Below are 60948 nucleotides of genomic sequence, written 5' to 3' on the forward strand. Positions count from 1 at the left end.
TCACAAAAGATGACCTCATATCATGCGGCAAAAACAAAAAGTGCAGAAAACATCACAGTGTATGTTACTTCTCTTGAGGAGCCTTTTCCTGTCTCTCAGTTTTTTTAATGTTTAACTTTCTTTTTTTAATACTGTGTTTTGGTTGACACTTTTTTTTTTTTTAATGAGTTCCCCCACCTCTGCTGACTATACTGCTGCTAAGTCACTTCAGTCGTGTCTGACTCTGTGCAACCCATATAACCTACACTATTTTCCACTTCCCTGGTGGCTCAGCTGGTTAAGAATCCACCTGCAATGCAGGTGACGTGGGTTCAATCCCTGGGTTGAAAAGATCCCTTGGAGAAGGGAACAGCTATCCATGCCAGGATTCTGGCCTGGAGAATTTCATGGACTGTATAGTCCACAGGGTCGCAAAGAGTTGGACACCACTGTGCAACTTTCACTTTCACCTTCACCATAAATAGACATTTCTAATTTGTAAGTTAAAGACAGGGAGCAGCTATGCCAGCAACAGAAGGGGAATTCAAGATCCAAATGTATCTTGCCACCTGTAACAGGTCCTGACGGCTGCTATCAAAGCGGTCTGGTCTTTTAGGAACAATCAGAATTCAGCTAAAGGAAAAAATTCCAGTAGTAGAATGCTAGGCTCTTGAGGGCCCAAGAGGTATTACAGGAACAGCAGAAGGTAATACAGGGGTCAGTCGTATGAGGTCTTTAAATGACTTCGTATCCCTTGCCCATTGCCCACTAGAGAGAAATTGGGGTCAAATGGATCTGTGGACATTGGACTATGCAAACTGGGAGGGGGAGGCTGAAGGGGAAGTTGCGAAGAGCATTCAGGAGTGCCACTCCTCCAGAATTTTTTGCATGTTTGTAGAGGCCTTGGGGTTAATTCCCAGGGAACAGAGGCAACCTTGCAATGAGGAATGTTCTCTGTTCTCATAAAGGTTCTGAGGAGTGTCTCAGGGTTGGAGCATGTATAAAATATGCATTAATGATAAGAAGAGCCCTTTTTGAGAGCTTCCATCCCCAAGTAACTTTGGTTTACCCACAAATTAGAAAAGAAATTAAGAACAAGAAAGGAAAATGTTAAGTTGCTCAAACCTGCAAACTTAAAACCTCTGCTTCCTCAATACTACATTTCACCAGCAAAAGAGCAGTATGTGTTCATTTTAATCGGTGCCAAGTATGCAAACACAAGAACCTATGGAGGTGTTATGAAAGACACTGCACTTTGTTGTATAAGACAGGCAAACCAGAAAATGGATATTCTCAAACAGACAGCAAAGGAGAGCCTGAATTCAAACGATATCGATCAGTTACCAAGAGGTCTGGCTGACCTAGAAACCAGGTTTGAGGGGTTTTAGATACGGAAAGGAATGACTAGGTGGACAGGTGACCAGGGTAGCAGGTCATTTTCACATCCCTAAAGTGAGTTGGAAATCTGCCATTGGTCCCCATGCCCAACTCTTGCCACACTGATGAAAGGTGCCTTCATCCTGCTGGGGCCAGCTCTGCCCCCAACCAAAGTAAATATTGAACAAATATTTGAAGAGTATCATTTAAAGGAGGTGGCGAATTATTCACTTGCTTGAAGCACTCATCATTATTTGGAATGCCTCTTTAAACTCTACAGCTTTTTAAACCAAGAGCACAGAGGAGAGGTGGTATAGCACCAGGATTGTTGATGTTGGAAAGGGGGTAAAAATTATCTTTACTCCTTCACCCCTCACACAAGTGCCCAGTACCCTTTGGCTGCCCATGGTCAGGAAAGGCTGACGTGGCACAAGGAGGAAAAAATGCAAAATGAAGCTAGGCCTGTTCTTGAACCCAGTACTGTCTCAATTATGCTTGATGCCATGAGGCAGGACCAAGGGGAATATACTTTTTTTTTAGGACTTCTTAGGTGCCAAAGATTCTGCTCATTGCATTAGCTCTTTTGAATTCTCACAACAACTCTTGGAAGAAGTTATCACTACTTCCATACTCCATATGAGGCTCAAGGAAAGTTAAGGAATTTATCCAAAATTCACACAGGATTCAAACCTAGGTCTGACAAGCTCCTGCTCATACAAGACAGTCTTATTTACCTTTTAGACTCTATTTGTGTCATTCTGGCCTGGGCCCTTGGCCACCAGTTCTGGGTCAGTTGCCTTCACATCCCAAGAACTTACACCACCTGGGCTCAACCAAAGTCCTGCCTAGAGTGTCAGGACCTGCCCCATGCTAATGTTGGGCATCTGGGCCAGGAAGCCACATGGCCTGAGATTTTGGCTTTTCCCATCACTTCTGGACTTAGCTAAAAATGCAGGCTGATTTCCTGGAAATCTGATTTCCCTGACTGCCACCAAAGGAGGCCAGAGAAGCAACCCAGAAGTGGTGCCCAGGGAAAGTTACCTTCCCATTGGAGAGACCCAAGCTGACAATTTTCCTCTACCTCCTCTCTACCAAGGACTGCTCCAGGCACAGTCTCTCTGAACATCCTCCCTAAAGACTTCCCGTGTAGCTAAACAGACACACCTATGAACTCACGGGCCCTGAGTCTTTAGAGCTGTTTGTGAAAACATCCCGGGCATCACTTCCCATTCTTCCCTGACTCCCTTCACTTTTCCCTCACCATCATTGCTCTGAGATGGCACTTTCTAAGTAAAGCACCAGCTTCAAGCTGTATCCTAGGGAACCCAGGCTTTCTGGTTTTGTTTTCACTTAGCTATGTGTTTATTTCATTGTTCTTAATAATGTGATCAGTAGCTACAAGCCTACCATTCAAAACAAATGCTAGAACCTTGACATAACCTTCATCTAACCATGTGGCTTCCCATCCCATTCCCCATCTTTCCCTATACAACTATAACCATGATCCAGAATTCCTTCACTTTTTAAAATATATAGTTTTATTCATCTATATATTTATATATAAAGTATACTCATATTTGTTTTCTCAACTCTATAAAAAGTATGTCATATTGTATATATTTTGAGCATTTGCTTTATTCACTTAATGTTTTGTTTCATTGCTAGCATTTATCCCCATTGTTGAGAACTAGTGTAGTTCATGTGTTTTTTATTGCCATGAAATATTCAGTTGTGTAAATATATCATAGTTCATATATTCACTGTCCTATTGATGGGCATTTGAGTTGTTTACAGGTTTTCGCATTGTGATCAGTGCAACTATGAACATTCTTTCACACCTCTCCTGCTGTATATCTGCTTGAGTTTCCCTTGGGTCCATCCCACAGAGTGAATTAATTGTTGGGTCATATGTATATGAATATTCAACTTTGCAAGATAATGCCAAAGTGTTTTCCAAATTAGTTACACAAATTTGTTACGTTCTATAACACCAAGAGTGTTCTCTGAAATTCACTTTTTATAGTCCCCCTTGTTCCGATAACTGCCAAAAATAAGAATTGCTGGTTGACAAGGAAATATTTCATATCTCCTCTGAGTATTTGCATTTTTAAAGAGAATGCTTGGAGAGGCAGTGTTTTAATCCAAAGCAATGGATTTCTCTGACTAAATATTTCAGGGCCTCTATCTCTACATGCTATATCAGATTTACTCATTCAATGCTTCACTGGAATGCTTGAATTCTGCAGCTGTGTGAGGCCTGAAGACCAACTAGTGGGACCTGCCTTCGAACATCTTAATGTCTGCTGTGTGAGAAAAATAAGTAGGCTAATTATATTGGACTTGGATGCCATCTTGGTCTTCCTATCTCTTCATCACGTTTTCCCAGGTAAGTAAGGTATTTCTGATTGACATTTCAGTCTTAATTACCAGACCATTAGGGAAGTCCCTTGAAAATATATTTGTTTACTATTTTTTCTTTCACTTATCTTTCCTTTTAGAATGTAAACTCTCTGAGGACAAGAATATCTTATTCCACTTTATATGACTAAAATTTACCAAAGTACCTGGTCCATACAGGTAATCAATAAATACTGGAAGGAACAGGTCTGTCTTCATGCCTCTCTTTCTTCTCAAATGATTGGCAAGCATCGAAATTAAATATGCTAAGAAAATTCAGTCTTCCCTAAACTAAACTGTGAAGGAATCCAAGTTTGTTTTATTTCTGCTTTCCCATTTTCCTTTTCTTCAACACTGACCAGCTTCTCCCCATACTTCCCAGGCATTCAGAATCCCTTTTGCATCTTCTTGGCAGCCAGGAACTTTTTCCTTTAGTTAAGACTGTCCTCCTGGGATGGTGCCCCAGATTCCAAGATTATTCCTTATTGCCTACATTCCAATTAAAACTTCCACTTTTCTCACTGCCAGGAGGGAAAAGAATAAGATAATTTTTTGTTGAAGTATTATGCTGTAATAGACCTTTTAATGCAGTAATTCTCCAAGGTTGGGTGGTTAGGGTTGTCCTCGTTCTCTTAGGATTATACCTGGATAACAAAATCAAAGTCAATAAACTCCTAGGCTTCTCATCATTTGGTCATTCCAGGAAAAGAAAAAAAAGAAGAAGACAAACAAGAAACCAGAAGAGTTTATCTAAAAACAAACAGAAACCTTGCTTTTACAGCAAGGAAAATAACAATAATCGAATTGTTTCAGAAAGCAAAGACCAATTTATCTAGCTTGTGAGAAAATTACAAGTGATACTTGCTTTAAAGAAAAAAACTAGGGAGCATAAAATATACAAACTGATGAAGCATAAAGAATGATCACAAGGAGGTTCTCCAAAAGAATCCTTTGAATGGCCAACTCTTAAAGTGTGTTTAAAGTAAAATTCCATTTACAAAAATTATCTTTACAGTTAACTTTTTAGGAAACAAGCTACTGGATAAAACACTTTCTTTTGCCTCTTAGAGAAATTATAAACAAACTTACATTGCCATCATTCCATCAGCATCAGATTTTTCAAGGTCAGCTCCTACTCAGGTCTTTATTTTCCCTTTTGTATCACTTAAGAAGATTGGTTTTTGTTGTTGATAAGAGGACAGACTTCCTGGGCATGTCTTGGTCAACACTGACAGTGGTCATTCGGGTGATCTGTTCTCTCTTAATAAATGCCACAGCGTCACTCAGAAGATCATGGTGGTCCTGATACAAAATCGACAGGGCCAGAATCAGGAGGGAAATGCTTCCATGCATTTCTTTGTTTTTTTTTTTTTTTTTTATGTTAGGTACAGGAAGTTCAGATCCTGAGGCAAACCTGTCCAGCTTGCTAAAGAAAAAGCACTTCATCTGCTCACTTTACTGTCCCATATCTATCACACCCCGTTCTCTCCCTGGCAGGAAGGCAGTTCTCTGTACTTGCAAATAGAATAAACAAACTATCCATAGAGAACTAGTAGACATTTTGATTTTTATTTTCCACCTGATTTCAAGAGAGTAAAATATTAGGTTGGTCCAAAATTAACTGCAGTTTCAGACCGTGAATTTTAAATTGCTATAACTAGGCTCAAACATATCTTTATTAATCAAAAGAGGAGGCATTACAATCAACACATTTTTGCCAATGAGAAATAAGTTCATTTATTCCTGTAGCATAAAAATCCATGCTTCAGGACTTGATGAACTCTTGGAAAGCACTTCCTGCCTTCTGCTGGTGGTGGAAGCGTTTTCCCTGCAAAATGTTGTCGAGATGCTTAAAGAAGTGGTCAGGTGAATATGGCGGCTGCTGCTGCTGCTAAGTCACTTCAGTCATGTCTGACTCTGTCCGACCCCATAGACGGCAGCCCATAAGGCTCCCCCGTCCCTGGGATTCTCCAGGCAAGAACACTGGAGTGGGTTGCCATTTCCTTCTCCAATGCATGAAAGTGAAGAGTGAAAGTGAAGTCGCTCAGTAGTGTCCGACTCTTAGCAACCCCATGGACTACAGTCCACCAGGCTCCTCCGTCCATGGGATTTTCCAGGCAAGAGTACTGGAGTGGGGTGCCATTGCCTTCTCCAGGTGAATATGGCAGATGAGGCAAAACTCTGTAGCCCAATTCATTCAACTTTTGAAATGCTGGTTGTGTGACATGTGTTTGGGCATTGTTATGGAGAAGAATTGGACCCATTCTATTGACCAATTACAGTTTTTGGTGCATCTCATCAATTTGCTGAGCATACTTCTCAGATGTAATGGTTTCGCCAGGATTCAGAAAGCTGTGGTGGATCAGAAGGGCAGCAGACCACCAAACAGTGACCATGACCTTTTTCTAGTACAAGATTAACTTTGGGAAGTGTTTTGGAGCTTCTCAGTCCACTGAACTGGTCATCATCAGTTGTCATATACAATCCACTTTTCACTGCAGGTCACAATCCAATTGAGAAATGATTCATTGTTGTCACGTAGAATAAGAGAAGACACTTCAAAACAATGAATTTTTTTATTTTGGGGTCAGCTCATAAGGCACCCATTTGTTGAGCTTTTTCACCTTTGCAATTTGCTTCAAACGCCAAATGACTATAGAATGGTCAACATTGAGTTCTTTGGCAACTTCTTGTGGTGTTTTAAGAGGATCAGCTTTGATGATGCTCTCAATAGGTCATTGTCAACTTCCAATGGCCAGCCACTGTGTCAAGGCTCTCGTCTCTTTTGCAAAACTCCTTGAACCACCACTGCACTGTATGTCTTTTAGCAGTTCCTTGGCCAAAAGCGTTGGTGATGTTGCGAGTTGTCTCTGCTGCTTTACGACCCATTTTGAACTTGAATAAAAAATCGCTTGAATTTGATTTTTGTCTAACATCATTTCTATAGTCTAAAATAAATACAAAATAAACAGCAAGTTATGTCATCAGAAAAAAAAGCAAGAAATGTGCCTTAAAATGATATATAACATAACCACATTTAAGAATTATTCCAATACAAAATGGCAAAGTTCAACAATGCAAAACCGCAATTGCTTTTGCACTAACCTAAAAAAGCAAAATGGCTGTTTAGGGAGGCCTTACAAATAGCTGTAAAAAGAAGAGAAGTGAAAAGCAAAGGAGAAAAGGAAAGATATAAGCATCTGAATGCAGAGTTCCAAAGAATAGCAAGAAGAGATAAGAAAGCCTTCCTCAGCGATCAGTGCAAAAAAATAGAGGAAAACAACAGAATGGGAAAGACTAGAGATCTCTTCAAGAAAATTAGAGATACCAAGGGAACATTTCATGCAAAGATGGGCTCAATAAAGGACAGAAATGGTATGGACCTAATATAAGCAGAAGATATTAAGAAGAGGTAGCAAGAATACACAGAAGAACTGTACAAAAAGGATCTTCAAGACCAAGATAATCGATGATGTGATCACTGACCTAGAGCCAGATGTCCCGGAATGTGAAGTCAAGTGGGCCTTAGAAAGCATCACTATGAATAAAGCTAGTGGAGGTGATGGAATTCCAGTTGAGCTATTTCAAATCTTGAAAGATGATGCTGTGGAAGTGCTTCACTCAATATGCCAGCAAATTTGGAAGACTCAGCAGTGGCCACAGGACTGGAAAAGGTCAGTTTTCATTCTAATCCCACAGAAAGGCAATGCCAAAGAATGCTCAAACTACTGCACAATTGCACTCATCTCACACGCTAGTAAGGAGAAGGCGATGGCACCCCACTCCAGTACACTTGCCTGGAAAATCCCATGGACAGAGGAGCCTGGTAGGCTGCAGTCCATGGGGTTATGAAGAGTCGGACACGACTGAGCGACTTCACTTTCACTTTTCACTTTCATGCATTGGAGAAGGAAATGGCAACCCACTCCAGTGTTCTTGCCTGGAGAATCCCAGGGATGGGGGAGCCTGGTAGGCTGCCGTCTATGGGGTTACACAGAGTCGGACACAACCGAAGCGACTTAGCAGCAGCACACGCTAGTAAAGTAATGCTCAAAATTCTCCAAGCCAGGCTTCAGCAATACGTGAACCAAGAACTTCCAGATGTTCGAGCTGGTTTTAGAAAAGGCATAGGAACCAGAGATCAAATTGCCAACATCCGCTGGATCATCAAAAAAGCAAGAGATTTCCAGAAAAACATCTATTTCTGCTTTATTGACTATGCCAAAGCCTTTGACTGTGTGGATCACAATAAACTGTGGAAAATTCTTCAAGAGATGGGAATACCAGACCACCTGACCTGTCTCTTGAGAAAGCTATATGCAGGTCAGGAAGCAACAGTTAGAACTGGACATGAAACAACTGACTGGTTCCAAATAGGTAAAGGAGTACGTCAAGGCTGTATATTGTCACCCTGCTTATTTAACTTATATGCAGAGTATATCATGAGAAATGCTGGGCTGGAAGAAGCACAAGCTGGAATTAAGATTGCCGGGAGAAATATCAATAAGCTCAGATATGCAGATGACACCACCCTTATGGCAGAAAGGGAAGAGGAACTAAAAAGCTTCTTGATGAAAGTAAAAGAGGAGAGTGAAAAAGTTGGCTTAAAGCTCAACATTCGGAAAATGAAGATCATGGCATCTGGTCCCATCACTTCATGGGAAGTAGATGGGGAAACAATGGAAACAGTGTCAGAGTTTATTTTTTGGGGCTCCAGAATCACTACAGATGGTGATTGCAACCCTGAAATTAAAAGACGCTTACTCCTTGGAAGAAAAGTTATGACCAACCTAGATAGCATATTAAAAAGCAGAGACATTACTTTGCCAACAAAGGTCCATCTAGTCTAGGCTATGGTTTTTCCAGTGATCTTGTATGGATGCGAGAGTTGGACTGTGAAGAAAGCTGGGCGCCAAAGAATTGATGCTTTTGAACTGTGGTATTGGAGAAGAGTCTTGAGAGTCTCTTGGACTGCAAGGAGATCCAACCAGTCCATTCTGAAGGAGATCAGCCCTGGGATTTCTTTGGAAGGAATGATGCTAAAGCTGAAACTCCAGTACTTTGGCCACCTCATGCGAAGAGTTGACTCATTGGAAAAGACTCTGATGCTGGGAGGGATTGGGGGCAGGAGGAGAAGGGGACGACAGAGGATGAGATGGCTGGATGGCATCACTGACTTGATGGACATGAGTCTGGGTGAACTCTGGGAGTTGGTGATGGACAGGGAGGCCTGGCGTGCTGCGATTCATGGGGTCGCAAAGAGTCGGACACGACTGAGCGACTGAACTGAATACAATACTAAACTTTAAATCTCTATGTAAAACTTAGGGGGCAATCTGCTTTCCAGGGAGACAATAAAACAAGGAAGTTTTAAAAATAACTAATTATGATAAAAAATGGCTCAGAATTGGACTCTAAAATTTCCATATCCACCATGTTCCATAGCCTAGGCTACCTATTCCCCTCCATCCCTGGATATGATCCTGGAACCAGCTTATGACATCTTCACGTTTGTCTTCATTCCCAAGTCCTGATTTGTCAGAACTACTTCAATGTTAATCAACATACGTAAAGTTGGTACCTTACAAGTATTCCCATTAAACAGAAATAAGTCAAAGGAAATCAAATGGTAATGCTCCAGGAAAATCTGTGGATCTGACAAAGCTAGGGCAGGAGCCAGTGGTTTATGCATCTAGATGTTATGCTTTTGTTGTTGGCAGTATTGTGCTGCTGGTGCCAACCTGCTATCTATTCCTGCTTATTGTCACCACATCTGGGACCTGAGATCTCATGACCGACAGGTTTAGAAAAGATCAGCTTGAACCTACCCGCTAAGGATCTTTCATCTTCTATACTACTCCAATAGTGTTTTTCCTAAATGGAAATCTGACCATGTGTCTCTCCTTTGCCTGAAAACAACTCACTGCCAGAGAATAAAGTCCAAACTCCTAGCCAGGCATATAAATCCCTTCCTCCATACTGCTCCTCCTACTCAAAATACCAGACATAAATCTGAGGTATTTGGTGCCCCAAGAGAACTCCTTTCTCCTCTGCCACCACGCCCTACCTTCTGCTGCACCTCTGAAGAGAACCCTCTCATCCACCTTTGGAACTCGCTTCATACCTCTCAGGCTTCAGTGCTATATCACTTCCTCCATAAGGCCTTTCCTGATACGCTTTCTTTTCTCTGAGCTTCGCTCTCAGCAAAATGAGTATCCTAATTCCTATATCTTCCCTTAATTCCAGGGTCACATGGAAGAAATGACAACAAACAAGTTTCTGAAAAATGCAGAACACTACATAAACTCCAGGTTGTGTTATTATAAAAGTTAGAATACAATAAGCCTTTTTTCTTCAGGAACCTAATTATAGTACTTGTGATCATTATGAAATTAGCCTCCACAAGGTAGAATGTTTCCTGTTTATTGCTTAAATGTGAGCTAAACTAAAAATGGGCGTGAGAACTGTGCTTACGTCAGCCACAAATAGGTTAAAATTGGACTCATACAGAGAGGATTAGCATGACCTTTAAGGCTTCCCTGATAGCTCAGCTGGTAAGGAAATCATCTGCAATGCAGGAGACCCCGATTCAATTCCTGGGTTGAGAAGATCCCCTGGAGAAGGGATAGGCTACCCACTCCAGTATTCTTGGGCTTCCCTGTGGCTCAGCTGGTAAAGAATCGGCCTGCAATGAGGAAGACCTGGGTTTGATTCCTGGTTTGGGAAGATACCCTGGAGAAGGGAACAACTCCAGTATTCTGACCTGAAGAATTCCAAAGGGTCACAAAGAGTCAGACACGACTGAGCGACTTTCACTTTTGCCCCACATGATTTTCAGTATTTTAGGGTTAGGGTTATTGTATTTCATATTTTGCAATCTTTCTGTAAATCTAAAATTAAGTTAAAATTTAAAAAGACCTCAGTTTAATTATTTTGAGATTAATTTACTGGGTCCATTGAGTCAGTCTATTATACAATTTAGACAAATTTAGAGTGATTTCTGTATTTTTCTAAAATGACTGTAGAATTCATGAGTGAGGAGAAAAGAGCTGCGTCTAAACCCAAAACTCAGACTTCAAACTCATGGGTGATTCAACACTATCAGATAAAAACTTTTTTTAAAAAAAGGACAAATATTGGTTGAGAATGAGTTATAAGTCTCATCTTACCAATAAAATGATCAGGACTCTGTACTGCCATTGACTCTAACTGCCAATGTTACAGTTAGCCAATGATAAGATTTCCCTAAACACAGCTTCCTCCTGACCTCTTGTACATCCTTAAATCCCAATGTCATATACTACCATAGGTAAATCTCAACAATAGTACCTCAGACGGGGAAGTTTTGCTTTACAAGTGTTATTTTCCTTAATGAACCTGGTAGAGAGTAGAGTGTGTTGTGCCCAGAACTTCTGGGTCTTTCCTCAGACTCCAAGAACAAATCAGAATATGACCAATGTTATAGTCAATGTTAAACAGTTATCTGAACATTCTTCTCAGATTTTGAACAGTTGTACCTTCAGTGAGATGCTGTTTAAACACTCTTGTTTCTTGAGCATTCAAAAAATTCACAACTCTCTGGTTGCCTAATCAGATTGGACTTGCTCTGCCAGCCACTCCCAGCTCCTCCTTAGGGAAGCAGGAGCTCCTGTGAACTCAGGTGACTGGCAGAAGCAGTGCTGGACTATGCATCACCGAGGGTAACAGCAGTAGCTCACTCCCCCTTGGTTTTGCCCAGTCAGAGTATATAAATGAGTTCTGATAAGTGACCAGATACTATTCTTCTGTGATCTCTCTTTTAAAAGTTAGTGGCACATGGCCAAGCAAGAGAGAACTTAATACTCAAGGCACATTCTCTTAGCAGCAATGGCTTCCTGAAGAGAAACAACCATGCCTTCCATTAGTGGGCATGAACCAGAAGCAGAAGAGAAAGCAAAAAAAAAAAAAAAGGCAGAAGAGAGGAAATAGAAAGTTAAACTTCTCAGAGGCTGAGACAGGGCCATGTCAATTCCAGTTGCTGAAACCTTCCAAAAATTGGGGAGGGGAATACAGAAAAGCCAAACTGGCTTACTACATTACAGTATATTTTTTATTTACATGAACAAATAAAGCTGCAAAGTGAGCATCATTCTGACTTGTCAGTGTGTATCTGATTTGGAAATAACATGAGAGTCTAATCTGAATCTTTATGAATATGAAGCCCAAGCCAGATAGCACTACTAGCCACAACCCAACTCCAGGGCAAGCCCCCAAACCTCAACAGAGTGGAAGTAAAAGTTTAGAAAACAAACTAAAGAGAATACAACGAGAAGAGTAGCAAGGAAGCCAGTACGGAGATCACTACCATGGGAATCCCATAACTGGGTGCCAGAAAATTTTTTAAAAGGGGGTGGGGAGCAGGAGGACCTGAGGTATTCCTTACAGTGGTCTCAGGAGTACTGGGTACTAATGTATGGTCACCTTCCACTGATTCTGCTCTAAGGAGCATCTCTGAAGCCTTCTTGTTTGGTAAGAGGAATCTGCACTCATTCACTAGGTATCCACTGATACAAGGCACTGTGCAGGGATTGAAGAATGGAAGTCACAATCAAAAGAATAAGATTGTCTCTGTGGTCCGGGAAATTGAAATATGCTCTCTGCATTCTCTGGGAAACAAACAAGGAGGTAAATAGGTCTCAAATGAGAAAGCGTTAGCTTCTTAGAAAGAAGGTCAGTAACACTTGAGTAACTTCAATGGCGAGGAACCTGCTGACTCATAGATAAGTGCTTGGAAAATCAGTATACATAGGTAAATACTTGGAAGCTGGTATATTGAGATTCCATTGTGCTAGATTCCTTTCTTCCGTATTAGGGGTACATGATGTAAGTCCCCTTACCATACACTCCAAAGGCCAGCATTTCATCTCCAAGAACTTCCAAGATACTAGGGAAGCCAAAAAGATCATTTCTTCGGGGCTCCGATAACTGGATGCCAGAAGGTAGGTGTTACCTAGGCGACTCTCAAATGGGTAGTAGCAATTAGCCTTCTGTAGAGACTCCAAGCGGAGAAGGCAATGGTACCCCACTCCAGTACTCTCGCCTGGAAAATCCCATGGACGGAGGAGCCTGGTAGGCTGCAGTCCATGGGGTCGCTGAGGGTCGGACCCGACTGAGCGACTTCCCTTTCACTTTTCACTTTCATGCATTGGAGAAGGCAATGGCAACCCACTCCAGTGTTCTTGCCTGGAGAATCCCAGGGACGGGGGAGCCTGGTGGACTGCCGTCTATGGAGTCGCACAGAGTCGGACACGACTGAAGCGACTTAGCCGCAGCAGCAGCAGAGACTCCAAGAGCGCCCCACGTAGAAAACTTGACTGACAGGGTAGGAGAGGTGGGTAGGTGGGTTAGAAGAGCCTATCGGACCAAGTCTTTTTCTGTTAGGTATAACGTTTTTTGTAAATCGTTCAACCCTGACTCCAATGGTAAGTTTGAAAATAAACAATTTCCGTAAGAATGATCAATCACGTTCCTGAGAGAGACCCTGTTACAGCGTGGTCGCTCAAAGTCCGTTGTTCTGCAGTAACTTTCCATCATTTTAATAAAAGGTCTCTTAACACCAGCCTTGAATCGCGCCTTCATTTGTGTCAATGTTATAAACCTAGCTAAAACATTGGGAATAGTGACGGGAAGCCAGTGTAATAAAGCTGCTGGGCCAAAGCCGTAGGTTTCCGCTGGATGGTTTTCGCAGCGCGAGGCAGCTGTCCCAGCTACGCTGGCGTGGGACTGAGCGCGCGCATGCGCGGCAGGAATCCGAGCGCGGAGGCTGGACTTGAGGGAAGGGGGCGCGGCGCACGCAGCATGGCGTCGAACATCTACTTGGTTCGCCAGCGGATCAGCCGGCTGGGCCAGGTACTGCTCGGGGAGGCACCGCCCCTTCCCTGCCCGTGTCCGCCCTCGCCTCCCGCGCCCGCCCCTCTCCGTCTCCGCCCCAGTGCCTCGGCAAGCGGCTCAACCGCCGCCGCCCCGCCCCGCGGCCTCCCAGGCCCGCCTCCCGGAGCCGCCCCTCCGGCCCTTCCTCGCGGCCGTGTAGCTCTGTCTGGTCGGTCCCCCTCCTCCTCCGCCTAACACTCTTTCCCTCCTTCCCTCAGAGGATGTCCTCCTTCCAGCTCAACCTCAACCCGCTCAAGGAGCCTCTCGGCTTCATCAAAGTCCTCGAGTGGGTGAGTGCAGCCTGCGCCGGCGAGGCTGGGAATCGCGTCGCCGCGCCCGCTCCGGTTCCTGCTCCCCTTCCGGCGCCCTCTGCCAGGAGACTGGGAGCTCTGGGAACTGAGGCGCAGCCCGCCCCGCACGGGCCGCGAAGCCGCGTTTGCCCCCGGGGACGGGCCTGGACGGGACTGGACGCGCGGGGAGGGGAAGAGAGGCCGAGGCCTGGGCCTGCGCGGGGCGGGGACGCTGCGGTCGGCGTTGAATCACGAGTCCCTCGGCTGCCTCCGTCCCAGGCGGAGCCCCCCACCCCCACCCCTACACACACACACACACACACCCCGAAGCTCTCGTCTGGGTGTCCTCCGGAGAGTGGGGGTTCAAATTTCTCTTTGGCTTCACAGCTTTCCGCAAGGGAAGAGAAAACTTCCTGTTGCGGTCTAACCGAAGCCCAGCGGGCTGGAGTCGCGCTCAGGCCAGCAGGCGCTGCCTCTGCGCCTCTAGTAGAAGGGGCCAGTCAGTGCATTTCTGTCCTGTGCAGACTCAGAAGTTGGTGTGCCTTCTCCAAGTGACTTGACGAGCTCTTGGGTCTTAATATGCTTTTAAGATTGGCTCCAAGTTAAAAAGGATAAAAATAAACTGGGACAGGGAAGCGGGCGGAGGTGGGGGGAAAAGGTCCAAACAAAATGCGTTGTTAGTCTGATCCACTGAAACATACGTTAGGAATCGCAAGCTGGGAACACAAGTTAGGAATCCAGTTTGTTTTAGGTATTTCGCAGCAGCATCCTGCAGTCAGCTTTCAGTCCTTTCCTGGGGACATTCTCAATCATTAACATCAACCCAGATTTATTACTTCAACCTTGGTAATGATCACTTCGGAGAGCTTAGTGAATCCACCAGGCACTGCCTTCAGAGTTAGTGGCCTAGTACATATTCCAGTGCTGGTTTTCAGGCCCGTATCAATAGGCAGCTGGCATCTGTCCAGTGGTGCAGGCAAGTTGCTTTTGTAGCCAGCAGTATTTACATCCGTAGCTCTTCAACCCCGTATGTTAGTGATAAAATGGTGAAGAGTAAGAACTTAGATTTCCTGTTGTAAATAACCTGCGGAGGTAACAGATTTTCTAATGAATGCTCAATCTGATTTCCTTCCTACACGCAAAGTTTCCTGTGTTTCCCCCAAAGTTTTACTTGGTGTCTTCTGAAAACTGCTGATTTCACACATACGTTTATGTTAAAGACACCTAAATGTACGTATTTAGGGTTCTATAAACATCTGTCCAGATTTAAATATCAAGAGGATTATATTTGAGTATATAAAAATTTTATATTGCAAGAGGAAAAACACATTTAACTGGGCTAATCAAATACCAAGTTTAAGGGAAAAAATCTTATACCTAGTAGTTTAGTCTTCTAGAGGATTATAATTAAACTTATAATTTAAAATTTCACTTAAATGAAGTCAGTTGTTTATATTTGTGCTTACATTATTCATCAATCTTTTTTAAAACAACTTCTTTTCTTAATATTTTAAAATATTAGTGGTAAGTTTATTAGTGATCCTAGGTGACATTTTTGAAAGATACCCTTTTTAAGCTTAGGAAAATACTACTTTCAGTTTGCACAACTCATTATTATACAGAGACTCTTTCATGAAAAGAATATCCATTGTTGATGAGGTAGAGAATTATTTATTCAACAAATATTTGAGTAGGTATTATATACTGGTGCTGTGCTAAGCACTAACAGACAAATGGTGAGTAAAACGTTTTTTTCCTCACGACCTAATAAAAGACATGAAAACAAATATAAATATGCTGTATGACCAATACTATAATAAAGGTATAGGTTAAGTGTAGTAGGTGAAAGGAAGAAGAAATCAAATTGCTTGGAGGTGTAGAGAGGATTTCATAGATTAAAGATTTGTTCACTTGGGGAATGGGTGGGGAATGGCTTTCTAGGTAAAGAGGAGCTTATGTTCAGTGGTGTGAAAAGCTGAAGCAGCAGAGCCCTATTTGAGAACTTAAGTAGTTGAGGTTGACTCTGCAGTCTTTATCGGGAGGGAGATGGCAGTTTGAGATGATTCTGAAAGATTTCAAATAGTTTGAATAGTTTGGAGTTTATTCTACGAGCCAGTGGTTCTTGACCCTTTGGGTTAACCTTGGACAATCTAGGCCATTAAGAGAATGCATACATGCAGGTACAGAATTTTGTTTTGTTTATTGTACAGCTTCCACTTAAGACCAGAATTCCTATTGTGTGTAGTGGATTCACTCATTCAAGAGTAAATAAACAAGTGGATAATATAATTAGATTTGCCTTTTAGAAGTTTTTGTCAGTGTAGGGGATGAATTGAAAAGGAAAGGCCATAATTGAAGAAAGGGAAATCTATTGTTTGAATTATCAGTTCAATTCGGTCGCTCAGTTGTGTCTGACTCTTTGCAACCCCATGAACCGCAGCACTCGAGGCCTCCCTGTCCATCACCAACTCCTGGAGCCCACCCAAACCCATGTCCATTGAGTCAATGATGCCATCCAACCATCTCATCCTCTGTCTTCCCCTTCTCCTCCTGCCCTCAATCTTTCCCAGCATCAGGGTCGTTTGAAGGCCTGAAACTAATCTCAGTGGAATTAGAAAGCAAGAGGTTTAGAAACTAAAATATATTTGTGTGTTTGCGTGTGTTTAGTCGTTAAGGTTTGTTCATTTCTGATCCCATGAACTGTAGCCCACCAGACTCCTCTGTCAGTGGGGTTTTTCAGGCAAGAATACTGGAGTGGGTTGCCATTTTCTTCTCCAGGTGATCTTCCCCATCCAGGGACTGAACCCGCATCTCCTACATTGTAGGCGAATTCTTTTTTTTTTTTTTTTAACTCTTTCTGAATTTTATTTATTTGTTTTTAATTAATTAATTTAATTAGAGGCCAGTTACTTTACAATATTGTGGTGGTTTTTGCCATACTTCGACATGAATCAGCCACGGATGCACGTGTCCCCACGTCCTGAACCTCCCTCCTACCTCCCTCCCCACCCATTCCTCTGGATTGTCCCAGAGCACAGGCTTTGAGTGCCCTGCTTCATGCATCGAACTTGCACTGGTCATCTATTTTATATATGGTAATACACATGTTTCAGTGCTGTTCTCTGAAATCATACCACCCTCGCCTTCTCCCACATAGTCCAAAAGTGTTCTTTACAGCTGTGTCTCTTTTGCTGTCTTTCTTGCATATAGGGTCATTGTTACCATCTTTCTAAATTCCATATATGTGAGTTAATATACTGTATTGGTGTTTCTCTTTCTGGCTTACCTCACTCTGTATAATAGGCTCCAGTTTCATCCACCTCATTAGAACTGACTCAAATGCATTCTTTTTTATAACTGAGTAATATTCCATTGTGTGTATGTACCACAACTTCCTTATCCATTAGTCTGCCAATGGACATCTAGGTTGCTTCCATGTCCTAGCTGTTGTGAACACTGGGCAGGCGAATTCTTTACTGCTGAGTTACCAGGGCTTCCCAAGAATATATGTGTAGGATGAAGAAAAGGCAGGGCTCTAAGATGACTGCCAAGCTTCTGACTTGGAGTAGTAGTGGCACATCTATCTAAGATCACTAAGGAAAAGCCGCAGATTTTAGGTAGAAGGTCAATAAGGTTTTGGATATATTAAGTTTGTGGTCTCTTTAGAGCATGTAAGTGGCGGTACCCTATAGATATATAGGTCTAGAATTTAAAAGAAATATAGGTTGGAGATTCAGCAAATATTTGATTGCAAAGGAAAAGGGAATAGTTAGGAGAATGGAGAGAAATAACCTCACTGTTAGAGACATTTCAAGAAAAGAGTACTCAGCAATATTAGGTGCAATGTGAAAGAAAGTGAAAGTGAAGTCACTCATTCGTGTCCGACTCTTTGGGACCCCATGGACTGTAGCCCACCAGGCTCCTCCGTCCATGGAGTTTTCCAGGCAAGAATACTGGAGTGAGTTGCCATTCCCTTCTCCAGGGGCTCTTCTGGACCCAGGGATTGAGCCTAGGTCTCCAGGATTGCAGGCAGATTCTGTACCATCTGAGCCAGCAGGAAAGCCTGGGTGGAAACCTATTTTAAAGATGGGAAAGATTGAATGTGTGTGTACACTGTAGAGAAGAGACTTGAATAGAAGGTTTAAAACAGAAGCTGAGAGGGATAAGACAAAGTTCTAGAAGAGAAAGGCCCGTAGCAGGAATTTTTAAGTGTGTTTTGAATGAATTGTTGAAGTTTCATAAGGTGTTGAAAGATGTATGGGTTGCTTCTAAAAATAGTCAATAAGTTTACAAACAAATATAAAATCTAGATAAAGGCTGTTTATTATAAATATTACTATCAGAATAATTCTCCAAATCAGTTTATCTTTAGTAAGATTCTAAAAGATGTTCGACTAAGATGCAGTCGGATAATATGTAACTTTCAAGGGGTTACAAATCTGAAGGCCTCAGAGACATGAAGGCAAGTGCCCAGTAAATATTTATTGACAGGATAAAAATCCAGTTGCCAAAGCAAAAGCATTTCTACTTGCTTCTAAACTGCAGCTATTACATATATATAAAACTGTTGTTATCTCCATGTTACGCAGGTTTTGAGAAATTAAGTAACTTGCCCAGTATCCCATGGTTGTGATTACTATATCCTGGACTCAAAAGTCTGTTCTTAGGCTTTTCAGTAACTTCCTTTTGTGTTTCTGATTGGTCTTTTAATAAAGTTAATGAAAAGATTACCAAAAATTTCCAGTTTAAGAAACAGAAATGTAAGATTCCTAATGTAATTTTTTTCTTGTTACATTTATGTTTCTACTAGATCTTAGAAGTTAAAAACAAGTAGGGTTTTCTTGATTCATTTATCAAGTTTGAATGTTTTTTTCTGATTTTATACTTAAAATTAATGAACAAATTCAAAAGAACATTTAAAAGCATTATTGTTTAGTCCCTCGGTCATGTCTGACTCTTTTGCAACCCCATCGCTTTGGGGTAAATTATTCTCCAGGGAAGTTAATGTGAAAAACAATGATTGAGAAAACCTATAACCATTTGAGCATTACATATATCAGTTTGTTTAAACAGCATATTTTCAGAAATATGTGCTAGTTTATATAGAATAATCATCCCAAGTAGACCACTAAGATTTTTGCAAACAGGGACCATGTTTTATTGTAATTTTGTGATTTATAATATAGCACAGAGGAACACCACAGAAAATACAGATTGTATTACAGAGTACAGGGAATGAGGCATACTTAGACTGATGTTTGTTTCATCCATTTGCTTAATACTTAAATTTTTAGGCTATCAGTCTATGACACTGACTGCTTTTTAAGAAACTTATCTTTCTCTTAACCTTGCCATTTGTGTTCACTTTTTTTCTCTATTGTAGAAAGGGAAAAAAAGGATTTCAAATGGTATTTTGTGCCTAACAAATCGCCTCTCTGTACACGTAAAACTTGCAGTATACTGACTGACTTACCCCATGCCTTTGCTCTCTGTTTCTTCTACCTGGAATCCTCTCGGTATTTACTCTGAACACTCTCATGGGATATACAAGATGTTTTTTCCATAGACTATATATATATTTATGTTGTGTGTGTATATATATGTACATATATATAGTCAGTGCTTTTAGAATGCACAAACATATACACATATGCACTTACCTCACACAAATAACAATCTCTGATAAAACATTAAAGGGAAATTTAAGGTAACAGAGCAATGCTTTATTATAATAAAGTGTACTCAAACACAGGTCTCAGAACCCCTTTAAACACCTAAATATTGAGCACCCCAAAGAATTTTTGTGTATGTAGGTTATATCAGTCAGTATCTACCGTATTAGAAATTTAAGCTGAGATTTAAAAAATTTTTTTTTATTTTAAAATAATCACTTGAAAGTTAGAGTACATCAGTGACAACAAATGCTGCTGGTTTTTCTTAAAGTGAAAGGCTCATCCTATTCATTAAAAAAAAAGATCTGACAGATATCTGAGTCTGAATAACTATATTATGTCTATTACTCATTCTTTCAAGTAAAAATAGTATTCAATGAAAAAAGTGACTTTTTAAAAAAAATATAGCTATGTTAAACTTGTATTTTTTTTAAATTTTATTTTATTTTTAAACTTTACAAATTGTATTAGTTTTGCCAAATATCAAAATGAATCCGCCACAGGTATACATGTGTTCCCCATTCTGAACCCTCCTCCCTCCTCCCTCCCCATACCATCCCTCTGGGTCATCCCAGTTCACTAGCCCCAAGCATCCAGTATCGTGCATCGAACCTGGACTGGCAACTCATTTTATACATGATATTATACATGTTTCGATGCCATTCTCCCAAATCTTCCCACCCTCTCCCTCTGCAACAGAGTCCATAAGACGGTTCTATACATCAGTGTCTCTTTTGCAGGTTATTGTTAGCATCTTTCTAAATTCCATATATATGCGTTAGTATACTCTATTGGTGTTTTTCTTTCTGGCTTACTTCACTCAGTATAATAGCCTCCAGTTTCATCCACCTCATTAGAACTGATTCAAATGTATTCTTTTTAATGGCTGAGTAATACTCCATTGTGTATATGTACCACAGCTTTCTTATCCAGTCCTCTGCTGATGGACATCTAGGTTGCTTCCATGTCCTGGCTATTATAAACAGTGCTGCGATGAACACTGGGGTACACGCGTCTCTTTCCCTTCTGGTTTCCTCAGTGTGTATGCCCAGCAGTGGGATTGCTGGATCATAAGGCAGTTCTATTTCCAGTTTTTAAAGGAATCTCCACACTGTTCTCCATAGTGGCTGTACTAGTTTGCATTCCCACCAGCAGTGTAAGAGGGTTCCCTTTTCTCCACACCCTCTCCAGCATTTATTGCTTGTAGACTTTTGGATCACAGCCATTCTGACTGGTGTAAAATGGTACCTCATAGTGGTTTTGATTTGCATTTGTCTGATAATGAGTGATGTTGAGCATTTTTTCATGTGTTTGTTAGCCATCTGTATGTCTTCTTTTGAGAAATGTCTATTTAGTTCTTTGGCCCATTTTTTGATTGGGTCATTTATTTTTCTGGAGTTGAGCTGTAGGAGTTGCTTGTATATTTTTGAGATGAGTTGTTTGTCAGTTGCTTCATTTGCTATTATTTTCTCCCATTCTGAAGGCTGCCTTTTCACCTTGCTAATAGTTTCCTTTGATGTGCAGAAGCTTTTAAGTTTAATTAGGTCCCATTTGTTTATTTTTGCTTTTATTTCCAATATTCTGGGAGGTGGGTCATAGAGGATCCTGCTGTGATGTATGTCGGAGAGTGCTGTGCCTATTTGTTCTCCTCTAGGAGTTTTATAGTTTCTGGTCTTACGTTTAGATCTTTAATCCATTTTGAGTTTATTTTTGTGTATGGTGTTAGAAAGTGTTCTAGTTTCATTCTTTTACAAGTGGTTGACCAGATTTCCCAGCACCACTTGTTAAAGAGATTGTCTTTAATCCGTTGTATATTCTTGGCTCCTTTGTCAAAGATAAGGTGTCCATATGTGCGTGGATTTATCTCTGGGCTTTCTATTTTGTTCCATTGATCTATGTTTCTGTCTTTGTGCCAGTACCATACTGTCTTGATAACTATGGCTTTGTAGTAGAGCCTGAAGTCAGAAAAAGTGACTATTTCAGGGAAGAACTCAGTTGCTTTAATGTTCTGCCTGGAAACAACCATTGTTTTTCGGTATGCAGTAAAAGTGATTTTTGTTTGTTCATTTGTTATTGAAGTACTATAGTTAATTTACATTGTTGTTTTAGTTTCTGGTGTACAGCAAAGTGATTCGGTTGTACATACATATATTCTTTTTCATTTCCATTATAGTTTATTACAGTATATTATAGTTCCCCGTGCTAAACAGTAGGACCTTGTTGTTTATGTTTTCTGTAGTAGTGTAGCTGATCCCGAACTCCTAATTTATTTCTCCCTGCCTCTTCTTTGTTAACTATAAGTTTGTTTTTTATGTCTGTGAGTCTCTTTCTGTTTTTAGTGTTTATTTGTATCATACTTTTGGATTCCACATATAAGTGATATCTTACGATATTTGTCTTTCTCTTTCTTACTTCATTTAGTCTGATAATCTCTAGGTCTATCCAAGTTGCTGCAAATAGCATTATTTCATTCTTTTTTATGGCTGAGTAGCATTCCATTCTATTTATAGACTACATCTTCTTTATCCATTCATCAGTCAATGAACATTTAAGTTGCTTCCATATCTTGGCTATGTAAATGGTGCTGCTACGAGCATTGGAGCATTTTCAGATTCGAGTTTTATCCAGGTATATGCTCAGGAGTGGGATTTACCAGATCAATGGCAACTCTGTTTTTAGTTTTTTAAAGAACTTCCATGCTGTTTTCTGTGACTGCACCAGTTTACATTCCCACCAATAATATAAGAGGATTGCCTTTTCTCCACCTTCTCTCCAGCATTTATTATTTGTAGACATTTTGATGACTGCCATTCTGACTACTGTGAGGTGATACTACATTATTTGCAGTTCCCTGATAATTAGGGAAGCTGAACATCTTGTCAGGTACCTATTGGCCATCTGTATGTCTTCTTTGGAGAAATGTCTATTTAGGTCTTCTGCCCATTTTTTGATTAGGTTATTTTTTGTTATGGAGTTGTGTGAGCAGTTCGTATATTTTGGAAATTAAACCCTTGTCAGTTGCATTGTTTGCAAATATTTACTCGCAGTCCTTAGCTTGTCTTTTCAGTAGTAAAAGTATTTGCACATCTTGTTTCGTCCCACAGAATTTTAAGAAGACTCAAGAGTCAGGATTTAATAAAAGTAATTTTCTGTTTCATCAAAGACACTTTCAAGTAAAACTAGCTTTTTTCATTAACTGCAAGTGCATGGCAATGAACTAACAGTTTGATGCTTTTGCTGATTCTTACTGAAGCCTAGCAGTTTTACCCATCAGTGCTTTTGTGTCGATCAGCACAAATGTCAACATAGTGTAAAAAGCAAATGATGTTGTAATAATATTGTGAAAATATTTTTGACCTCACAGACCCCTTGAAAGAGTCTTTGGTACTCCTTGGGATCCACAATGGAGAAGGCAATGGCACCCCACTCCAGTACTCTTGCCTGGAAAATCCCATGGATGGAGGAGCCTGGTAGGCTGCAGTCCATGGGGTCGCTAAGAGTCGGAGGACTGAGCGACTTCACTTTCACTTTTCACTTTCATGCATTGGAGAAGGAAATGGCAACCCACTCCAGTGTTCTTGCCTGGAGAATCCCAGGGACAGGGGAGCCTGGTGGGCTGCCATCTGTGGGATCGCACAGAGTCGGACACGACTGAAGTGACTTAGCAGTAGCAGCAGGCTATTTAGAACTTTCTGTGATTGTACTTTTCAAACAGATGGAAATAACAGAAAAGTGAAATTGAAGCACTTTGAAACTGACTTTACTGCTCAGTGCACAGTGGAAATAAACTGAAATATCAACATCAGTAACAAAATGTTTTTTAAAAATGAATATCTTTAATAAATGCTTCAGACCTTGACTTAGAAAAATCAGTAACTTGGTTCTAGGCATCTAATCTGACTGACTAAAAGCAGACATGCTATGATAGTTCATCTAAAGTACTGAATGGTCATTTGATTTAGTAAAACAGCATGCATTGATTTTGGACATAGACCTTCATTTACAGTATAGTTTTAGGTCTGTTTCTGAAGATTTCAATTATATAATTTTCCTGAACAGCTCAATCATGAAATAGCAGAGAGGACCGTGCAACTAAAAACATGTAAAACATATCCATAAATTAGATGAGTACCAATGTTCACCAGAAGGATCTTCTGTGAGCTGTGCAGTGTCTGGGAGTAGGAGCTGGAACTGGGACTCTGGCTGACTATCAGTATAAGATTTTATACACAAAGCCCCAGATGCATGTTTTACTATGTCGTTATCTTAAGGCATATTATATACTCTCGTTAAATTTCATTCAAATTTAAAAAAACCCTTATTTCAGGTATTTGTCTAATATTTTCTTCCCCCAACCTTTTCTGATTAAGTAGAATCTTTTTTTAACCTGGTCACGTGGCTGATGAATCCAGTTCACAAAGAGTATTAATGCTCTTGGACATGAGTTTTTGTATTGTCACTGAGTAGTTTCCGTGAAGACATTTTTAAGCCACCAGTCCATTTTGTGAAGATTAGTTTGGTTAAAAGTAAATAGTTAAAATAGTTAAAGTCACTTAGCCATGAACACTCACATTATGACACATGAACTCTGAAGTAGAAGAATGGGTGATGGTATCACTGTCTGTTCTGTGTTATGGGACTCCCTTACCTTCAGGATACCCCACATACTGTCCGAACATCTGACTCTCTGACATACAGGCCCAACATGGGTTCCAGCAGTATATTAAATTTAATGAAGCTTTACTTCCTTAAGTCTAAGAGTAGATATAAATAGACGCATTTTCTTCTTGTACACCAGTTAAATTGAGTACTCCAGTCTACTTTAGAGAGTAATATTCTAGAGGGCCAGTCTGAAGTATGTATGAGTTACAAATATATAAATCAACGAGGCATCTGTCGTGTCTCTAATGTGGGTCCAATGGGCAGAGAGGTAAGTGGAACTTCAGACTGTCATCATGAATATGGGACCTTTTGACCTGAACAGAAGCTTGCTCTCATCCTGTGCCTGGATTCTTAGTCATTACTCTACAAGTGGAATTTCATGTCAGCGGTTTCAGTCATTCTTAATGGGATAGAATGGGGGCGGGGGGTGGGATTAGTTTCATAAGTGGCAAGGAAGTGTAAATCAGCATATCACTACTACTCATTTTAGACTAGAAGTACAAACTGAAGTGCATATTGGAACCCCTCATAAAGTAAATGAGTATTACAAGCTATTTGAAAGAAGAAAGAATAATATAATTCATTGATTACTGGTAGCTAACATGCATTCTGAGGGGTGGAGAGATGATAGAAAGTGACAGCAATCTGGAAAGCATATACCATTTCTTAAGTGTCATCTGTCACTCATTTCCATGGGACTGTCACTTTATGGGAATGTAGGTCTGATGTTGCATAACTTTGTTTCCCCATTCCCATGTGGGAAATCCAAAGTTTTATATGCAGCACGCTGATAATAAAATACTGACAACAGATTCACATTTTTCATGAATACTGGGAAGACCATAAATCTGTTTTCAGGTCAGCTTTCACCCGTGGGCTACACGTTCTAATTGTAATCAGAGTTCTAGTACAATGCAGGGAAAGGTAAGATGGTTGGATAGCTTACCCTCAGATTGTTTGTATTTCATTTAGTAAAAAGTGTGTACCTCGTCCCTTTTTTCCCATAAGATAAAGACCAAAATGGCAGACATGACATTTATTTATCCTCATAACGAAATGACAAACTTGAAATGATGAGTATGTAAGACTTGAAATATTGTTTTATTTGTACATTATTGAGTATTGATTTTTTTTCCCTTTAGTTAAGCAGTTATTTAGCGAGCATTTGGTGTATGTCAGGCCTTCTGCTAGGTAAGCACTGAAAACCCAAGAATAAGGACACATGCAAAGATACGACAGTCTGCCAAGGGAGAGGTAAAGGCAATAATCTTAAAAGCAACAAGCTGTGGTACAGTGTGCCATTTATTTACTAATTTTTGTCTTCAGTGGGAAACTAGTTTTTATTATTTGGGGTTTTTTTTTTTCTTTTTTCTTTTTTTTTAATAAGCAAGATACACAAGAAAAATGCCTATAACAGAAGTAATGAACTCAAGTCTGTGGCAGCCCAGTAGTCAGAATATTTCCACCACAAGGAATCGGACAGGGCCTTAACGGATGAGCTTGTTAGAGATGCAGGGTAGGGACGGAGGGGAAATCGTGGCAGGAAAAAACACATACATTCAAGACATAAATACTTGGTGTGTTTCAGGAACAGGAAGTATACAGTGCAATATGACAGAATTGTATAGGCCCTTGCACTGAGTACAGTGTATAAATCTAGAAAGATAATGTTGAGGCTATGCCTCTCAGCCCTGCCTCTTATGCCAGATTAAGAACTTCGGGCTTTATATGTTTTCTTAAATTTGTATCTGGAAAGCCATTCAGGAAATCTCTTAACCATGGGAATGACACAACCAGATTTTTGTTTCATATCTGTATGATGTCACTCTAAACAGTTCTGTACCATAGAAACACAGTGCAGACTACAAATGCCAGCCATAGAGTAACTTTAAGCATTCTACTAGCCACACTAAAAAAGTAAGAAACAGGGGAGGTTAATTTTAATAATACATTTTGTTTAACCCAATATATCCAAAATATTATTGTTTCAACAAGTAATCAGTATAAAGTTTTTGATGAGATATTTTACATTCTTTTTTTCATACTAACTCTTCATAAACCATGGTATATTTTACACACACAACCATTTCAGGTCAGGCTAACCATTTTTAAAGTGCTCAGTAGCCACATGTGGCTCATGGCACCTTAATGGACACTGCAGCTCTAGAGCCCACAGTAAAAGATGGATGGCATTGAGAATGAGTTTAAAAGTGAAGAGTCTGTTGGGTTAGTCCAAGGAAAAATGGTGAGGGCCTGAACAAAGATAGTGGCAGGAGTGATGTACACAAGAAGTGTTACTTGCCATTCGTGTCCAACTCTTTGTGACCCCATGAACTGTAGCCCACTAGGCTCCTCTGTCCATGAAATTCTCCAGGCAAGAATATTGGAATGGGTAGCCATTCCCTTCTCCAGGTAAACAGAGCTTTTAAAAGAATTATGTTAGGTTTCTACAGTTGATCCTTGTTGATGTAGGTAGCTATAGTTGTACGTCTTCATTGCCGTGTAACTTCTCATTGTAAGTTCAGTTCAGTTCGGTCGCTCAGTCATGTCCGACCCTTTGCGACCCCATGAATCGCAGCATGCCAGGCCTCCCTGTCCATCACCAACTCCCAGAGTTCACCCAAACTCACGTGCATCGAGTCGGTGATGCCATCCAGCCATCTCATCCTCTGTCGTCCCCTTCTCCTCCTGCCCCCAATCCCTCCCAGCATCAGAGTCTTTTCCAATGAGTCAACTCTGAGCCAAAGTACTGGAGTTTCAGCCTTAGCATCATTCCTTCCAAAGGAATCCCAGGGCTGATCTCCTTTAGAATGGACTGGTTGGATCTCCTTGCAGTCAAAGGAAGTCTCAAGACTCTTCTCCAACACCACAGTTCAAAAGCATTAATTCTTCGGTGCTCAGCTTTCTTCACAGTCCAACTCTCACATCCATATATGACCACAGGAAAAACCATAGCCTTGACTAGATGGACCTTTGTTGGCAAAGTAAATGTCTCTGCTTTTCAATATGCTATCTAGGTTGGTCATAACTTTCCTTCCAAGGAGCAAGTGTCTTTTAATTTCATAGCTGCAGTCACCATCTGCAGTGATTTTGGAGCCCTAGAAAAATAAAGTCTGACACTGTTTCCCCATCTATTTCCCATGAAGTGATGGGACCAGATACCATGGTCTTCGTTTTCTGAATGTTGAGCTTTAAGCCAACTTTTTCACTTTCCTCTTTCACTTTTATCAAGAGGCTTTTTAGTTCCTCTTCACTTTCTGCCACAAGTACTGTATATTTTGTCTGCTTTCTTGTTGCTTCCCCTCTCCCCATATTCTGATATTATAAACAATATTACTGTGAACGTTCTTATGCTTGTCATGTAGTATGGATGAGCAAGAGTCTGTCCTAGATCTGTATGCTAGTAATACTAATCATTTGTATCATTTTTACAAATACTTTCTTTTAGTTTGTAGTATCCCCCAAAGCAGATGATTCAAGGGAGTGAGAAATGAAGACAAAAATTGTAGTCTCTTTATTACCTAATCTCAGAAAGGACATCTCATTCCTTCTACCATATTCTGTTCACTAGAAGCAAGTCACTGTTATATCCACATTTAAGTGGGGTAGGTGGGGATTAATCTCTACCTCCTGAGGGGAGGAGTATCAAGGAGTTTGTGGATGTATCTTTAAAACCACCATTCTTCTTTCCTTAGTGCCCTATAAAGCCAGCTCTGTTAGATACAGTTTGTCTCTACACACAAGTCTGCTTCTGGCCTCTTTAAGTTGTGTGTGTCTTGTTTCTTTTTTCTAATTCAAAATATGGATATATCCCCAGGACTCATTTCCTGGCCTTGTGTTCTTACTGTATATTCATATATATTTATGCTGAAATAGTATTCTTCTTTCTTAACTTTTTAACTCTTAACTAAAGATACCAAACTGTGTGTGGACATTATACCAGACTCTTCATATATACAAATAAATTCCTTTTCATATATCTTTCTTCATGGAAAAAAAATTCCATGGATAGTTATGATCCTGATTATGGGTGGCCTGATTCAAGGCCCTGGATTAATCCATGGGAGGCATTATGTCAGTGTTCAACAGTATAGGATAGGTTTTGATACCAGACTTACACTGAATTCCATCTATTTGCTAGATGTGTGTAACCTTGAGCAAAACAATGCCTGCTCTCTTTGAGTTTACATTGTAGAGAAAAATGGACAAACAAATAATGAAGTGCTGTCAGGCACTGTTCATTACAATGGAGGAAAAATAGATCAGTACAAATAGAACTGATTGCATGGAGTGGGACGGGCAGTGTTTTTTAACATAATGTGGTTAGGAAAAGGCTTTTCTGATAAGGTCACATTGGAACAGGGAGCTGTGAAGTAGGAAGCTAAGCATGTGTTCCAAGCAGAGGGAATAGTCAATACAAAGGTTCTGAAGGAGTTTATTCCATGTCTTTAAAGAATAACAGGGAGAACATTTGTGTAAAGAGGTTTGGCAGGGGAAAAAGCAGCTACATGAGATCGAAAGTATTAAAGGAGGAAAGGATCTTGTAGATCATTATATAAACATTGTATTTGGAGAGAACTCAAGCCAATGGAGAGTTTTGAGCAGATGATAAAGTTTTCTGCCTTTTATTTTTAAAAGATGGCCTGGCTGATGTGGAAAATAGATTGAAGAAGAGGCAGAGACTGAAGTAGAGGATCGACTTAGAAGACTGTTAGCATATAAGTCAGCAAGAAGTAATAGTGGCTTAGATGAGGATGTTGTGATGATGGTGGGAAAAGTTAACAAGTTCTGAATATATTTCATAAATAGAGCCATCAGCATTTGCTGAAGGATTGAGCTCTTGGTTACTACACTGTATCTTGGGTTTTTGTTTGTTTTGTTTTGTAGAAAATTCATGAGATACAAATAGAAAAAGAAATTATCTTTTGTCATCTTTTCAGAGGTGACCACTTAAAATTTTGATGCATATCCTTTTTAGTTTTTGTTATGTGTATGTGCACAGATATAAACTCATGCACAATGCATTGTTTAAACAAACTTTATATGTAATGAACCTTTTTCTCTATCATTAGATATTGCCCATCATTTTAATGACTGCATGCTATTCCCTTTCGGGAATGAATTACAGTTTATTTGACTCCCTGTCAATATTTAGGATGCTTTCAGGTTTTTCCCTGTTTGAATAGCATTTGAGAAAGCATCAGTACATTTCTTTAAGCATATGTATGATAAGAAAAACAAATCTCCAACTACTTTCTGAGACCTGGAAATAGCCACAAGTGAGGCCTCATAAGCTCATGAAATAACATTTCTGCTTATAGTTTCTTGGCTTTATAGTTACCCTCGGGTTTCAATTTATCCGCTTTTGATTTTGATACTAATAGATAAGACTTCCTTTGGATTTCATACTAATATTTAGTGGGTACACTGTAATAGGAGCAAATGTGTTGTTATATGGGCTGTTATACTAATTTCTATATTATACTCAGGAAAATAAAATCACATCTGTTGAGAGGTTGCAGCAGCTGCTGCTGCTAAGTTGCTTCAGTCATGTCCAACTCTGTGGGACCCCATAGATGGCAGCCCAACAGGCTCCCCCGTCCCTGGGATTCTCCAGGCAAGAACACTGGAGTGGGTTGCCATTTCCTTCTCCAATGCATGAAAGTGAAGTGAAGTAGCTCAGTTGTGTCTGACTCTTCGTGACCTCACAGACTGAAGCCTACCAGGCCCCTCCGTCCATGGGATTTTCCAGGCAAGAGTCTGGAGTGGGTTGCCATGTCCTTCTCAGCATGTGCTACTATATGCTAAATACTATATTGAGTCTTAAATTCAACCTTCACAATAACTTTATGCAGTAAATACTATTACTACTGCCTTTTTCCTTTTTTTTTTTTTTTTTAACATTTTAGAAAACTGATGCTTGGTAGGGTGAAGGCAGTATAAAATCTGGGTTAAAAACAAACTCTAAAGCCAGACTGCCCACATTTGAATCTTGACTTAGCAGTTATTAGCTATGTAACCTTGGGAAGTTACTAACTTCTTCATGCTTCTTTTCTTTTTTAATGAACTTTACTTTTCTTGTTATGAGTACAAAATAATGACACAGTTAAAGTGTTTGTCACATTATGACAATCTGGATTCTCATCTTCCTGTCACAGCAAGGAATATAGTTTCCCCCCAATATCCTAAACTATTTCTAAGGACCTCACACTTGCTTTGCCTTGCTTTGTTGAATTCTTCCTTTCTGCTAGCATGGCTAACATGGCCAGCTTCTTTTCTCATTATTAAAATTTTTTTACCTAAGTCTACAAATAGTAAATGCTGGAGAGGGTGTAGAGAAAAGGGAACCTTCTTACACTGTTGGTAGGAATATAAATTGGTGCAGCCATTATGGAAAACAGTATGGAGGTTTCCCAATAAACAAAAACTAGAGTTGGTGTATGATCCAGCAATCTCATTCCTGGGTATATATCTGGATAAACTATAATTCAAAAAGATGCATGTACCCTTGTCTTCACAGTAGCACTATTCATAATAGCCAAGACATGAAAACAACCTAAATATCCATCAACAGATAAATGGATAAAGAAGACATGGTATAAACATACAATGGAACACTACTCAGCCATAAAAAAGAATGAGATGCCATTAACAGTAACATGGATAGACAGATCTAAAGATTGTCATACTGAGTGAAGTAAGTCAGACAGAGAGAGACAAATATCATATGATGTAATTTATATGTGGACTCTAAAATATGACACAAATGAACCTATCTATGAAACAAACAAATTCAGAGAGAATAGACTTGTATTTGCTGAGGGAGGAAAGGGAGTCTGGAGTTAGTAGTTGCAAAGTACTACACACAGAATGGGTAAACAAGGTTCTATCATATAGCACAGGTAACTAAAATCAATATTCTGTGATAACCCATAATGGAAAATATGAAGAAAAAAATATATATATAAAATTTATATATATAACTGAGTCACTTTGCTGTAAAGCAGAAATTAATTGTAAATCAACTATATCTCAAGTTAAAACAAGTTTTTTTAAATTCCTTATCTTGAAAGTATGGTCCCCAGTTTCCAGAATGTGATTAGTAAGTATTATTTCTCATTCAAGGAACTAAGTTTCCCTGGAGATAATATACTGGCTGAATCCACAATTAAGGCAGGAAATGTACAAACTTATCCTGAAATATTGTGTCCAGAAAACAAACTATCAAAAACTGTAAGGGTCAAGGGGGAAAAAAAGGAAAGCCACTTGAGACTGCTGCTGCTGCTAAGTCACTTCAGTCATGTCCAACTCTGTGCGACCCCATGGACTGCAGCCCACCAGGCTCCTCTGTCCATGGGATTTTCCAGGCAAGAGTACTGGAGTGGGTCACCATTGCCTTCTCCCCCACTTGAGACTACCATTAGCTAAATACAAGACAATTTGAGTATTAAAAAAATAAAGGCAAACAGATGGAAAACATAAAATATATTAAACCTAATTTACAATAATGCTAAAAATAATCCAATTGTTAAATCTGGAAGATACTAAGAAACTAGTTTGCTATTCTAAAAATTGGTAAAGAAAAATAAAGAACCAAGCATTTATACTGTTGCCTCCTATGAACCATACCTCAGGTTAACCAAAATGGATATGTGACAAAGTTCTACACAGGAGAATTCCAGGTAATAAACAAAGAAATGACAGAATGCTACATTTCCCAACCTCTAATAAAATAATGGAACCAAGTCATGACCATCAATAGCTGCTAAAACCACTAGAGGAAAGTCTAATGGAGAAATTAAAGGATAGCTCAGGCTGACAATACCTGAACCCACTAATTCATCTTAACATCATAACAAGAGAGTCAACTAAAAATTGGCATTCACACAAATAAACAAGACAAAACAAGTGATGAAAACACAAACCAGAGTTTAATCTAGCCTCTTTAGAAAATACAGATAGAGGAATTATGCCACACAACACCATGTGGGAATCTCTGTAAGACAAATGGCCTAGTTTCTTCAGTAATAAATGAGAAGTGTGGGGCTATGGAGAGAAACCCATGACTTAACAAATTTTATATTAAATGTAATGTGCAGACTCTGAAAAAAATACTTAGGATTAAAAAATATGAATCAGCTTGGGAAATTTGAACTCATGACTTGCTATTAAGAAATCATTGGGACTTCTGCCTGGTGGTCCAGTGGTTAAGAATCTGCCTTGTAATGTAGGGGCAAGGTTCAATCCCTGGTCAGGGAACTAAGATCCCACACGTCACAGAGCAACTAAGCCAGCAGGCCACAACTACTGAAGCCCACATGCCACAAGAGAATCCGTTCACTGCAATGAAAGATTCCACATGATGTGACTAAGACCTGACGTAGCCAAATAACAAATGAAAGGAAAGAAAGGAAGTATTAGTTGTCATGGAGTGATAATGGTATCATGGTTTTGGGGTGGGATGAAGGGTCTGTTGTTTCAGAGACAAACCAAAGCAGTCATAGAAGAAATTATATAAACAGTGTACATAGGAAGGTAACAGACACAATAAGGTCTACCTGTGTTCATAATTTAAGTTGGTGACTAGTGCATGAAGCTGGGAGGTCAGAGAGGTTGCGGATACATTTTAAAATATTTTTCACCGTCTTCATTTGTAAATAAGAATTCAAAGAATGTTAGTGAGCCAATTTTTAATAGCATTAATAGTCACTGTAATTAAGATTTTAATGAGCTATGTTTGGGTAGAGTAACGCTTCTTTCTTTTCTTTCTTTGGTCTTTATGTAGATTGCTTCTATCTTTGCTTTTGCTACCTGTGGAGGTTTTAAGGGCAAAACAGAAATTCAAGTGTCTTGTACTACAGGTCCTGAGAATAAAACGATTACAGCTGCTTTTGGTTATCCATTCAGGTAAGTTTGTTTTTGTGGTTTAACACCTCTTTCCACTCATTAAGATTTCCCAACAACTTATCGATCTTGGGAGTTAGACATTTTTAATTTCATGCTCATTTGTAAGTAGTGATCATTGCTACTGAAAGTATGGTGTGTGGACCAGTGCCTATCTGCAGACTGTTTTCCTGAACTGTGATGAAATAAATACAGAAAATGACAGTAAGCATTCAGAAACTTCCATATGACATTGCCTTGACACTCTTATTCTGTCATCCCACAGTGGATTGGAAATTTCAAAACAAGACTGCTCTGTCACCTTAGTTTGAGAAGCCATGTTATAGAAGCAAGCACAGCTTATGAAAAATACAACTTTTTCATGTATTTGAAGTTACTAGTGTGTAATGTATAGCTTTAAGACATGTGCCTATATAAAGTGAAGAGTTCCTATGTTTCTTTCAGCAGCATAAAACTTTATTTTCTGAATATTTATGGCTATTTTGTTCTGTTTGACCTCAGGATTCATTAAATGTTTACTCCATCTGTCCTATGTTTAAGTGAGGGTATGAATCTTTCTCCACTTACTGACTACTTAATTCTCTAGACTCAGTTTTTCTGTTCAGTGAGTTTAAACCATTTAAGGTTGCTTTGATGATTAAATAAAATCTTACATTAAAAATATGTCAGATAGCAAGTGCTTGGTAATCAGTCTTTGCCTCTCCATCTCTTAGTCCTTCTCTTATAAAGTTCCTATATAAGGAACTGTTATAGCATCTTTAGTGATAAGTGCTTTTGTGATTTATGGATAGGGAAAATTAAAGACTTTGTGGAGTTAGCCAATTAATGAGAGTTAAAATGTGAATCATTATAATTGACTGTCCTGGTGCTAGTCACACAGACTCTGCCTCCTAGAATGGAATACAATTTCTCAAATTGTAAACCATTTTGTAACAGTGCTCTTAATCTGCAAAGTGTTTGTTACAGGAAGATAGTATATGGGTGTGAAAGTGTTTAATTCAGTCTTTATTCAATCTATCATAAACCAAGTATAGGTGTAATATATGATTTATATACTTATGAAAATTTTAATTTACTTAAATATTTGAAATTTTCACTTTTTTTTAAAGGAAAGTGTTTTAATATATTTGGGGAGTATATTTTACTTAAATATTCTGCCTATGTGTTTCTGTTAGAAGAGTCCAAGTAGTTCATAAATTTGTTTGTCCCTTTTTTTTAATAGGTTGAATGAAGCATCATTTCAGGCACCTCAAGGTGGAAATGTCTGTGGTGTAGATTGGAAAAATTATGTCCTTATTGGAGATTACTCCTCTTCTGCGCAGTTCTATGTCACTTTTGCAGTCTTTGTCTTCCTGTACTGCATTGCTGCTCTTCTGCTGTATGTTGGTTACACGAACCTGTATCGTGATAGTCGAAAGCTTACCATGACTGTAAGTAATCACTTTCTTTTTATACAAAAATAATTTATGTAGGTATATATTATATTTGAATTTAAATATGGATTTTCTTATACTGGGAAAAAAGACTCTTGGCATAAACCAGTTTCAACATGTCTTGACTTCTGCCACAAGTTTATGCTTGCTCTTGTCATGTTTAACCCAATTCTTGTAGCCTGTTTGCAACACTTCCTCTGTACTCCTTATACAGAGAGAGGTTTGTTTGTTTGTATCTAACTCTTTTAACCTGGCAAGAACTCGAATATATGACAAAGCATATTAGGTTGCAAATAGCAGGGAAATTAAGTAGAAATTAACGTGTTTGATTTGAAGAATTGCTAACAATGCTAGTAGTCTCATAACTGTTTTCCTGTTTCTTATCTTTTTTCTCTTTTCTCAGAGATACCCCCTTAATGCCTGACACCTGGTCTATGTTCTTAAATTCTTTAATTTAAAATCTGACCAAGGTAATTCTATAAAAATTATAGAATTTGGCATTAGTGGCATTCATGAGCTAATTCTGAATCTTTAAAATGGCAACAAAGGATTTGAATTTGAAATCCTAATACCTTCTTTGGCCTCAGGGTCTACTGAGCTAGAAATAAAAATAATCTCTGAGATTTAGTTAGTAGAATTCCCTTAGATTATTGGTGGCAAATCCAGACATAAACTGTAGTTTTAAAGTGGACCTCTACTACCGAAGAATAACTACAAAGTCAGTATTGGTATTACTGATTTGAAGGGACAACAGAGATGTTTTCGTGATACTGGTCATTTATATCCTAAGAAAACAGTAACTATTCACATCTGCTTATTATTTGTGAAGTTACTTTAAAGGATAGGCCAAATTATTAAATAACAGGTTTTATTTATTTTTAATTTTTGCTGCCTGGACCATAAGAATGCAAATGGTAAGTAAGTAATAAAACAGTATTTTATCCATCATATTTATTCCATGTCATGTATCTGAGAAGAAATTCTCAAACCTGATATTTTCATAAAACATTTCTTGGTTGTTAAGTGACTTTCAAAGGGTAGACATCAGCCATTTTAATTTGCAGTACTTAACAGAAATTTCATGTTAGTAATCTGTAACTTCTGTGGACTTTTCAAGCCTTATTTATATTTTGTTAAAGTTCTTTATAAATTCTAAGTGAAGATGTTTCTTGCCATCTTGTCATTATCCCAACAAATTTTAAGTTAAATCTTATAAAAGCAATGAACCTTTTATTTCTCTTATTTTGTTCATTAAGCCTTAAAAATATGACAGTTTTTAAAGCAGCATTCAAATCTACTTTGGAGGAGGCTTTTTTTCTGCCTAATAAAACTATAAAACTGATCTAGTTGCATCATTCAGAAAAGTCAAAAATAATTTTCCACCTCAGAGTGATCATATAGAGAAATAATAATGGTCCTATAGAGACATAATCTAGAATTAGTTCCATAAGTGGTTTTTTGTTGATACAGTGTATGATGGATACTTCTTATTTGTAAAAGTCCAGCCTCTAAATTAAATTTTGGATTTTACTTTAACCATATAAATATAAAAAAATTTTTTTTGTGATACCTAAATTTTTAACTATAGCCAAATGAATTTTTTTTTTAAGTACCATTTGTTAATGACGGTATGCTCTTTCATCGGTGTTCTCAATTCTTTGCTGAGCTGTCTCTAGGAGAATTTCAGTTATGACATTTTAAAATCAACTTTAGTTTTTAAGTAAATTCAGCATGTTTTTATGTTAAATAGCCAGAGCTTAAGGGTTCTAGGCTGTGTGGAAGATCAGAAATACCATAAAACGAAACCAAGCAAAGATAGGGTATCCCAAATCCTAAAGTTCTGTTATGAGTTATATCCTTCTTACTGGTAGCACTAGGGCTGCCACAGGCATGTTGTGCATTGCATAATTCCAGGTGGCATCATTCATGTAAAACTAGCTAGAGTCCTGAGTCACATGGACTGTCTTCAGAGGCCCGCATTTCTCCCACTTCCCCTCATCCTAAGATTACTTCATGCATCATTGTCAGAAAAGAACCTGCTTTTGAAATATAAAAATGTCATTCATAAGCCATTAATAGCTTGGACATAAAAAGCATAATCAGGAAAAAAAATTGTGTTTTTTTGATTAGGAATTTGGAAGGAAGAAACCTTAAAATTAAGATTTGACATCTATTGGTCAAAGTGATGAACTTTAGCCCAGAGAGAATTTAACATGTGATAATCTCATACTAATTATCAGCTCTTTCTAGCAAGTGCTTAGGAAACGTTTGCCACAGCACAAAATATAGCTGAGTACAGCAGCAAAAAGGGGAGTAATCCCACAGTGCAAAATACTTAATGTTTCTATTCTTTTCTCTTTGATATACATTTTTTAAAGAGGACCAGTAGCAGTGGAGAACTTAAATGCAAATACTGTGACACCATGCTTGTAAAATTAGTCATTGTTTCAGTTCTCTAATGCAAGGCGTTGATTCAGTGCCAGCTTGACCAGGTAGACAAGCTATATATAGCAGTTTCTGTATCTCATATGTGATCACTGGTATTTATCTGACATAAATGACTAAAAGCTCATTGGCAAAAGTAATTTAAAACTAACCAGATTTATTAAAAAAAAAAAAAAAAAATTCTGTGATAAGCTCCAAAACCCATTTCTGAGCTTGGAGAGATTTTTGCTACAGATAGTGAGAACTCATAGTCTTGAGCACACCTGAATGCTCAGATTACATCGTTCAGTTCAGTTCAGTCGCTCAGTCGTGTCCAACTCTTTGCAACCCCATGAATTGCAGCACGCCAGGCCTCCCTGTCCATCGCTAACTCCCGGAGTTCACCCAAACTCATGTCCATCGAGTCGGTGATGCCATCCAGCCATCTCAACCTCTGTTGTCCCCTTCTCCTTCTGCCTCCAATCCCTCCCAGCATCAGAGTCTTTTCCAATGAGTCAACTCTTTACATGAGGTAGCCAAAGTATTGGAGTTTCAGCTTTAGCATCAGTCCTTCCAATGAACACCCAGGACTGATCTCCTTTATAATGGACTGGTTGGATCTCCTTGCAGTCCAAGGGACTCTCAAGAGTCTTCTCCAACACCACAGTTCAAAAGCATCAATTCTTTGGTGTTCAGCTTTCTTCACAGTCCAACTCTCACATCCATACATGACCACTGGAAAAACCATAGCCTTGACTAGACGGACCTTTGTTGGCAAAGTAATGTCTCTGCTTTTTAATATGCTATCTAGGTTGGTCATAACTTTCCTTCCAAGGAGTAAGAGTCTTTTAATTTCATAGCTGCAGTCACCATCTGCAGTGATTTTGGAGCCGAAAAAATAAATTCTGACACTATTTCCACTGTTTGCCCATCTATTTCCCATGAAGTGACAAATCTTACATTGTTCCACTTTTTTTGTTAATTCAAAGGAAGATCAAAGGAGATGGAAACTTATACTTTATACTATCCAAATACATACTTTAAAAAAGTGTTACTTAGATTTTTATAGCCAGTACTAGTCGACAGAGTTCTAGTTCCCCAGCAGATTAGATTAGGGAGAGTAAATTTTTTTCTTATTAGTTCAATAAGAAATTATCCAAAATATTAAAAATTCACTCCTATTCTTGACCTGTAATAAGTAGCAAACACTTTAGTAGAAAACTGGTAGTGACAGGGTGTTTTGAGAGAGATTTTATTGTTGTTGTTCTTAATATAATGAGCATTCTTAAACTTTTGTAGTCACGTATTTAAAAAGAGACAAGTCATCCTGGATGTGTGCTTTTCACCATCTCACTATTCATATCATAGAGCATTAGATTTAACTAAAGTTAGAGGTTTGCCAGAACAATATGAGAAAGCAGGGGAGGATAAGGGAATTGAGAGTATATGTAAGAGATTATAATGAAGAACCTTAAGAATCTAAATAGAAGGAAATGGAGATCAGATTGTAGATCTCAGTGGGGTCAAAGGACTTTTAAGGTTGGGGTGCCAAAGAGAATGAGCTAGAAAGAGAGGTGATATTTGAGAGGGGTGATTAAAACAGAGATTATGGAGTTATACAGTTATTGGTGATAACAGAGTCTGATATATGATCCCAAGAGGGAGAGGGTTAGTTAGATAAGGTTATGATGACGGCTTTATTAAACTTTGATTTCTCCATGTAAAAATCTTAGACCCTTCAGAAGATGACTGGTGTAGCTCAGGCACTGGCCTGGCAATAGTAAACAGCAGTGTTTGCTATGTTGATTGTGGCCTTTTTTTATAAAGTATGTCATTTCTCAGGACTGAGAGTTCAACATGATTTCCTTGCTGGTGGATTTGAAATTTTGTATCTTTAAGTATTCATTATTAATTCACACCTATTTTTTCTTTAGGACTTTGTAATTACTATTGTTGTGACTTTTTTGTGGTTGGTGAGCACTTCAGCCTGGGCTAAAGCTCTTACAGACATTAAAGCAGCTACCGGTTCCAGTATTGTCCAGGAACTTAAGACTTGTAATGTTCAAGGAGTGATGTGCCAGTTTGTCTCTGTGACTAGTATGGGATCCCTAAACGTGTCTGTGGTGAGTATGCAGTGTTTATAAAATATTTTATTTCACTTACTAGAAAAACCTTACAGTGATTTAAGAAAACAATAGTTTTAATAAATCCCTGGATGAATATATTGATTTTATCTTTACCAAGCTTATCAGAATCCTAGTTGTCATATAGTCTTTATAACAGCAAAAAAAAGTTTGTGAAGAAAATTATTACTTGTAAACAAGGTTAGACAAGATCATGGTTACGTCTTTATTAAGATTAACTAGGCAAGACTTTGACCCTAAAGGCGCTGCTGCTGGTGCTGCTAAGTCACTTCAGTCGTGTCCGACTCTGTGTGACCCCATAGACGGCAGCCCACCAGGCTCGCCCGTCCCTGGGATTCTCTAGGCAAAAACACTGGAGTGGGTTGCCATTTCCTTCTCCAATGCATGAAAGTGAAAAGTGAAAGTGAAGTCACTCAGTCGTGTCCGACTCTTAGCGACCCCATGGACTGCAGCCTACCAGGCTCCTCTGTCCGTGGGATTTTCCAGGCAAGAGTACTGGAGTGGGTTGCTATTGCCTTCTCTGCTAAAGGCACTAATATAAAATTTATTAAGACTGTGTGCTAAGGTCATTACACATATGTCAATTCTGAGAGGAATGTGGGAAGTGGTGTTATTATCTTCATTTACAACTGGGAAAGAATATAGCTTGTATGTTAAATCACTCAAGGTGACAGGGCTAGTAAGTTGGCAAAGCCAAGGTTTGAACAAGATCTGACTTCTGTTGTTGCTGTTTAGTCCCTAAGTCATGTCCGACTCTTTGTGACCCCATGAACTGTCCTCTGTCCATGGATATTAGCCCTTTCTCTGCTTTGCTCTGGGTCTCTGAAAATAGAACTTTCATAGTTCCTTCAGTTCAGTTCAGTTCAGTCGCTTAGTCGTGTCCCACTCTTTGCTACCCCATGAATCGCAGCACGCCAGGCCTCCCTGTCCATCACCAACTCCCGGAGTTCACTCAGACTCACGTCCATCGAGTCAGTGATGCCATCCAGCCATCTCATCCTCTGTCGTCCCCTTCTTCTCCTGCCCCCAATCCCTCCCAGGATCAGGGTCTTTCCCAATGAGTCAACTCTTCGCATGAGGTGGCCAAAGTACTGGAGTTTCAGCTTTAGCATCATTCCTTCCAAAGAAATCCCAGGACCGATCTCCTTTAGGATGGACTGGTTGGATCTCCTTGCAGTCCAAGGGACTCTCAAGAGTCTTCTCCAACACCACAGTTCAAAAGCATCAGTTCTTCGGCACTTAGGTTTCTTCACAGTCCAACTCTTACATCCATACATGGTCATAGTTCCTTAAATAATCCTAAAATTTTGGCCTCTAAATTTAAATATTATTTTGTCTGGTATTTTATCCAAATACAGATATATTATTAATATAATGAGGGTATTATTTTTAAGGAGATTTCATGTGTTTTCAAGAAAGTATTTTTCAAGTGGATAAAGTTGGTCTTGCCGTATAAAGCAATTTGGCCAAATTTTTGTTTTAAAAGTCTTTTTTTTTTTTTTTTTGCATATATATTGACGGTGAGCTGAGATAATTTCAGAAGTGTTTTTATACCCAAATAATACAAAAAGATAGAAGAAGGCAGTTTGGGGCTTCCCGGTAGCTCATTGGTAAAGAGCCCACCTGCAGGTGCAGGAGACTCAGGTTCTCTCCTTGGGTTGGGAACATCCCCTGGGAGGAGGAAATGGTAACCCACTCCAGTATTCTTGCCTGGGAAATTCCATGGACAGAGGAGCGTGGCGGGCTACAGTCCATGGGGTGGCGAAACTTGACTTAACGACTAAACAACAACAGCACAAATATGATAGTACCTAAGCTTTTTACCCTACTCTTACCTCATAGGTCACTACTATTCTTGTATTTCTTTTTTTTAAATACTGTGAAAATAGGATATCTGCAGTTCCTTCATCTCTGAGACTTTGAACTTTCAGATTTGTACCTGGGAAGGCTGATTTCCTTTAGGTTGATTAATACAGGATGTGACGTAAGGTTTTCTTCTAAGACTCCTTTTCTCTTGTGGCTGCAGCTGTGGAAGCAGAGGTGAATGTAGGAGGGGGATGAAGTAGGGAAGTAGGAAAAGGTGCACAAAGGATGTTCATAACCATTCAGATGGGAGAAAAGTAAAACCCCTCCTAGTGAAGGAACCATGGATCCCAGTTGTTCTCTTCACCTAGAACCACCAAGGTCTAAATATAAAGTAATAAAAGGAAGGTCTTATTTACTTTTCTCAAACAAATTTAATTCCTTTTTTAAATTGGTAATAATGCACATGTAGAAATAAGATATGTTTTAGTCACGATTTGATATGTTACAGATTTAGAGATTTCACTGGGAATAAGTCATTATATATCTAAATAGGGCATTGAAATACAGAGTATTCCGTTTTTATTCCACTTGATGTATCGTTCAGACTTCAAATGAAATGATAGTATATGGCCTGGAAATATTAAATATTTATAGGAAAACTAAGATAGGTATGAAATTTTAATAGTATACTAGATTTGCATGTTTGTTTTTCTCTTTCTTAGATCTTTGGCTTTCTGAATATGATACTTTGGGGAGGAAATGCATGGTTTGTGTATAAGGAGACCAGCTTTCACAGTCCATCAAACACTTCTACTTCTCAAGGAGGTATTCCTCCTCCAACTGGAATATAATTGAAGGGAGAAGTACACTGTATGAAATAAATGTCTGTACTATGACCTGTTGCCAACACCTTGAGAAGCATTTTTTGTTTCTAATAAAAGTAATGGCTTTTTCAGTAAATTGGTGGGTTTAAAATTTTGCTGCTTTTTTACATAAAGCTTATGCCTTTCCTAGGAATTTAAGATGTAAATGTATTCTCACATGTGAATTTGAAAATTCAGGGGCCTATTATGAGATGATACACGTTTTTAAATGAACGGTAATTTCTTCACTAAGTTGTTTTCCTTCCAAAGTGTTTACACCTTAAGCCTTAACATATATCTTCACTCAGAAAAGAGTTTTATTGTCATATCATAATAGGAAGAAAATCTCTTTTGGAATATTACACTACTGTAAGTTTGTACAGATCATATTCCTAAGATGTGTCTTTGTTTAAGAAAGTTTTGATTACATAAATCATATTTAGAAAAAACAGTTAACAGTTTATATCTGAACACTGTTTATATGTTATGAAAAATGCTTAATTACAAAGGCTGATGTATGTTTTATTTCTGTTTTTCTAAATGACCTACAGTACTTGGTAGGTGTACTAAAATTGTTTGGGGAGTGGGGTTTAGAGACTTCTAATAGATGTATAGTTAATTTGGTAATTCTCTCGCATGAGGTGTAAGCTTCCATATGCTGGTTATTTAATAGATTTGCTACATAAGTAAAACATGGTTCACCTAGATAGTTTGATATGTATGGGCATTACTCCTAGTAGTATTTGTTTGTTGTCTTTTGTTGCTTATGCTCCTTCCGTGCAGGCTGAGACCTAATCTCCTGCAAGTACAGTAAAATAATTTACCTATTTTTGCAGACCCTATTCATAGGATAAAAAAAATTAAGATTGCCTTTTACTTTTGAAACATTTATATTCGATGAAGTTGCTGTCTTGAGTTTAGTATTGATATTGTGAAAATGAATGCAATTTGGATTTCACATTTCTTAATGTTTGTTCTTATTTCACAAATGGATAATTAAGGAATTATGCGTCATAAAGAAGGAACCTAAGTGAGCTATATTATGGGTGTGCTGTCTTTGCTCACACATTTGGGTAGCTTCTGGAATATAGGACTTATTCACGTTTTGCTTCCTAATCTTTCTGTTGTACAGGGCCAGATCTCCTCTTAGCCACTTGATTGTTTTTATGTGAAGCACATCTTACTATCGCCTTATTTTGGTTGCTTTTGTTCACAAGAATTGTTAATATGAGAATGTGTATCCACCTTAATAAAGAAGTTAAAATAAAGAGTGCACTGATTGTTATATTATAAAGAAACTTTCATCTTAAAGGCATGAGCAGTATAAAATAGAATTGATTTACAAAGCAAGAAATAGAATATTACAGTAGGTTTTTTTGTTTGTTTAATGTTTGGCAAGGAATAAAAAATGCTTTGGACACCCTGGTTCTATTTTTCTTTCAATATCATTTTAAAATGCTCATTTGTAACTTTCAGGTTGAGTTTTACTGATAAACCTTTTCTAATTGACTGTCCAGTTGGCAGCAAAGATTCTTAATTAAAAGTGTATGCTCTGGAGCCAAACTCCCTGAATTTGAATCTTGGCTTCACCACCTACTAGCTCATTGTTGGCTCAGTCTTGTTTGATCTTTGCGACCCCCTGCCAGGCACCTCTGTCAATGGGATTATCCCAGCAAGAATACTGGAGTAGGTTGCCATTTCCTATTCCAGGGGATCTTTCCAACCCAGGGATTGAACCCCCCTGTCTTGCAGCTCCAGCATTGGCAGGCAGATTCTTTACCTTTAGGCAATTTACTTACCTCTATGTGCCCCCGTTTGCTTATCTGAAAAATGAGAATAAGAATGCTGACCTCAAAGAGTTTTAAGTTAATGGCATTAAATGTTAATAAATAATGAGATCATAGATCTAGGAAAAAGTCCATTCTGTTGCCTTTCACTCTCTGATTTTGAGTAAGTGTTACAGGGTTAAGACTTTTAGGATAATTTCCAGGACAGAGGTTGCAAAGAATTTTTTGTAAATAGCATTATTACCAATGTTTTTGTGAATTGAAGTCACTTGAATAAAGATATGCTATAAATGTTAAGGTCACTTGCTTGCTGTATACTTTGTTTCATGTTTAATTAAAAAATTTAAAATCATGTAGCATTTAAGATAAGTATGGGCTTTGCCGGTGGCTCAGAGGGTAAAGAATCTGCCTGCAGCACTGGAGACCTGGGTTCGATCCCTAGGTTGGGTCAGGAAGATCTCCTGGAGAAGGGAATGGCAACCCACTCCAACATACTTACCTGGAAAATATTGTGAACAGAGGAGCCTGGCTGGCTAAGGTCCACGGGGTTGCAAAGAGTCTGACATAACTGAGTGGCTAACACTTTTTAAGATAAGCATAAGAAATAGTATAGAACCAAGTGTCCACCACTAAGGAAAACAAATATTAACATTTTGTTTTATTTATGTCAGATTTGGTTTTGTCTTTTTAAGGAAATAAAGCATTATAGAGACAGCCTTTTCTTGCTGAAGTAGATTTTTCTTTTCACTATTACAGATAGCACTGAAATATTTTTGCAAAATACGTGAAGGCTTCTCTAGGATATACCACTAGAAGTAGAATAGTTGGCATGTGAAGTATTCACATTTCATTTGTAACTTAGGTAGTAAACAGTTGTTCAATAAGGTGCGAGTATGGTGTCAGTTTAGTTTCCCACTAACAATATGTAAGAGTCCCTGTTGCCTGTATTCTTGCCTTTGCTTGATGCTTGATGTTATTGGATTGTTGCCATTCTAATGGGTTTGCGATGGTGTCTGATATTTTTGAATTTGTATTTCTCAGATTGCGATTGAGGTTGGTTGTCCTTTCCTGTGTTTATTGGTCACTTCGGTTTGCCCTGCTCTGTATTGCCTATTCATATCCTTGGCCAATTTTTCTATTTTGTCTTTTTCCTGTTGATGTGAGGTGCTCTTTATTCTGGATACCAATCCTTTGACATTATGTAGATTGCAACTGTCTTCTTCTTCTCCATAGCTTGTATTTTACTTTGTGATTTGTCGTACAAAAGTTTGTCTTAATACTGACTTAACTGTCTTCGTGGTTTGTGCTTTTTGTGTCTTAAAAAGTCCTTCTCACTACCATAAAGATATTCACCCCTCTTTTCTTCAGAATATGTTAGTTTTGTTTTTCACTTTTAGGTCTTTAAACCATTGGGAGTATACTTTTGTATATAGTATAAGGTAGGGATCTAATTTTTATTTTTTAAATACTCCCAATTTTCATGGTATGTATTTAAAAGTTCATCTTTTGTTCCCTCTGTCGTATATCATTTCTGTATTATTTGTAGTTCTTTACATTCTATACCAATCCATATCAGCTCTATCACCCTTTAATTATGTAACTTTACAGAAAGAATTGCCATCTGAGAGGATTAGTGCCAAAGCACCATCATTGTTATTCACAGTGGTCTTGGCTGTCTTGAGCCCTGTACCCTTTCATATAAATTTTAGGATGAGCTGGTCAAGTTCCTAAAAACCTTTGGGGTTTCAGTTGAAAAGAATTGCATTGAATTTATATATCAGTTTTGGAGAATTGTCGTATTTATAAAATATATTTATGAGCATGATGTATGTCTCCTTTTATGTCCTTCAATAAAGTTATAATTTTCTGCATAAAGATTTAGATTGACATTTGTATCTTGTAGCTCTGGTTACTATTGTACATAGTAACACTTATGTTCTAAGTTAAATTGTAATTTTTATTGCTGGTATACAAGATTTCTCTATTATTTATTGACTTTATTCATTTTTCTACAAGGCAGTCTTTCTAAACCATGTATGTGTGTGTGTGTGTATGTATATGCTCAGTTGCTAAGTCTTGTCTGACTCCTGCGATCCAATGGACTGTAGCCTGCCAGGCTCCTCTGTCTGGAATTTTCCTGGCAAAAATACTGGATCAGGTTGCCATTTCCTGCTCCAGGGATCTTCCCTACCCAGGGATTGAACCTATGTCTCTTGCATCCCCTGCATTGACAGGCAAGTTCTTTTACCCCTCACCACCTCTTAACTTCTTAGTAATTTTAATAATTTGTAGGTTCCTCTACTTTTTATATAGATAATTATATCATCTGCAAACTGGTAGTTTTGTTTTTTCATTATGTTTGGAAATTAGAGTAAATCTTTATTATCTTTAATTATAGTTACGTTATACTTGTCATTGGAGTCTATGAAAAATAGAAAATATGTTTATTTGAAAATACAGTAGCTGCCATTTTGCTTCACTATAGTAAACAACCACAGATTTATACCACCTTGTATATTGGTCATTCTGCTAAGTCACTTCAGTCGTGTCCAACTCTGTGCGACCCCATAGACGGCAGCCCACCAGGCTCCCCTGTCCCTGGGATTCTCCAGGCAAGAACACTGGAGTGGGTTGCCATTTCCTTCTCCAGTGCATGAAAATGAAAAGTGAAAGGGAAGTTGTTCAGTCGTGTCCGACTCTTCAAGACCCCATGGACTGCATCCTACCAGGCTCCTCTGTCCATGGGATTTTCCAGGCAAGAGTACTGGAGTGGGGTGCCATCACCTTCTCCGATTGGTCATTCTAGTGGTATGTAAAATTTGGTCAATATTCATAGTTCTTACATTGTGGAACATACAAATAAATGGAAAATAGTTACCAGTTAAAATTAAAGTGATTAATACTATTACATAGTTTACAATATTGTCATACAGAGTCTATTTCCTACTGTTAGAATTTGGATTTTACTTGTATAAGAACAGTAATTACAAGTGAAACCTTACTTGCTAGTTGAATTTCAAAAATTTAGCTGTTCAGTTTTTTTTTTTTTGCTGTGCCACACAGCATATAGAATCTAGTTCCTTGACCAGGGATCAATCCCACACCCCTTGCAGTGGAAGCACGGAATTGTAACCAGTGGTCTCATGCTCCATGATAATCTCTCTTACCCATCTATTCCCCAGCAGCTAATGATCTTTGTTTCTATTAGTTTACATTTTTTAAGTTGTATGTAAATAGAGTCATAGAATACATATTCTTCTTGTTGGACTTCTTTCACTCAGCATAATTATTTTCAGATCTATGTTGCTTATATCAACAACTCATTCCTTTTTATAGCTATTGCACACAGCATGTGGATATACCACATACGTTTTATACGTTCACCTGCTGGTAGATACTTGGGCTGTTGCCAGTTTGGGGCTAATACAAATAAAGTTGCTACGAACATTTATATAAGTGTCTTTGTATGAATATGTTTCTCTTGGATACATAGGTCAGTGTGGATGGGATAGCAGAATCATGTGGTAGAAACATTAAATTTTCTAAGAAACCACCAAGGTGGTTGTGCCATTTTAAATTCTCACCAATAGTGTATGATAGTTCAGTTACTTCACATCTTCATCAACACTTGGTATGGTCAGTCTTTTTAATTTTAGTCATTCTAATATGTGTGTATATCTTTGTGATCCTAATTTGCAATTCTATAATGGCTAATGTGGGCTTCCCTGGTGGCTCAGGGGTAAAGAACCCGCCTGACAATGCAAGAGCTGCAGGTTCAATCCCTGGGTCAGGAAGATCCCCTGGAGAAGGAACTGGCAACCCACTCCAGTATTCTTGCCTGGGAAATCCCATGGATAGAAAAAGCCTGACAGGCTACACAGTCCATGGGGTCCCAAAGAGTCGGGCATGACTGAGCGACTAAGCACACAGTCTTTTTACAGCGTGTTGGTCTATCATCAGAACTGAAAAGGGAGCTGTATGACTATAGTAGAGATCTCAAATAAATAAATAGGGCCTTCATCACAGTATCATCTCAAGGTCCTGGGGGATGCTTTGGTTTTCCTTGTCTCCATTACGCTTCATTCTCTTAGCTGCATAACCACACACTAGACCTCTTTACCCTAATTGCTCCTTCTCTGAAATCTTTCTTATCCTTATTTTAATAATTTCACTGCATCTGTTCTCTGACCTTATCAGAACTGCTGGTCAGTCTCCTCACGTTCTGGTCATGTCTTCTGGTTTTACTTTCTTCCCTGCCTAGCTACTCCTCTCATGCCAGCATTCCCAACTTCCTTGCCTCGCAGAAGCCCAACCACAGATCATTCTTTCAGCTTTCTCTGTTCCTACATAAAGACTGGACATATTGCTTGACAAAATCACTCAGCTGTGCAGATTGATCTTACTCTAGAAAGTGAAAGTCGCCCAGTCGTGTCCGACTCTTTGTGACCCCATGGGCTATATAGTCCATGGAATTCTCTCTGCCAGAATACTGGAGTGGGTAGCCTTTCCCTTCTCCAGGGTATCTTCCCAACCCAGGGATTGAACCCAGGTCTCCCGCATTGTAGGCGGATTCTTTAATCAACTGAGCCACAAGAGAAATCCAATTATACTGGAGTGGGTAGCCTATCCCTTCTCCAGCAGATCTCCCAACCCAGAAATAGAACCAGGGTCTCCTGGATTGCAGGTGGATTCTTTACCAACTGAGCCACAAGGAAAGGCCGATCTTACTCTTAAATGTCTGAAATTTTACTACGTCTCCTTGGCAACCTTTCCTGGGCAGCTCTCCCATTCTTCACCATTTGTATGCATTTCCTGAGCCTTCTATAACAGATTACTACAAACATGTAGCAGTTCATTACTGACACATCAGTATAATACCCAGCCCTGAAATATACCATCTTATAAATAGTGACTTAGAATAAAAGAAACTATCAGAAGTCAATGGATTATAAAAGCATCATTCAATAACTGGTATTGAGAAAATTGGACATTCAGGGGAAAAGCAAGTTATATTCTCAACATTACTCCCCTAAATAAATTTCAAATTGATTTAAAAAATTAAATGCCCAGCATTTAAAGGAGAAACACAAAATGGCTAATAACATTCCTGGAAAACCGTTTATCCAATAAATATTGATTGGCTAAATGCTGAGCACTCTGCTAGATACAGGGATACAAGCATGATGGATATACTGTTCCTGCAGTTGAGCCCATATTCTGGGCTATTTCACAATATACACCTAGAGTCTTGAAATTGCAGAAGGTGAAATGTTTTTTCACTCTAGAGTCATTTATATAAAATGCAGGTGTAACAAATGGCACCAGTGCTTACGACCAGTTAGGACCTTGAATTTACATTTTACCATGAACATTTTCATATTTCTGGTCCTGCTAATTCCACTTTGAGCATCTTAAATGATCAGTAATGCGGTTTCTACTCTTCCCTCCCTGACAAAAGGGAAGTCTTGGATTTGGCCCAGAATGGAACTCGAGATCAGCAAGTACATGAGGTTGATCTATGGGTTAAGGAAGTAACTTGCAGCTTTTTTGCAGTGTTCTTATTTGTTTCTATAGTTTCACAGAAGGGCTTAAGACATTTGTGATAACTAGCCTAACTTCTCATCTTTGTTTCTGGGCAACATCCCCAATATATGGTAGAGCCTCCTCATTACCAACCAATAGCCATTCTAACTTTCTATCTCAAATGAACAGAACACCATTTGCCCTTTGCCACCAGTTAAAAGACTTATTTCCCAGCTCTCTTGCAGCTATATGTAACTTGATGGCTAAGTTCTGGCCAACTGATTGAAAACAGAATGTTGTGTGATAAAATGCTTTTTAAAAAAGTGGGGGCACAGAACTTCCATGGTGGTCCAGTGCCTAGGACTCTGCGCTCCCAATGCAGGGGACCTGGATTCAATCCCTGGTTGGGGAAATAGATCACACAGGCTGCAACTAAGACCTGGTAGCCGAATAAATAATATACTTAAAAAAAAAATGTGTGACTGCAAACATTTCATTAGAATCCAATCTTAAATAAAACCACTACAGCAAAACCATGCTCAGTAGGAAAACAGAAGTTTTCTTTTGAAAATCAGAAAAAGTTTCATTTCAGCACTCTATAGAGACCCTATACAGCACAATAACTCAAGAAAAATAATTTGAAACACATAATGTTTGAAAAGGAAGAAATAAAACTGTCATTATGCAGACAATATGATTGTCTATATAGAAATCCTCCAAAAAATCTAAAAATAAATGATTAGACATTATAAAAGACTTCAATATGGTGAACACAAAAAATATGTATACACCAGACACAAACAGCATTTTTAAATATTAATATTGATTTACAATACCATAAAACTATGAAGTTCAAAGGGAAAAAAAACTAACAAAAGATGTACAAAATTTATACATAGAAAAATCATAAAATTTTAGAGACAAAGAGCAAGGATAACCCAGATAAAACTGAAGAAGGAAAATAATGAGAGGGGCCTATGTTTGCGGATAAAATGGTTTATTATAAAGTTAGAATAATTTAAAAAGTGTGGTATTGGTTCAGAACTATACCAGCAAACTGTCCAAGGGATAAAATGTAGAGTCCAGAATTAAATTTGCTTATTTGAAGTTTTAAGTCACACTGGAAGTAGTGGGAAAAGGAAACAAAAATAAACAAATGGGACCAAAAAACTGAAAGGAGACCTTATTTCATATACAAAAATCCAATCTAGAAGCATTAAAAGCTTAAATATCTAAAGCAAACTCTAACTTTTAGAAGAAAATATAAGTGAATATCTTTCTGATATAAGTATGATATAAAAGATGACATTAACAAGTTCAAACATTAAAATGAGCCATCAAAACATGTGAAAAGATACTTTCAAAAAAATAAAAGCTACAACTTGGGAGAAGTTATTACAACACAATTACTATGCAAAATAAATAAAGATTTCTACAGACAAAAAATAAACTAGTAGAAAACTGCACAGAAAATTCAAACAGGTGTTTAACAGAAAAGGAAATAGAGCTAAGAAACTGAGAAACGTATATGAAAACCTTACAGAAATACAATTCTACAACTATTGATAAAAGTTAAGAAGCCTGACACATCAAGTTTGAAGGCTATATGAATCAATGTGATCATGTTGCTGGTAAGAGTATAACCACTTTTGAAAATAATTTGTCATTTATCTATAAAGTTGTTCATGCTTTAAGACCCAGTAGTTCTATATCTAGGTATATACCCAAAAGAAAAATTAGCACCTGTACCACACAATTGCACTCATCTCACACGCTAGTAAAGTAATGCTCAAAATTCTCCAAGCCATGCTTCAGTAATATGTGAACCGTGAACTTCCAGATGTTCAAGCTGGTTTTAGAAAAGACAGAGGAATCAGAGATCAAATGGCCAACATCCATTGGATCATCAAGAAAGCAAGAGAGTTCCAGAAAAACATCTATTTCTGCTTTATTGACTATGCCAAAGCTTTTGACTGTGTGGATCACAATAAACTGTGGAAAATTCTGAAAGAGATGGGAATACCAGACTACCTGACCTACCTCTTGAGAAACCTATATGCAGGTCAGGAAACAACAGTTGGAACTGGACATGGAACAACAGACTGGTTCCTAATAGGAAAAGAAGTATGTCAAGGTTATATATTGTCACCCTGCTTATTTAACTTCTATGCAGAGTACATCATGAGAAACGCTGGGCTTGAAGAAGCACAAGCTGGAATCAAGATTGCCGGGAGAAATATCAATAACCTCAGATATGCAGGTGACACCACCCTTACAGCAGAAAGTGAAGAGGAACTTCTTGATGAAAATGAAAGTGGAGAGTGAAAAAGTTGGCTTAAAGCTCAACATTCAGAAAACGAAGATCATGGCATCTGGTCCCATCACTTCATGGGAAGTAGATGGGGAAACAGTATCAGACTTTATTTTTGGGGGCTCCAAAATCACTGCAGATGGTGACTGCAGCCATGAAATTAAAAGACACTTACTCCTTGGAAGAAAAGTTATGACCAACTTAGATAGCATATTCATTACTTTGCCAACAAAAGTCTGTTTAGTCAAGGCTATGGTTTTTCCAGTGATCATGTATGGACGTGAGAGTTGGCCTGTGAAGAAAGCTGAGCACCAAGAATTGATGCTTTTGAACTGTGGTGTTGGAGAAGACTCTTGAGAGTCCCTTGGACTGCAAGGAGATCCAACCATTCCATTCTGAAGATCAGCCCTGGGATTTCTATGGAAGGAATGATGCTGAAGCTGAAACTCCAGTATTTGGCCACCTCATGTGAAGAGTTGACTCATTGGGAGAGACTCTGATGCTGGGAGGGATCGGGGGCAGGCGGAGAAGGGGAAGACAGGATGAGATGGCTGGATGGCATCACTGACTCGATGGATGTGAATCTGAGTGATCTCCGGGAGTTGGTGATGGACAGGGAGGCCTGGCGTGCTGTGATTCATAGGGTCGTAAAGAATCGAACACGACTGAGCGATTGAACTGAACTGAATATAGAGAGGAGACTATTCATAGCAGAAAAGTTTGTTTTAGAAAAAGAAATGGAAACAACCCAGATATCTATTGGCAGGAGAAAATAAAAATAGAATTTGGTAGAGTCACATAATGAACTATAACAGGTGAAAATAATAAACTACAGTTCTACTAACTACATGAATGTCTCAGAAACAATGTTGAATAAAAAGAACAGGCTACAGAAAAGAAAGTATAATGTGACACCCATTTTATTAACCAAGCAAATAGGATTATATACTATTTAGATATATATGCATATTGATTAAAACTAATTTTAAAAAGCGAAAGAATGACAAACACCAAATTTAGGTGAGCAGTAACCTATGTGTGAGGCAGAAGTCAGGGACAGGGTGCCCTTAAGGGCAAGGGAAGATGGTAGTGAAGTTATTGGCTAGGTGTTGTTTTCAGCAGGTGTTCATTAGCAAATAACAATGTAAAATAAAGCCATGCAGGAAACAATGATGAGAGTGTCATGAATCAAGACTTTATATTAATTATATTTTGGGCACTTGAAATTTTTTTTTTTTAATGCTGTGAAAAGTTTTAAGAAATTGTCCTTAATCCCACTATACCAGTGCAGCAAGCAACTCCTCTTAAAAGTCTCAGTTAATGACCTGGAATATGCCTTTATGACTTTCCAATGAAGTGTGAAGTGTTGCTGTTCTTGTCAACAAACTGTCAAGCCACTTGTGCCACCTCCAGCTCTTAGGTCAGGGGAATAATTTGGAAAACCTTGGCTGGGAACTTTAGGAAAGAAAAAAGGTGTCAGCTAAGGTTCCTCAGGAACCACGTCAATTGTATTTTAAAAATCTGGTTTCAAAAGCCTCGTTTAAATTCTAGAGAAAACAAATTGTAGTATTGCAAAATCAATGTTTATTTTAAGTGTCAGTGTTTTGGGTCATGTTTACATCGTAACCCACTTTGTACTTCTGTATGAGTCATGATTAAAATTTTCTTGAGAACTTTGTGTAGCCCTCAGTTTCCATACAGATAAACAGATTTAGAAAGAGCAACCCAAAAAAGGAATCTAGGAGGCTAGAATGTGTATTTTTAAAGCAGCATCCCCTGAAAATGCCAGCAAATACTAAGTCCACCCCGGCCAGGGCCATGCTTCAAAGGGTGGACACTGATACATGGAAAGTGAACAACTTAGGAGAAAAAAGAAAACCTGCTATATAAGTCCCTGCTGTGATTCCAACTAGCTGTACCTAAGATCTGTGCACCTAATACTTCTCCACGTCACGTTAGTATAATGACATGGAATCAATCAGTAGTCAGTGGTCAAGGGATCAGCAGGTTGAGGGGCAGCTACAAGGGACTGCTAAGCTGCTTCAGTCATGTCCGACTCTGTGTGATCCCATAGACGGAGCTCACCAGGCTCCCCCGTCCCTGGGATTCTCCAGGCAAGAATACTGGAGTGGGTTGCCATTTCCTTCTCCAATGCATGAAAGTGAAAAGTGAAAGGGAAGTCGCTCAGTCGTGCCCGACTCTTAGCAACCCCATGGACTGCAGACTTTCAGGCTCCTCCATCCATGGGATTTTCCAGGCAGGAATACTGGAGTGGGGTGCCATTGCCTTCTCCGTACAAGGGACTACTTGCCGACAAAGGTCTGTATAGGCAAAGTTATGGTTTTTCCACTAGTCATGTAATGATGGGAGAGTTGGACCATAAAGATGGCTGAGTGCCAAAGAATTGATAGTTTTGAATTGTGGTGCTGGAGGAGACTCTTGAGAGTCCCTTGGTTTACAAGGAGATCAAACCAGTCAACCCTAAAGGAAATCAACCCTGAATATTCACCGGAAGAACTGAGCTAAAATTCAAAGTCCAATACTTTGGCTACCTGATGCGAAGAGCTGACTCATTGGAAAAGACCCTGATGCTAAGAAAGATTAAAGGCAGAAGGAGAAGGGGGCGACAGAGGATGAGCTGATTGAACTGCATCATCGACTCAATAGACATGAGTTTGAGCAAACTCAGGGAGATAGTGGACAGAGGCTGCAGTCCATGGGGTTGCTAAGAGTCAGACATGACTTAGCGACTGAGCAACAACCACAGGGAACCATTGGGATGCATGGAGTACCTTTATAGTACTTGGGGCACAACTTTACTACTTACAATGACCACGGAGTTTAGAATTATTTTTGCAATTTCTGACAGAAATCATCAATCATATCTGATGTGTTTGATGTCAAATCCCTAATTAGGAATGTAACTCCCAAGTTTATAACCCTGATCTCATGATATAAAATATAACCCACCAGGCAGAAACATGTTTTATGATGATCTATGTGATGGTTTTGAGAAAATTTTTATAGTGACAACTGAGGGTTGCCACTCACTGAAATATTAATTACATCATCGGTGTATTTATACCCTAAATGTTTTCCTAAAATGGTGCCCTATGAAACAAATACTTGTCCCCATTATTTCACATTATCATTTCAAAGCACGTTATCTTTCTGCTTGAATCACCCTTTGAGGTGGCACCTCCAAAATGTCAGCTCAGAGTTTCTCTGCCCTTCAGCCTCTGTGATGAGTGAATTAATGGTCTGTAAATGAATCCTTAAATGTCCTAAGGAATCTACCGTTTGAAAGAATCCTATTAGAAATCAAAGAATTCTTCTGAAATGCAAAGTACTCTTCTCCTTATTGAACTGGCCTGAAGTGGGCTTTCCGGAGGGGAGCAAACCCCCAACAGAGCCCCTGCCTTCTTTTTGGTGGTTCTCATTGTCTTTTGCGGGTGGGGGGAGAGAACGGGAAGAAGCAGAAAATCTTTATCTCATTTTTTTTTTTTTTTCAAGAAGAGTAGGAGGAAGATCGAAAATAGTTAGGTCTGGCGGCTTAATCTGGGTTGCCTGTTTTTGCCAGCAATCTGTAAAATGTGTTTTTCAAGGATAAGAAGTTTGGGCCCTGGGCCAAAGCTCATGCCTGTCATCGACAGAAAGATAAATGATCTCTTTAACCCACTGCTGTACTCCATCTACCCTAGTACTTGGTTGTGAACATGACGCCTGCTGCAGGCCCAGAGCTGCCCAGAGTTGATCCTTCTCTTTTTCTAGGCAGGACCTTCATGTTCCCAGTTGGGTGGGCATGACAGGACATCCTTCCCTTTGTGGGTGAAACGCCAAACCAGCATCCATCCCTAGAATTGCTATTTAGCTCCTCATATTGCCTAAGAGGCTCAGGAAGAGAACTTGAAATACTCTTACTTTCTAATGCCCACAAAGGTTATTTCCCAAAAGGTTGGAAGAACATATACAAGGTTCTTACAAGGTCCCAATGGCTGCCAACGACTGACCACCGAGAGTCTCTGGGGCAAGAATCCTGGCGGAGTTTGGGATTCACGCATCGAGGTGGAGTGGAACGTCACCCTACTCTGCAGAGTGTTAAGGGGATGTCTGCTCAATTGTGTTTCCTGTAAATTTACCGCATTAGTGCTGAGGGCAGAGCTCAGAGCAGAAGGTTCAGGCATGAAAAAGGGATAGGGTTGACAACATGACAGAGGCTTGACCCCTTCCTCCTTGCCCTCTCCTGCCTTTCCTGATCAACTGGAAAAAAAAAAAAAAAAGCACATGTAAAGGTTGAGAACTGTGTTATTTGGCAGTCTTTCTGAGAACTCCAAGCCCAGGAGGCAGTCTCTCAGATAGGTAGCTCTAAGGGATTGCTCCCAAGAGGTAAGGGAGGAGCCAAGATATATAGTTCAGTCAGTTCAGTCACTCAGTCGTGTCTGACTCTTTGAGACCCCATGGACTGCAGCATGTCAGGCTTCCCTGTCCATCACCAACTCCCAGAGCTTACTCAAACTCATGTCCATCGAGTTGGTGATGCCATCCAACCATTGCATCCTCTGTCATCCCCTTCTCCTGCCTTTAATCCTTCCCAGCATCAGGGTCTTTTCCAATGAGTCAGCTCTTCGCATCAGGTGGCCAAAGTACTGAAGTTTCAGCTTCAGCATCTGTCCTCCCTTCAGGACTGATTTCCTTTAGGATGGACTGGTTTGATCTCCTTGCAGTCCAAGGGACTCTCAAGAGTCTTCTCCAACAGCACAGTTCAAAAGCATCAATAGGAGTTTTGCAATAAAAATCAGGTAACTTGAACTTGAAAAGCTGACTATTAAAGAAAATCAGGTACCTCGTGTTAATGAATTTAGCACTTTTCTGCCTATGGAAGATCCAAGAGCTTGAGTTCATTGAAATCGTTCTTTTGACATGCGCCTTAGCTATCCAGGGCCAGTATCCCTTGCTTCTCCATCCTGAATCCCCCAGAGTGCATTGCTGGGGGTGACTGGAGTGGCTGAGGGCTTGCCAGTGGGCAGCCCATTAGTCTTTGTCCTGAGTTCCCTCAGGGCTCACTGTCGGTTTGACTGTAGTGGCTTGACGGCTGCAACTTCCTTTGTTTACTGATGTGGCAGGCAACATTTTTCATTCGCAACCCCCCTCACCAGCAGGGCAGTTTCCTCAGGGGTGAAAAAGAGCAGGGGGTTCTTGCTCCTTCAGGCTTGTCACAGGACAATGCTTCACAGGTGCCTGGGCACACATGAGATTTCCCTCCTCCCGCACCCCACCCTTCTCCAAACTTCTGACTTCCTCCTTCTCCATCCAGACCAAGTGGACAGGCCTGGACAAGAGGTGAGAGAGAGAGAGAGGCCCTCTGGCCGGGAAGCAGGGGAATCGACTGGGGGTGGACTGGGGGCAACAGCCAGGAACTAAGTCGCCTGCTTCTCACACTGGGGTCTTAGTGTGAGGAGGACAGGACGATGATGCAACTGAGGGCTGGGATGCGATGGGAGGGATAAGAGCAGCTATGGAATTAAAATGGTATCATCTCCTTGATCCCACTCACAGATTTGGAAAGGAAATGTTGATTTTTTTTTTTTTAATTTGTAACATTACTTTTTAAATGAAGACAAACCTTTTTTTCTGAAGTTGGGTCCAGCTAAGCACCATCATTTGTGACTAAAGAGCAAAACCAAAATAGCTCCCCCAGCCTATAGCCTCCATTCACTTAACGCCTCTCTCACCAGGCGCTCCTCAGACTCCCATTGTGTGCCCAAAAGGGATGGTACATTTCTTCCCTCAGGAAGCTCAAAGTCCAGGGATGAGGGGACAAGTTCATGGGTGCTGTCAGTGTGAGAGGCTGGGCTCTGACAGGTGACCTGGGAGAAAGTTAGAAAGAAGGGTAGTAAAGTACCGGATTGGGGTGAGGAGCGAGCTCTCTATCAAGCGGTTACATTCCCCTGCTCAGGTCCCCTGCCCTCTCGGGCCCCCATTTCATCACCTGTCACATAAAGGAGTTGGAGGTACCTGATGTGTCTTGCTGGCTTGATATGTCTGCGGCTCCCTTCACGCACACCTCTGCCGAGCTTTCTGCTGTCTGGGCACAGAGGCCAGCCTGAACGCAGTGGGGGTGGGGGTGGGACAGATGGGCATTATCCTGACTCCAGAAACCAAAGACAGCCATGGCTGGCCCCAGGGTTCCCTGTGTTGCCTGGTGAGTGGGAGTAGTCTGTGGTAGCACTGGTCCTGAAATCTTGCCAACTGGGTGTGGGGAGCAGGCCTGGTGGAATCCAGGGTGTGTTCTCCTTAGAGGAGCCAGACTTGATTCTGGCTGCAGAGGAGCTGAGGATTTGTTCTGGAAGAGTGAACACCACAACCCCACCGCAGAGCGCAATACCCCCTACACCCCCAACCCTGCAGCCCTCTCATCCCATTCATTGGTTGCTAGGCAGTACCTGAAAGGAAGTTCACCTCATGTGGGCAGGCAGCCAAGGGTGCATTTGTAGGGAATTTCATACTGCCTTATTCCACCAAAAAACACTCAATGTTACGGCATAAATGTGAGACTTAGGAGCTCCTGCCTCAGAAATGAACTTGTCTTCCCTGTATGCAGTGCTCTTTTCAAGACCAGTATTTACATCCTCCTGAGGAATTCCTGCCCCTCAGTCAAGATTTAGCCTCAGAGATCTCCTCCTGTCTATCTTGTGGGCTTTCTTTGTGCACGTCTCTGCCAGGGCTTAAGAGTACAGCTCTGCCATTCATCTGTGGACATGTCACTTTCCCCACCAGACAGACCCTGAGCAGCTTCTCAGGAGTAGCAACTGTTCAGGGTGGGGCTTCCATCACCTAATACAAGACCTCTGCCAACGCCAAAGTTCTGTGCAGTCACTTCCAAAGACTCTTTTCTTAACTCTCCTCATTTTAATTGTTATGGTCTCAACTCTTTCCATAATAGTTTACTTACTTATTTTGACCTCATTACTGAATGTTGATGATGGGTCATCTGTGGTCTGAAAAATACAGTGAAAAAATGCTGATACTGCTGCCTACTATGATTTCTGGAGATAATGACACAGGGGCCTCATGTCTTCCACCAACATCTATGAATTGTGTCAGGCTAACTTATTAGACCAAAAGTAGGGAGAGATGGCAGGCCTTTCACATTGCAGGCAGAGGAAGCAGTTATGCAAAGGCTCTGAGGCTGGGGGAATCACAGCCTATTCTAGGAGTTGCCAGGAGATCAGGGTGACCATGGCATACACTTGGGTGTAGGGTGGCAAGCAATCTCTAACTTCAGGCTTCTGCTAGTTTATTTACTTTTTTTGGTCACGCCTAAGATAGCCTGGTGCTGGAGAAGACTCCTGAAAGTCCCTTGGACAGCAAGGAGATCCAACCAGTCAATCTTAAGGGAGATCAACCCTGAATATTCACTGGAAGGACTGATGCTGAAGCTGCAGTATTTTGGTCATATGATGTGAACAGATGACTTATTGGAAAAGTCCCTGATGCTGGGAAAGATTGAGGGCAGAAGGAGAAGAGGGCATCAGAGGATGAGATGGCCGGACAGCATCACTGATGCAGTGAACATGAACTTGGGCAAACTCTGGGAGATGGTGAGGGACAGGAAGGCCTGCCATGCTGCAGTCCATGGGGTCGCAGAGAGTCAGACATGACTGGGTGACTGAACAACAAGAACAACAAGATAGCCTTGATAACTGGCAGGTCCAAGGAGCACCAGACAGGAACTCAATTCACAGTCACCGGGGGTAATGTCACTTTACCGCAGTTGTTTCTGTTTTATTGGTGAGCAAGACAATTTGGGAGAACACACTGGTGGTCTGCAGCAATTATTTTCATACCATTATGAAGACTTTTAAAATTCCCAAGGACCAGGGCTGGGGAGGGAGGTTGATCCAGGATGTACGATGGGGTCCCATGTAATTGGAGAGTGGCATTGAGCTACCTACAGCCTGTGGCCCGAAGTCAGGGAGATGGTTTTTCTTTATCATAAGTGGAAAAGGTTTTCCTTTCTGTGTAATCATGTTCATGCTACAAAGCATCCGTCACTAGGATTCAAAAGAAAGAGGTAGCCTCCTAATTTCTGTTAAAGAACTTCTCAAGTCCTTGATTCCTGGTGACCATATGACATTCTCAAGACCCTATTTCCCTTCTAAGCCCCTTCCCAGACATTTCTGATCTCTCAGGCAACTCCACTGAAATGCTGAGAGATTTCTAATGCTAGACTTCTCAGGCAACCCCAGGGATTTCAGAAGAGAAAGAAAATTCTCATTGAATAAGCCCTTATTATGTGACAGGTATTTGTGAGGGAGTTTATATCCGTTTCCTTATTTAATTTTCACAGCAACACAGTGTGAAGCATAGTGTGATTTCCCTTTGACAGAGGAAGAAACAGATGTGCAGAGAGGTTAATCAACTTGCCCTAAGTCACACAGCAGGGTCAGAATTTGATCTCAGATAGTTTAACTCTTTCACCTCCAGCACACTGTGCTTTAGAGACTGGGTAAACATGAGCATAAATATGTGAGGGACAGGGAGGCCTGGCGTGCTGCAGTCCATGAGGTCATAAAGAGTCGGACATGACTTAGCGACTGAACAACAGACATGAGCAGACCTCCAAGCCTGGCTCACTCTGTCTCTAGGTTCTAAAAAGTGTTATCTTTCAAATGCCTCTGTGGAATTCCACTGCCTTTAACTTTCTTATATAGAAAATAATCACAGATCTTAAGGCTAAATTAACCAATCCAGAGTCACGTGTAGCCCAGTGTTAAAAAGCTGATGGTGATACCAGTAACTTGTGATGGCTTCCAGAAATCTGCAGACCAAAGGGCAACTACTTAAAGGCATGGAAATTCTTCTTACACTCCTTAACTCTCAGAGGTACCCTGGGCAGGGGGTTAGGCACCCTTATCAGGGGGTTATTTACCCTGTTACCTCACCCTTCATAAAGGAAGGAAGCTGGAGTCGTTGGGGCCTGGAAGAAATTCAAGGGAGCTGCCCAACCACCAGGAAGGTGCTGAGGAGCATAGCCCAGCTCAGGGCAGGGCACCCTCTGGCTGAGAGCCAACAGGAGTGTCAGCGGAGTGTCAGAGCCTGTATAATTGCATTCTTCCTAATTTCTGAGGATAGTGAATTACTCTCCCTTCCTGTTTACCTAGAAGAGCTTATGTAGATAAAATCCTCCAGAGAAAGTCTTAGAAAGTCACTTAAGAAAACAAGAGACTTATAATGAAACTTCCACATGAAGTTTGCATGGAATAATTTGCAGTTGGCACGGGGCACTTGGAGGTTGGGAGAAGCCTTCTAGTGAGGTGAGCAAACAAATCACAGATCATTCCAGAAAGGAGCCCTGATCACCCCCAGTACACTGGATTTCATGTATGAATCGCCAGCCTTGGAGGCATGGGAAGGGGCCGGGGGACACAGGTGAATGAGGCTTCCTCCACCTTGCTTCAGACTCA

The 60948-nt window shown here is 39.7% G+C and overlaps 1 protein-coding gene across 2 annotated transcripts; it reads left to right on the forward strand.

Moving 5' to 3' along the window:
* The first annotated feature begins 13767 nt into the window (after positions 1 to 13767).
* Positions 13768 to 43285, forward strand: SYPL1 (synaptophysin like 1). 2 transcript variants are annotated; one of them, XM_027539680.1, is made up of 5 exons: positions 13768 to 13952; positions 33072 to 33193; positions 34413 to 34620; positions 38982 to 39170; positions 41720 to 43285. In XM_027539680.1, the coding sequence occupies exons 1-5, from the start codon at positions 13884 to 13886 to the stop codon at positions 41846 to 41848; spliced, it is 717 nt and encodes a 238-aa protein (XP_027395481.1). In that variant the 5' UTR covers positions 13768 to 13883; the 3' UTR covers positions 41849 to 43285. The 2 variants fall into 2 exon arrangements, with proteins under 2 accessions (XP_027395481.1, XP_027395483.1); XM_027539682.1 differs by lacking the exon at positions 41720 to 43285 and adding an exon at positions 35528 to 35537 and having other exon boundaries at positions 13769 to 13952; positions 38982 to 39068.
* Positions 43286 to 60948: the final 17663 nt, after the last annotated feature.

Source organism: Bos indicus x Bos taurus, chromosome 4 (genome assembly GCF_003369695.1).
Source record: "Bos indicus x Bos taurus breed Angus x Brahman F1 hybrid chromosome 4, Bos_hybrid_MaternalHap_v2.0, whole genome shotgun sequence".
In the NCBI taxonomy this organism is placed as follows: domain Eukaryota; kingdom Metazoa; phylum Chordata; class Mammalia; order Artiodactyla; family Bovidae; genus Bos; species Bos indicus x Bos taurus.

Bases quoted from the DNA above. Each gene is read 5' to 3' on its own strand.
- SYPL1 (XM_027539680.1), top strand. From the start codon at position 13,884: ATGTCCTCCTTCCAGCTCAACCTCAACCCGCTCAAGGAGCCTCTCGGC. The intron at 13,953-33,071 runs GTGAGTGCAGCC...GTCTTTATGTAG, and splicing joins TCATCAAAGTCCTCGAGTGG to ATTGCTTCTATCTTTGCTTT. The intron at 33,194-34,412 runs GTAAGTTTGTTT...TTTTTTTAATAG, and splicing joins GCTTTTGGTTATCCATTCAG to GTTGAATGAAGCATCATTTC.